Source organism: Hevea brasiliensis, chromosome 17 (genome assembly GCF_030052815.1).
Source record: "Hevea brasiliensis isolate MT/VB/25A 57/8 chromosome 17, ASM3005281v1, whole genome shotgun sequence".
In the NCBI taxonomy this organism is placed as follows: domain Eukaryota; kingdom Viridiplantae; phylum Streptophyta; class Magnoliopsida; order Malpighiales; family Euphorbiaceae; genus Hevea; species Hevea brasiliensis.
The window spans coordinates 8917568-8981105 of NC_079509.1; the positions used below are offsets into that span (position 1 = coordinate 8917568).

General features: G+C 34.3%; 7 protein-coding genes and 1 long non-coding RNA gene across 14 annotated transcripts in view; 6 read left to right on the plus strand and 2 right to left on the minus strand.

Annotated features, from left to right (window-relative positions):
• The window catches only part of LOC110642822 (iron-sulfur cluster assembly protein 1), a 2705-nt gene extending 1168 nt beyond the window's left edge, over positions 1-1537 (plus strand). The window contains exon 3 of the mRNA XM_021794988.2: positions 1159-1537. Within this exon, the coding sequence (XP_021650680.2) occupies positions 1159-1318 (160 nt within the window). The 3' untranslated portion in view covers positions 1319-1537. The remainder of the gene's footprint in view (positions 1-1158) is intronic.
• A 2217-nt stretch (positions 1538-3754) lies between these two features.
• LOC110642806 (pantothenate kinase 2) lies at positions 3755-16875 on the plus strand. Of its 3 annotated transcripts, none has more exons than XM_058139959.1 (23): positions 3755-3916; positions 4566-4883; positions 5616-5828; positions 5994-6052; positions 7344-7460; positions 7912-8031; positions 8134-8228; positions 8312-8405; positions 8577-8708; positions 9462-9574; positions 9719-9911; positions 11208-11416; positions 11758-11802; positions 11931-11979; positions 12069-12151; positions 12635-12751; positions 13212-13275; positions 13560-13706; positions 13797-13943; positions 15074-15157; positions 15476-15670; positions 15880-15951; positions 16368-16875. In XM_058139959.1, exons 2-23 carry the CDS (start codon positions 4598-4600, stop codon positions 16455-16457), a joined length of 2724 nt encoding a protein of 907 aa, XP_057995942.1. In that variant the 5' UTR covers positions 3755-3916; positions 4566-4597; the 3' UTR covers positions 16458-16875. The 3 variants fall into 3 exon arrangements, with proteins under 3 accessions (XP_057995942.1, XP_057995943.1, XP_021650656.2); XM_021794964.2 differs by lacking the exon at positions 3755-3916 and adding an exon at positions 4202-4252; XM_058139960.1 differs by lacking the exons at positions 15880-15951; positions 16368-16875 and having other exon boundaries at positions 15469-15625.
• A 512-nt stretch (positions 16876-17387) lies between these two features.
• On the plus strand, positions 17388-20513 carry LOC110642825 (putative pentatricopeptide repeat-containing protein At1g03510). Of its 4 annotated transcripts, XM_021794993.2 has the most exons (4): positions 17388-19335; positions 19449-19626; positions 19802-19924; positions 20012-20513. In XM_021794993.2, exon 1 carries the CDS (start codon positions 17531-17533, stop codon positions 18806-18808), a length of 1278 nt encoding a protein of 425 aa, XP_021650685.2. In that variant the 5' UTR covers positions 17388-17530; the 3' UTR covers positions 18809-19335; positions 19449-19626; positions 19802-19924; positions 20012-20513. The 4 variants fall into 4 exon arrangements, with proteins under 4 accessions (XP_021650685.2, XP_021650684.2, XP_057995944.1 ...); XM_021794992.2 differs by having other exon boundaries at positions 17388-19626; XM_058139961.1 differs by having other exon boundaries at positions 17388-19065; positions 19802-20513.
• A 3559-nt stretch (positions 20514-24072) lies between these two features.
• On the plus strand, positions 24073-28146 carry LOC110642803 (serine/threonine-protein kinase ATM). Its single transcript, XM_058139958.1, has 2 exons — positions 24073-24370; positions 24550-28146. The coding sequence occupies exon 2, from the start codon at positions 24617-24619 to the stop codon at positions 27896-27898; it is 3282 nt and encodes a 1093-aa protein (XP_057995941.1). The 5' UTR covers positions 24073-24370; positions 24550-24616; the 3' UTR covers positions 27899-28146.
• A 126-nt stretch (positions 28147-28272) lies between these two features.
• LOC110642827 (uncharacterized) lies at positions 28273-30714 on the minus strand. 2 transcript variants are annotated; one of them, XR_009145692.1, is made up of 2 exons: positions 29129-30714; positions 28273-28812 (listed from the first exon to the last, which is right to left on the minus strand). XR_009145692.1 is itself a non-coding variant. In XM_021795001.2 (1 exon), exon 1 carries the CDS (start codon positions 29751-29753, stop codon positions 29193-29195), a length of 561 nt encoding a protein of 186 aa, XP_021650693.2. In that variant the 5' UTR covers positions 29754-30714; the 3' UTR covers positions 28273-29192. The 2 variants fall into 2 exon arrangements, 1 of the variants encoding a protein (XP_021650693.2); XM_021795001.2 differs by having other exon boundaries at positions 28273-30714.
• Positions 30715-32449: 1735 nt separating this feature from the next.
• LOC110642797 (dof zinc finger protein DOF5.6) lies at positions 32450-34650 on the minus strand. The gene is made up of 2 exons (XM_021794951.2): positions 34372-34650; positions 32450-33670 (listed from the first exon to the last, which is right to left on the minus strand). The coding sequence occupies exons 1-2, from the start codon at positions 34420-34422 to the stop codon at positions 32771-32773; spliced, it is 951 nt and encodes a 316-aa protein (XP_021650643.2). The 5' UTR covers positions 34423-34650; the 3' UTR covers positions 32450-32770.
• Positions 34651-41883: 7233 nt separating this feature from the next.
• Positions 41884-43982, plus strand: LOC110643410 (uncharacterized). Its single transcript, XR_002492641.2, has 3 exons — positions 41884-42271; positions 42448-43206; positions 43776-43982. It is a non-coding gene; the product is annotated as an uncharacterized LOC110643410 (long non-coding RNA).
• Positions 43983-46241: 2259 nt separating this feature from the next.
• On the plus strand, positions 46242-48156 carry LOC110643409 (probable inactive poly [ADP-ribose] polymerase SRO2). The gene is made up of 4 exons (XM_058139963.1): positions 46242-47263; positions 47441-47682; positions 47782-47844; positions 48016-48156. Exons 1-4 carry the CDS (start codon positions 46785-46787, stop codon positions 48102-48104), a joined length of 873 nt encoding a protein of 290 aa, XP_057995946.1. The 5' UTR covers positions 46242-46784; the 3' UTR covers positions 48105-48156.
• Positions 48157-63538: the final 15382 nt, after the last annotated feature.

Below are 63538 nucleotides of genomic sequence, written 5' to 3' on the forward strand. Positions count from 1 at the left end.
TTGTTCCTTTTAACAATGGTTTCCAAGTGTCATGTAGGCACTCAAGTTGCTTTTAATTTGGAGACCACTTAACCACCACCCATAGAATAAGGCTTGAAGGTATTAGTGAAAACAACTATAGTTACTCTCACTTGCTACTCGGCACTACTTATTTCCAAGTTGCATGTCATTCCCTTTGAAGCTTTTTTTTCTTTTGGATCCTTTTCATAGAGATGTTACCAGTTATACATTGGTCATCACTTATTGTGATATTCCTCCATTTGGGGACTTGCCAAGGTGTAGTAAACCATCCTTCTTCCTCTTGGAAACTAAATATCCTGGACTATAATCCTTTAATTTATCAAGCTGTGTTTTCCTTCTTTTTGGTTGTTGAATATGTGAAGGTCATTCTATTAATTGTCTTTCTGTATAAAATAAATGTTGTTCATGCAAAGTGTCAAAGGGTCCGTGGAGCTTGGACCTCTTGTCCTGTGTCCTAAGCTGTTGAACATGAACAAATTCTTTAAGTGGATGCATATGTATCTTTCACATCTTACCAATCAATGTACTTGATGGTAGATGTTCTACAAGTAATTTTTTTTAGGCACCATTTATTGATCTTATATATGCATGTATATGTTCAATGAAAATGTTGGTGATTTCAGGGGCCACACTGGCCTCTAATCCAGCATTTTTCCCCTTTTGGTCTTGGTTGTCAATTTAAGATAACCTCTATGTTGGTGAGGATCTTATGTTGGCTACTCAATATTTTTGGACTATCTTCTGTTGAAATGCTATGTAAAATAGGAATGATGTCAATGTCTCAAATGCAAGTAGTTTGAGAGATGGAAAATTATGGAGAGATTTTCTGAACGCAACATGTTGGATTTAGAAGATTAATGAAAAAAAAGAAGGAAAATGATATACAAATGAAGATGATTCTTATTCTCTCTCTATTTTTAGAAAACCATTCTTGGGATTGTTTGAAATGTCATGCATTGATTGCTAAGTTTCTGGGTTTTATGGGGTTCTTGATTCTGTGGAAAATATTAAAGTATAAATTTATGTTGTCTTGCAGTCCACGCATTAATTGTATAATTTAGCTGCTTGAGTCCTTTAAGATCTCTTATATTCTTGCATATAAATTTCTAATGCCATGCAATTTTTAATTTACTGCAGGGAGATTGCAAAGCATCTTTCTCTTCCACCAGTGAAGCTTCATTGCAGCATGCTTGCTGAGGATGCTATCAAGGCAGCTGTAAAGGATTACCAAACAAAACGTGCAAAAGTTAATGGCACCTCTGATGCTGCACCTGTTGAGCAAGCTGCTCAAGCTTGAAGATTTTCATGCGTATACTATGATAAAAATGTCATTTTCAACCCAATGGCTATCATGCTGCTAAAATAATGGATTGCACCTGATCTTAACTGTATGAGGCTGAGGTTCCAGTCCTGCTGAGGATGGGTTTTGTAACAGATATAATAGAATAGTTCATACTGTTTTATCGGTGTTTACTTTGAATAGATGCTACGTATGTAAAATATTTTCTTTTTATTCTTTTTATGCATTTTGCGACACCTACTGATTATCCATGCATCGGTAAGGGAGTATGGTTTAAGGTGATTGCTTGTTTATGTTGAGATAAGATGTTGCATCGTTGCGTCAATTCTAACTGAGTCCGTTGAGATTGGGGATGACAACTGTCTCCGGATGAGTTATAATGCGACAGATTTGAATGTTGTATGCGGGCTCCAGATGGCTTTGGTTTGAAAAATTATTTAAATAAATATAAAATATATTTTTTGTGTAAAGATATATATAATTGTAAAATATAATTAAATAATAAAAATATATTTTATATAATTTATTAGTTAAAATATATAAAATTAAATAGTGAAATAATAGTAATTGGATTTTACAAGTATTAAAAGTATCAATTAAATTTAAATAAAATAATTTGTTAATATTTTATATATTGTCATTTTTTTTTTCCTAAAGGCAGATATTCTTTCATGGATTTAGAATTGGAAAGCCCATGGTCCAATTTTGTTCTATCCTGCAAATTTAGCCCATAAAGATAGGTTCAAAAATCCTAAACCAATAAGAATCTAGGCGAAGAAAATCGGGTCTTCAACCCGGAAAATTATCCAGTTGCAGCACCATGTAGCGTGCGCACCACATTTAGGCTTCTCCGATAGATGGCCATGCAAGGCAAGGAGAGGCCAACTCGGCGAAATAAATGTGTCTTGATGCGTAACCACCAGGATCAGTTAATCTAGGAATAAATTTAAGCTTTGGATAATCAAAGATCATGGGAGCCGAGAAAAGAGCCAAAGGCAGAGTAACAGTATGTTAGCTTTGGCAGGTTACAGAGCGCAACGATGACATGGCACATCGGCGTCTCACTTGCGCTTTACACTCGCACCAAATCAACAATAGAAACTCAGTTCCCTCACTGTGGTTCCTTGCTTCTGGCCTGGCGGCACAAACATTAAAAAACTAAACACAATCAGAGAAAACACTAATAGCCCTCGGTGAAGCTCGAACCAAGCAGATCTGAAAAAAACCTAACCAAGAATCACTGAATTTGCTACAAAAAGCCGTAGAACTTATTTATCTACAACCTTACCCAGAGGTGGGAGGAAAACCCACCTCCAAGAAAGGGGAAGAAGAATTACCTATCTGAATGGGACAGAGGAGACCAAACGATGATTTTAACGGTAAGGGTAAAATTAGAAAAAAAAAAAATTTATTTTAATTTTTTAAAATGATAAATAAAGTAAGATAAATTTTTTTTTCTAAAATATAAAGTGAGACGAGGGAGTGAATATTTAATAGCTTGTCATTTGATACATTCATTATATATGAAATCATTTATATCATGGTTTTGAAATCTTGACTAATCTGGTTGATCGAATTGTAAAATTCATAAATTGATCATTTAAATAGTTTAATTTACTCTTAAATTTCATTTTAGACGAAAATCAATAACAACTCAGTAATTTGACTGAATATTTAGTCACCTATCATTCAATAATATTTTTTTTATTCACCTTATTTTATAAAAATTACTTCACCTTAATTGAGTTAAGATTGATTTACATAGAAAAAAAATAAAAGACAATTATAACAATTAATCATAGCTTAAAACTTAAATCATAAAACAAAAATATTTATGAGCGTGCATACACTTATCTTTATTATTTATTAAAAGTAAATTAAAAATTAAAAATAAAATAAAAATATTTGATATATCTAAAATTTAATTAATTATTTATTTATTTTATATTCATTATATCTTTTTATTTATAATTACTCAATTTGTTTCATTTATTATTCTAATGGGAAAATAAATATTATTTGCAATTTTAGCCTGATATATATAACAAATAAATGAATTATTCATTAATATTTATGAATATAATGAAAAAGAAAATATATCTTTTCAACTTAGTTTATATAAACAATTATATTATATAAATAGAATATGACATATGGATATTTGTATGGAATATAGTTATTTTATGTTAGATCGATAATATTATTATATAAAATTTTATATTAGACTCTGATTTTAAACTAAATCGGGTCTGAAGGCCATGATTTATGTAATTCAATTGATTTATTAATTTGCAATTTAACAAAAGGGCGGCGGGAAAATAATCCGGAAATCCGAATAGATCCATAGAGCTCCCAATCTCATTCTGAAGTGAACTTCACGTGCTGTCTGCGCGAGTACATCTTAACTTCATTAAGACCAGGAAGCGACGAGTCAGACTCAATATCTTTCACCTCTGCACGGTATTTGGTTTGGTAGCCGTGTTTGAATTTCTGGTTCGCAAGCACAATCCTTTTTTTGGCGTTCCTTTCCCTTCTTCTCTACCTAAATCAACAACTCAAACTAATCCTCGTCAAACAAAAAGCTGCTTTAATAAGGTCTGCATTTTCTCACACCAATTCTCTTCTAGTTTCTTCATCTCCCTTAATTTCAATTCAACTGAATTGGTCTCTCCACGCTTCCTCAACCAATTGTATTTTCCTTTTTTTACTCGCTAATTTAATTGATGGGTTCTTTTCAGTTTTTACTTTAAAAAAAAAAAAAAAATTTGTTTGACTGTTATCTGGGTTTGGCTTGACTTTTTCAATTTGAATTGGGTTATAAAGTACATTTGATTGTGCTCAACTGATCATTGAATGTAAGTGAACATTTTTCTTTTGGTTGGACTGGATGCATTAAATGTCACTAATATTTTTTAACTTCGGTATTATCAGGTGGGCCTTAACAAATTGACAAAATTTTCCCTTTTATTTTTGATCTTTGGGTGTTAAATTGCCTTCTTTTCAGATAGGCTCTAAATTTAGGTGATATAATCAAATACCAATCTTACGGGCACAAAGAAAATACGAGTTTCAATTTTTATATATTTTTATTTATATTCAATTTGTTGTTTCTTCCTCGTCACTTTTTGTGCTTAATCGTCTAGTGTGTGTGTGTGTATATATATATATTTTGTTTATTTTGAGTGTAGGACAAGTGACCTAACCAGCCTCTGACCCAAAACTGCTGTTGGGTGTGTATGTGTAGGTGGGAGAACAGGTGGTGAGAATTTTGGATTAATGGCTGGTTTAAAAGAGGATCCATTTCTTGAAACTAACGATATAATAGAAACAAGGGAAGGGGCTGAGATTAAGGACGCTGTTATAGACAAGTTGGGAGAGGAGGGGAGTCAAGGAGACAGAGAAATGGCTCCTCCTGCTGGTAATTCCATTCACAGGTCCGGTTCCAGACCCCAGCTGGACCTTAGCAAGGCTGCAATTCAGGGGAATTCTGAGGACAGGGATCCCACAATTCTGTTGCCTAATCAATCTGATGATATATCCCATTTAGCTCTTGATATTGGAGGTACAATGTAATTCAGCTTTGTGACTACTCGTTTTGTTCTGTTTTTTGGTTTTTGGTGACAAGTCTAGTTTATTATTATTAATTTGATAATGTTCTTGGCTCTTTGGTAGGACGAACATGGAATAAAATCTGGATTTTGATGTGCTTCCTCTTATGTCTGCACCTTTTTCCCCCCTTCTGCCTCTCCTTCATCTTGTTACTTTATTTTCCACACTGTCTTCTCATGGCCTTTTTTAACTGTCACTTCTTTTTTGGTCACCTTTATTTGGGAGGGAGAATTCTAAGTAGCAAGATTTCTGTGATGATTTTATTGCTTGACTCGGCATTAGAGTTGTAAATTTCAGATTTCAAATGGGTACAATTAATGTGATATCATACATGCGGAGATGTTCTTTCCTCTTTTCTGTACAGAGTTTCTAGTTTTGAAAGATACATTTTACAAGCTATTAACCCTCATCGTGACAACTGAGAAGAACATGAAGCATCTATTTTGGGTAGTTTTTAACTTATGATTACATTTCTCCGTTCAGCATTTATCTATCTGAGTCAAGAGTTAGGTTGGCAATTGTAATTTTGATAGGTAAAAGATTGCCTGCCTATTATCTCAATTGTTCTTCCTTTATTTTATTTTCATTTTAAACAGGGAAATGATTTGTAAGTTGCACTTTTAATTTACGTAAAGTTGTTTGTAGCCATCATGGTTTGTTGAAAGTTAAGATTATCTGATGGCAGGATCTCTAATCAAGTTGGTTTACTTTTCAAGACATGAAGATCGACCAATAAATGATAGGAGGAAGAAGACAGTTAAGGAGAGATTAGGGGTTTCTAACGGTAATAGGAGAAGTTACCCCATCCTTGGCGGAAGGCTTCACTTTGTGAAGTTTGAGACAAGAAAGATTAATGAATGCTTAGACTTTATTTCTTCCAAGCAGCTTCACCTTGGTGGTATGCATAGTTGCACTCATTTTTCATCTTTCTTTCAACTCATTTTCTTTTGTCATTACTAATACTTTGCATCATCTTGATAACTGTGAATTTATTTGGTTACAGCTTCTCATTACCTTCTTTTCTTTTTCTCTTGACAAGTCTGGATATTTTTCTTGTGGATAGGAATTGACTCACATGGTTGGCTTTCTGAGACCCCAGCTAATTGCAATGCTGTAATTAAGGTAACTATGTCATTGTAAATAAGGCATACATAGCATTGCTTGTCATTTAAATCACCTTTCTTTTTGGAGTTAATTATGCATATTGTGAAAAGCAGATAACTATCACAAAAGAAAGGAAAATTATATCAAAAGTTTCGTTTTTGTTAGCAGTGGGGGATGTATAGCCAAGAATGGGAGGTCAATTGACCCCTCATTTTTTTTTTTAAATTTCTTTGTATATATATATATATATATATATATATATATATATATATATATATATTTATGTATATTGATTCCTCATAAATTTAATTATTGAACCCTCTTTTTGTTAAAATTTAAAATTAGTTGAAAACCATATTACGCATTCAAAAGTTTATTTATTTTTAAAATTTTACTCTAAGTTACTTATATAAAGATATATATTTTCATAGCATTAATAATAATGTAGATTTTTTAAAAATAATTTTCAACTTATTAGATTTCTTTGAGTTTAATTACTTATTATATTTATATTTTTAATAATATTTTATTATTTATTTTTTATAAATTGACCCCATAAAATTTTTTTTCTAGATCCGCCACTATTTGTTCAGGCATAGTTAAATATAGTATTTGTAATGACGACAAAACATGTGGGAAAATCTGTTACCAGAGAGTTAACTTAGTGACATTATTTATTATTCTAGTTATGCATTTGTAAATTTGTACTGTGTTAAGCCTATGTCCTGTACACCACAATTATTGGCTCTTGAGAGGTCATCTTCAAAATTTGAAAATGAAAGAAGGGTTTCAGAAGTGAACTGAAAACAATGTGAATGATAGGAAGAGATGTACCCTGTGCAGCCATAACTGGATGAGACGAAGAGACGTCAGAAAATTAGACAGCAGAAGTGACTCACGATACCTCTGTGATTGGATTACAAAGGGTAGCACTTTCTATGATCACAATTCTTGATGGAAAGTGACTGTCCATGTGGCTATCTCCATTTCCCATTTCTTGAACTGGAATTTTTTTTTTCTTTTTAAAAGGCGCTTTGCACTATATGCTGGCATTTTTTGGGCCTGATGATTTTAATAATTTATTTATCCTTCAAAAGCATTAAGTATGAGGAAGCTATACATGAATTGTTTGCTTCAGATTCTTTCTGTACACAGTTGTCATTTTTCCCAATACTAGGCAAATTATGAGTTCCTTGCTTTTTGAGTTAAGACATACTTCCATAGTTGAGTCAAATCGTCTTGTTTTGCTAGTCCATTCCCACTCATAGTTCTGATGCAACTTCTATTAACAAATTGATTTTCTGAGAAGGCCACAGGTGGTGGGGCATACAAGTTTGCAGAACTTTTCAAAGAAAGGCTTGGGGTTAGTCTTGACAAAGAGGATGAGATGGATTGCCTTGTGGCAGGGGCAAATTTTTTGCTGAAGGTGAAATTCTGATGCCAATGATTATTCTGGTTTGAACTTGGTTTTTAGTTTTTGTTATCTGGTGGTATTAGATTATACTCTCACTGGAGAGATACTGAAAGATACAGTTCAGTTCTTGTTCTTTTCCTCATCCACCCTGTTCATGTTAATAATTCAAATAGCATTGTGCTTCAGTTTTCCCCCTAGCTATTATAGACAGGCTTGATTAAAGCATATTTCAGAAATGCTGGATTATAGTTGGAACAATGACAACATTCACATTTCTGTAGATGTAGTAGTGGGAATTTCTTATTTGTTCGCAGCAGCATGATTTAAATTTATTACTTTGATCCTGTGGTTTTTATATTTGATTTACTAGCCACGCATGCATGTGTTGGAGTTCTTTATTGGAGGTCTGCTATTCTTAACCTCAGTAACTCATGTTGCTGCCTTAACCAATTTTTTTGTGTAGGCTATACGCCATGAAGCTTTCACACACATGGAGGGTCACAAAGAGTTTGTGCAGATTGACCAGAATGATCTGTTCCCTTATCTTCTTGTTAACATTGGATCTGGTGTTAGTATGATTAAGGTACATTTCTCTTTCTGTTCTCAGTTTGTTAGTTTCTCGGTACTTGAGCTTGGGTATGGTAAAAACACGTGAGGGTATGATTATCCATTTTGTATGGTATAGGTTGACAGTGATGGGAAGTTTGAACGGGTTAGTGGGACGAATGTTGGTGGTGGCACTTATTGGGGCTTGGGAAGGCTGTTAACTAAGTGCAAGAGGTTCTTATCATATCTATGCCATTCTTATATGTTCTCTGTTCAGAAGTTTTACTAATGTCTATCTTTATTCATGTTCATTTCAGTTTTGACGAGCTGCTAGAATTGAGCCAAAGGGGAGATAATAGGACGATTGACATGCTTGTTGGTGATATTTATGGTGGTATGGATTATAGTAAGGTATGTCAATTTTAATATTTGATCCTTTGTTAAATTCACAATAAAAGACTGTTTAACTGCAAGACAAATTGGTACTGTAAGTTATCATCAATACTTATTTTGAATTTATGTTAGATTTTTTTTTCTCAATACATTATTGTGACAGCCTATCTCCTAACTAAATTGTCATAGATTGGTCTCTCGGCATCAACCATTGCTTCTAGTTTTGGCAAGGCTATTTCCGAAAAGAAGGAACTTGAAGATTACAGACCAGAAGATATTTCCCTTTCCCTCTTGCGAATGATTTCATATAACATTGGGCAGGTGTGTTGGGCAAAAGATCTTACTTCTCAAAATTTTTTCATTTGTTGATTTGTCTTCTAAAGGAAGTAACAAGGACTGTTTGTGTATTAAGTGATAATGCAATATACCTAGTTTTCTAGATTTTGGATTGGTATCTTCTAAATCATTCTCTGTATTTCCTTCCAACATATTATTGATAATGCTATGACCTATTAACATTTTTCATAAAACTAACAATTATGAAGTGTTTAACACATGGATCAGTTTGTGCGATGAAGAACAGCCTTTAGCTGTTTAAAAGAAAACCTGCAACCCCTTGGGGACAAGAAGTGTTATTTTATTCCTTGATTTTAGAGCATGGGGTCATTCAAAGGAATTACTGTGTAAAGACTAAATTCTGTTCCTACCAAGAAATTTTATATTAGCATAAAATTGATTGTTATTGTTGGAACTCAGAAAAAATCTTAAGTGTAGCATACTATCATCCTTTGGCCATCTCTATTATAACTTTGAGCACACTTATATTCACATGTTTACTAACTAGTGAATTTGTTTACAAGCTCATGTGGAAACTAATAGGGAAATGTTTCATTCTCATTAGAGATGACCAGCCATTTATGATTTCTACAGAATTGTTTTCAGATATCAAGGGTCTTGTTATATTCATTTGTTGTTAAATGCTATGTTGATATAATTGTCTGGCATGATCATGCCAGATAGATTATGTAATTTGAATGATGTGCTGGTGTCTGCATTGGCTGTTCCATTCTGCAGATTTCATACTTGAATGCACTTAGATTTGGGCTTAAGCGAATCTTCTTTGGAGGTTTCTTTATACGGGGTCATGCTTATACCATGGACACAATCTCCTTTGCTGTCCATTTCTGGCAAGTAGTATTTTTCAAGTTTTAATTGAGCTAAGGCTGATAACATTTATGTTGTTCCTTTTTCTTTTGCCTGAAGGATAATCAGTTTATGTCTATCATTGCAATTATCTAAAGAGATTTTAAATTTTTATATTCATTGGCTAGGTCAAAAGGAGAGGCCCAAGCAATGTTTCTGCGGCATGAAGGCTTTTTGGGTGCTTTAGGTGCATTTATGAGCTATGAAAAGCACGGTCTTGACGATTTGATGGTTCATCAGTTAGTTGAAAGGTTTCCAATGGGTGCACCATATACTGGTGGAAAGATTCATGGGCCTCCACTTGGAGACTTGAATGAGAAGGCAAGTGCTGTTGGGTTTGAAACAATATGACCTGGATTGCCAATGCCAACTCCCTTGAAACCAATGGGTCTTGGTTAGAAAGAAAATTAAAATCTGGAAAATTTATTCCAAACTGAAAAAATAATCTAAAAAAATGGGTTAACCTATTCAATTGGCTTGGTTATATTTTCTGTTATACAGAACTGGTGGGTGACCAAACTGAATCAAAGTATATATAAATTATATCTTTGAAAATTTATTAGATACTGATATTCTAATTTATAATTTTATTAAATCTAAATACATGATATTCTTCTAACACTTTTTCTTATATATATATATATATAGTCTTTTTGGTGAAAAGTTGGTGAATATTGGCATAAGCGCTGTCCATGCTAGTTTTTAACTTCAACATAAAACACGGTAAACGAGTCTGAATGGATTAACAATTGAATGCAATGAAGAGAATTTGGATTTGGTAAAGCATATTGTTGTTGATTGGGTGATGGAAATAAGAATCTGTTGTAATGCATAGTAATTATATATTCTTTGTACAATGTGCACATCTTGGTTCTTTAGCCCCTGAAATTTCTAAATGGGTTAGATAGTTAGACATACGAATGCCCTACTATTTTGTGGTACCTTTTGTTGTTTCTGGTATGGCACAAAATAAAGTTGGCAAAAGTAACTCCGCTACAGTGATTCTTTGGAATCATATATTCTTTTTAATCTTGATATTTTAGATATCAAGAAGGAATAGATTCTTAATAAAGCATGCAGGCATCTATCTGGTCAAGGAAAAAGGAAAAAGGAGATATTGCTAACCAAATCGATAGCTACTAAAGGTAAAAAGGTTCCAATTTATAGATGCTGACCAATAAAAGCATTGAAGTTTATTTACTAGATTGAAGCAATGTGACACTTCGTTACCTTTGTGGAAAAAAATGCCACCTTCCTATGGGTAATTCATGGAGAATGTAGAATCCCTTTTTATTCTCCCCTTTTTTCTTTGGGTATTAGTAAGAACAGCATGAACACTCTTCATCCTGAATTTGAGTTACATTTGATGCTCTTCATTGGTTAGTGTAGTCCTGATGTACAAAGGTCGTGATCAGAACCTCAAGTTTTTCTTTTCCTCCAATTTTGCAATACTTGTAAATTAGAAAATAGAATTTTTATTGAGAATGGCTTGATGACACAAATTTTGCTGTTGCTTCCTGGTTTAATCATTGGATACACATTCTTTCTTGAATATTTTTATTTATAGTGTCTGTTTTCCTATCAGACATAAGCAATTTACCATCAATTCACGTGCAGATTTCATGGATGGAAAAGTTTGTGCTGAAGGGAACTGAAATCACAGCTCCTGTACCTATGGCTCCATCCGGAACTACTGGACTTGGCGGCTTTGAGGTTCCTTCATCCAAAGGTGGAACTCTGCGTTCTGATGCAAGCGCATTAAATGTTGGTGTTCTCCATCTTGTGCCCACTTTGGAGGTGTTTCCTCTGTTGGCAGACCCAAAAATGTATGCAAAACTTAATGTTGGTTTTTTAATTGCACCATATAGATAATTTCCTGCATCAATCCAAATAACTTGATCATACTACTGAATGGTACAAAATGTTCGGACTCTGATCATGCCATTCAATTGTATCCCTTTAACATGTAGCTGCCAACATTTTGGGTAGCAAAAGCATTATGTAGAAAAGTTGGGCATTATTTGCTCCACTTTTTTGGTACCCAATTTAGTCAAATAGCTGTTACTGAATCTGCAAAAAATTGTTAAATATTATTGTATGATGAACAATCATCTGTCTTTCTTGCCTGTCTAACCTGGTAAGAGTGTGCTGACTTGTATGCCAACAGGTACGAGCCAAACACTATTGACCTCTCAGATCACAACGAGTTGGAGTGAGTACATTATTCAAATTTTCTCCTTATTTTGATAATCCCTGTACAAAATAATTAGTAAACTAGTTAGTGTCTATTTTTACTGTTTAATTTGAAGGTTCTTATCTTATTTTTGTATGCTAGCATAGGTATTGGTTCACTGTGCTTTCTGAGCATTTGCCTGATCTTGTTGACAAGGTACAACATCAATAGTCATTAAACATATGAAGTTGGAACATTGCTACTGCCAATTTGTCATTTAAGAACTTTATGTGAATTTTTGGTAGGCAGTGGCAAGTGAAGGTGGAACTGATGATGCCAAAAGAAGGGGTGATGCTTTTGCTCGTGCTTTTTCTGCTCACTTGGCAAGGTAATCGTGCCATCTGGTCAATAGTGGTGAACATTTCTTATAATATCTGCACCTATTAAGGAACTGGTTAGATGAGGACAATAATTTTGAAGATCATATATATATATATATATATATATATATATATATATTACAATAAACTATTCATGTTGTGAGGTTGAAGGAAGTGGTGGGCCCATCTCACCATGTTCTGCAACTATGTCATTTCAACATAGACATTGTCAATGATTAATTAATGAATAACATGTACCTCCTTAAATGTTCTGCATGTGTGTTACTTCATGGATGCTGAAATTTTGTGGTACAAATCTTCGTCAATTCATCATAAAGAATTTGGAAACATCATTGCTCTTTTTGGGTTTTATTGCTGTTTGGATTGAGTTCTTGTAGAAGTTAAATTGTTTAAATTAAGTGTGCCATTGCTTCCCATTGCGTCCATTGCATTTCTTTTTTTCTTATTGCCAATTTCCAACCGCAAAATAGGTTGATGGAGGAGCCTGCTGCATATGGGAAGTTAGGTTTGGCCAATCTTTTGGAACTAAGAGAAGAGTGCTTGAGAGAGTTCCACTTTGTTGATGCCTATAGAAGCATAAAACAGAGGTAACTACTGATTTTCACAAAAATCCTGTGAGTATTTATGAGTCAAGTTTTTAACTGATTTCTTTTATGAGTTTATTTGCATTTCACTTTCACATTTTAGTTGATCATGGTCTGTGTACTGAAATGGTGTGTCTGATCATGAAAAATTATACACCTCTCAAACATGAAACTACATGAACAGTCACTTGAATATTTAGTGCTCGATAAATTCTTTAAAAAATTTAAGTCATGGTAAGTCAAGGTTGTCACTCGACATTTATGAGTTATGACACAAAATGAGGCTTCCCTTGCTTTATTACCTAACTAATAAAGTCAATTTCTTATGCATTTTAGCTTTACATTGAAAGTTTTATATATATATATATATATATAACTGCACTTACTGGAGCTCTACCAGATTAACACAAACTTTGCCACACTTATTATTTTCTTATGGTCCCCTTGTGTATTTGGATGACAGGGAAAATGAGGCATCACTTGCTGTATTGCCTGACTTGTTGATGGAGCTTGATAGTATGACAGAGGCATGCATACATAATTTTGATGTTACCTTACGTCCTTTCCTCCTGCTCATGTGGAATAGTGATTAGTTTCAATAGCACCAATAAAATATCTTGTAACCATGAACTGTCTAAAATTTTGGTTAATAACTTGCATTTAGAAAATAAAATAAATAAGAAGGAATTAGTTTAATATATAAAACAACAATAAACCTGAACAGGAGAGGCTTTGAGCTATTGTTCTATCATAATTTTGGTACTTTACCTGGCAACTATGTTGATAACCTGAAATCCTCTTTATTTTGTAGGAGACGAGATTGCTGACCTTAGTTGAGGGGGTTCTAGCTGCAAACATATTTGACTGGGGATCTCGTGCTTGTGTGGATCTCTATCACAAAGGAACAATTATTGAAATTTACAGAATGAGTCGCAACAAAATGCAAAGACCTTGGCGGGTACTTGAATAGAAAAAATACATATTTTATCTAGAGAATCCCTTGACTGCATCATATGTTGATATAAATTATGTCTGACTTATCATTCAGGTGGATGATTTTGATGTTTTCAAAGAGAGAATGCTGGGTAACCCGTGCCCACACAAGAGAGCTTTACTCTTTGTGGACAACTCAGGTGCTGACATTGTTCTAGGGATGCTTCCTCTAGCACGGGAACTCCTTCGACGTGGAACTGAGGTGAGTTTACTATCTCTGTACTGCTAGTGAAAGGCATTTGTTGAAATTTAGAAGAATAGAAAAGAAATGAGAAAAGTAGCAAGAAAAGGATTTACGAGATTCAGCTACGGAGAGCCTACATCCACAGACACAAAACCTCAAAAGGGCTAATTTTATTCACTTGTATTTTGTGTTTTACATACAAGTCTATGGTTATAATGGAAGATACATGATATATGTGAAATGCTATCAACAAATCATAAATCACCCTAAGATTTTGCTAATCAATCTCGTGATTTTTCCATAATCATAAGATTCTTCAATGAGGCATATCCCATTAAGGAAAAATCTCGTCAATTCCAACACTCCCCTTGATGAGATTTTTGCTAAAGTCATAGATTCATTATCAAGCATTTTTTTTTTTTTTTTAATGTCCTCTCTTTCCTTTTTTTTTTCCCTCTAAATCTGACTTTTTATTTTTATTTCTCTCACTCTCATTCTCTCTCTCTCTTTTATTGGGTCTACTTCTTTCCTTGATAAATAGAGGAGAAAAATGGAAGAAATAGAGTAGGGACTTTAAACCCTTGGCTCTAAGGAAGAAAAACAGGGACTTTAACCGTTGGCTCTAATGAAGGAGAAGAATAGAGTAGAGACTTCAACCCTTCGCTTTGATGAAGGAGAAGAAGAGCAAATACTTCAACCCAAGCTCTAATTTTATGTTGAAATTTAGAAGGATAGAAAAGATAGGAGAAAAGTAGCAAGAGAAGGATTTACGTGGTTCGGCTATGGAGAGCTTGCATCTGCGGACACAAAACCTCAAAAGGGCTGCATTTTATTCACTTGTATTGTGTATTTTACATAATACATAGAACTTCATATCTATAATGGAAGATAAATGATATATATGGAATGCTATCAATAAATCATAAATCACCCTAGGATTTTGCTAATCAATCTCATGATTTTCCCATAATCATAAGATTCTTCAATGAGACATATCCCATGCATTAAGGAAAAATCTCATCAATTCCAACAGCTCTTAAATGATTTGTCTAGTACTAATTATTACTTTAAGCCTAGACTTTCATTCCGAGTGAAAACTTTCTTCAAATTATTACAATGTGATAAAATTTAATGGTAATGATTTGCAGGTTGTTTTGGTAGCAAACTCCCTCCCAGCACTAAATGATGTGACTGCTATGGAGCTCCCTGATATTGTCGCTGAAGCTGCCAAGGTTTGTCCCTATGGCTTGGTACTTTTCATCTTGATCTCCAATTGGCTTAAAATCAACTTCATCTCTGCCAATGCGATTTGGTCCATATGCATGAAGACTTGGCACTTTTCACCATAATTTCCAATGTGATTGCTTTGGTTGGACATGCTACTGAAAATGGATTTTGTGGCTAATTGAGGGAACATTGAAACTATAATATTCTTGTACATAAGTATCAGACTTCAAAAACTTAATGCTTGTTGTGCCATTTTATATAGAATTTTTCATGATAATAATGCAATAAACAGAAGTAATAAAACTGATTCTCCTAGTCCACAGCATTGTGACATTCTTCGCAGAGCTGCTGAAGCAGGAGGCCTGCTTGTGGATGCAATGATCAACACTTTAGATGGTTCAAAAGAGAATTCTTCCTCAGTTCCCTTGATGGTTGTTGAGAATGGGTGTGGGAGTCCATGCATAGATTTGAGACAGGTCAGCTCTGAGCTTGCTGCTGCTGCAAAGGATGCTGATTTGGTATGATGGTGGTTCCTATTTTCTATTTCCTTGTTAAGCATTGACTTCATATATTTATATGTTCAAGCATGATCCTTTTTTCTTTTAATTCCTTGTGGTTTTGGCTTACCCTTCTGTTTGAGAAATACTGTTGCAAACATGAACTTCAGTAGAAACTACAAGGGCAGGATCTGTAACTATACTCGTATCTTGAAATTTGTGTTGTTCAGATTATCTTGGAAGGGATGGGCAGAGCTCTCCATACCAACTTCAATGCCCGGTTTAAATGTGATGCATTGAAGGTAATACTATATGTTTCTTTTTTCCCCTAGTTGAAAGGTCTCTCCTGCAATGTGAAAGTTGAATGACAGTGCTCCGATCTTTTCATGTTCTGGGTATAAATGAATGCCTAAGATAACTTAGCTTTTCATAATCACTGGGGCTGGCAATTAAATGGGGTCTTCCAATTAGATTTTAGATGTCAAAAGTAGTTAGCAATGTTTAGTTGTACCCTTAAATAAAAGGGTGTCCTAGTGGACAAGGCTTCCTGCAAACAATGCAGGCTATGGGAAAGTTAGTTGTACCTCTTTAATCAGGACTTAAGGAGGAGAAACACCATCCAAGAAAACCACCTGTCATGCGTATGTTGGAGTGTTCACATGTCTTTTAGGAGTGTGTTAGTGGACTTTCAAAGTAACAAGTGTGCTTTCTCTTGCAGCTGGCAATGGTGAAGAATCAGAGATTGGCAGAAAAATTGATTAAAGGAAAGATATATGACTGTGTCTGCAGATATGAACCGGCTAGCTGAGAGCTTCTTATCAAGTTAAAGTCATCAGTATATCGTCATTTTAATTTTGTGCTAAGAAATCAACAGGCAACTGTTGTGCAGAACAACAAAAAACCTGTGACATGACCTTTAAGATTGATGTGCCAATTCACCTTGACGTGGTTGGATCCATGGAGAGCCTGGCATGAGTTCAATACTTTCAATACGAAGGCAAAATAAATGGAAGAAAAAACAACAACAGTCCAGTAGTCCTTGCTTCCTCTCTCTCTCTCACTCTCTCTCTCTCTCTCTCTATCTCTATGCATATTTATTTGGGTTATGTATAAGCAGCGTTGAGCCAATCACCTCAGGTTTCAGTGGAGCACTGTCCTTGAGATGGTTTCTCCACTTTGTTTACTTGATACTGTAAAAACAATGGAAGAAGCTTTACTTTTACTTATGCTTCGGTTGACACTTGCTACAATGTTTAGCATGTAAATAATAGGGTAATTTATAATTTACTCTTCTAACAAAAATTATAATTTAGTCGTTTTTTGAAAGAGAAACAAGTTAATTTTCTAGGTATATTTTTATTAACAGAAAGTTAAATTTTACCGTTAGTGCGTTTTGTTTAAGGACAAAAGCATTAGAAATTATAAATTATGAAAACTATGATGTTGCATTTTGTTAATTAATAATTATTATAAATATTAAAATTATTTATTTGAATGTTATATAATTATCACATATACATATAGGATTTTATTAACATGCTGTTAGAATTATTGTTAAAAATATATATATTTTTAAATATATTAATTAGACTATTAAAATTTAAAATAATATAATTTAATCACAAAATATTAAAATCATAAAATAAAATTTCAAATTATTTTTTAATAATATTTAAAATTTTATTTTTTTTAAAGAAAAAAACACTTCCTTTGAGTATGAAAGCGAGGCATACCATGAAAAGCGGGAAGTACAAGTGTACAATTGAATGTTCAAAGTTGAGGTTCAAGTTATACATATATATTTTAGATGTTGCCAAAATATTTGGAATATATGTGGCTCTTTCCTAATGAACATTAACGGCCGGTGACAATAAAGAGCATATGATGAGCTACTCATCAAATTACCTACGCTTGATTTCTTGGACGAAGCAGCTAACCTCTCACGTTAACCAGGGCCTTCACCGCCAAGCTCTTGCTCTCTTCCGCCACATGCAAACTTCTCTAGCTCTCTCTCTTGATCCCTGTGTTTTCCCTCTCCTGCTTAAATCATGCTCTGCCATCCACCGCCCTCAACTGGGCACCGCCGTCCACTCGCACGCTGTCAAAATGGGTCTCCTCTCAAACCCATTCGTTGCCTGCGCTCTCGTTGATGTGCATGGTAAATGCGTGTCCCTTTTTTCAGCGCGTAAACTGTTCGACGAAATTCCTCAGAGAAATGTTGTTGTTTGGAATGCGATGATATCGCTTTATATGCACTCCAATCTTGTCCATGATGCTTTGCGTTTGTTTGAATCAATGGATGTCATGCCTAATGCCTCCACTTTTAATGCAATAATTGCAGGTTTGCCAGGGGTGGAGGATGGATCGTCTAAGGCCATTGCTTTTTATAGGCAAATGAGGGAGTTGGGTTTGAAGCCAAATTTAATTACGCTTCTTGCTTTATTACCTGCTTGTGTAGGATTAGCAGCTTTGAGTTTGATTGAAGAAATTCATGGGTACTCGATAAGGAATGGTATTGATCCGCATCCCCAGCTGAGAAGTGGCCTAGTAGATGCTTACGGGAGATGTGGATGTCTTATTAATGCAACTAATGTGTTTCATAGTATGAAGGAAAGGGATGTGGTTGCGTGGAGCAGTTTGATTTCAGCATATGCACTTCTTGGGGAAGCAAGAAGTGCTCTTCAAATATTTCGCCAGATGGAAATGGCGAAAGTGTGCCCTGATGACATTACTTTTCTAGCAGTTTTGAAAGCTTGTAGCCATGCAGGATTAGCTGATGAGGCACTGGACTACTTCAGCAGAATGCAAGAAGATTATGGTCTGCAAGCAAACAGTGATCATTATTCTTGTTTGGTTGATGTTTTGAGCAGAGCTGGGAGGTTAAACGAGGCATACAAAGTCATACGAGAAATGCCAGTGAAGGTGACTGCGAAAGCTTGGGGTGCCCTTCTTGGGGCTTGTCGAACTTATGGAGAAGTGGAGTTAGCAGAGATTGCAGGGAGAGCTTTGTTTGAGATAGAACCTGATAATCCTGCCAATTATGTTATATTGGCCAGAATTTATGCCAGTGTAGGGAGACATGAGGAAGCTCAGAGAATGAGAAGAGAAATGACAGAGAGGGGCGTGAAGGTAGCTCCTGGTAGCAGCTGGGTGGTATAAAGACAATAGAACTACTACGTGATTGTCACCAAATTAAAGCTTCTTTGGAAAGATAAACAGGAGCAGCACATTGCTCTTAGCACTCGGTCAAAGCTTCCTCCTTTTATAGCAGATAAGAAATGCTAGAACAATCAGTTGAATGATAAGAATTCAAAGATGTCAAAAATGGAAGCTAGCACTTCTTTGTGATGTTTAGTTATTATGTATATCAACAATTCTGAAGTCAAGTGACAGCATATTAAAGGTCCAAAGGAAAGGTAAAAACAATGGAAAAGGTAACTTGTATGTGCACCAATGGCAGAAATTCAAGGTGAGGCACCGTGGGTACATGCCTCGAAAATCCCCTCCCCCTCTCTCAAGGCAAATTCAACAACTATTATTCAAGAAGTATTGTATCTGTATCTGGTAATAAAAAAATATTTGAAAAAAAAAATCTATGCTCGGGTCTCAAAAAAAATTATGATTACTTCTCAAATCAGCACATATCTCTTTCAGATCGGTTAGATTGGCAGTTGTAACTTTGATTGGTAATAGATTACCTATTTCATGATTCCACCTTTACATATTGACATCAATGTATAAGTTATTGATAGCCACTTGTGGTATGTGAAATTATGGTAATTTAATGTTTCATCTGCAGGACTTCTTATCAAGTTGTATTGTTCAAGACACGAGTACCAATCAATAAATGATATGAGGATGATGACAAGCAAGAAATTACCCCATTCTTGGTGTAAGGCTTCATTTTGTGAAGTTTGAACGAGTAATGATTAAAGAATATTCCAGCTTTGCTTCTTCCAAGTTGCTTCACTGCGGTGGTATATATCTTCTAATCTTACCTTCTTTTAACTCATTTTGTTTGTCAGTTTTAATAGATTGTGCCAGCTTTGTGTATTATGAGTTTGTTTGACTGCATTCAAGTTGTCAACTTCATTCTCATTCCCTTCTAATTTCTTTTTCCTTTGATAAGTCTGGTAATTTTCTTGTGGTTAGGAATTGATTCACGTGGTTTATTTCTGAGACACCAGCCAATGGAAATGCTGTATATAAGTTAAACTTTGTTGTCATGAAACATAGTCTGATCCCCACTAGCTAGGTTTGGTTGAAGCTGTAAGGGTAAACTTTGTTGTTATGAAACGTAGTCTTATCCCACTAGCTAGTTTTGTTTGAACCTTTCCTAACTGGGGAAATAATGGCGTTCAGAACATCAGCCTCCTGCGTATTTTACAGCTTTTGCTTGTTCACCGTGAGGGTTTCAAGTGACACTTGATGCAACACCTGTACCATAGTCTTCTGTAGCTGGTAATGGTGAGGAATCAGAGGCTGGAAGAAAAATAAATGAAGGGAAATATATGCTACTGTCTGCATATATGAAATAGCCAATTGAGTGCATCTGAAGTTATTAGTCACCTTGTGTATTTCTTGCTGGGAAGCATGAATCATGAGGAAAGTAACAGGGGAAAAAACATTCTAGGGCATGCCTTTTACAATTGATTTTTGGGAAAAAACATTCTAGGGCATTCCTTTTACAATTGATTTGTCAATCTCACCTTCACCTTAGCGTTTACATCCTCTTGTTTATTTTTATTGTTGCTTTTGCCACGTAACACATCATACAGGATGGAACCTGTCACCTTGGGTTGCAGTTTAGCAACATTAACATTTTGTTTTTTACTTTGAAATCATTGACATTTTGTTGGCTCCAGTACTGATTACTGAAAGGACAATGGAATCTATTCTTCTGCTTAAAGATAAAACTTGGATTGTGGTCCAATACTTGGCCACAATTTTTAATATGCAAATTAAATGCTTATAAATTTTATAACCTAAAAAAAAAAAAAATTGTCTAAGGGGTTTTAGTTCTGCCGTGAAATACTATAAATTAAATATTTTAGGAAAGTGTTACAAAAGATTGGCATTTGTTCTAGTGGTATGATTCTCGCTATATAAATTGAAGCTTGAATTTTGTTTAAAAAATTTAATAGTATTTTTAATTTTTATTATAATATATTTAATTATTATATTTTATTTTAAAATCAATAATAAAATTTTTATTTATTTATTATACATATATTGAAATAATAACAATATTAATATCCTTTTTGCTTTGTTTTTACAAATTAAAACTTACCATGTAATTAATCACCATTAAAATGGTTTAATAAGTTGCAATCTAATGGTGAAAAATAACAAAGTAGAGAAAAAAAAAAGTAATCATAAAAAACACTATTATTTTATTTTTTTATACCTTTTAATTCACTTTTATTATATATTTTATTTCTCTCACTTTTAAATATAATTTTTACACATTAATTTTGCAAAAATTATGTCAATAGTTTTATTTGTTATATATATATGTATTGATATAATTCGTTAATTAAATAAATTTATAATTAACAAATATAAAAATAAAAGTATTTGACAATTTAAAATGCTACTAAAAGTAGTTTGGGATAAAATTGCAATTATTTATCTATTGCAGTTTTTTTTTTTTAATTTTCACACGGAATGTTATAAGGAGAAATTAAATTGCTAAATTAATAATAAATTAATTATTAGCTAAACTAATAAAAAATTTCATATTTATTACTTTTATATAATAATCAATTTATATATATATAAATATAAATCAGGCTTTTTTTTTATTATATTGCTACGTGGTGTACTCTGACAAAAAGTTGACTCTCTAAAATAATAATAAATTAATAAAAAAATCTCATATTTATAACCTTTTACATAAAAATTAATGAAAAATCGTTAATAAGAAATTACTTAACTATTTTTCAATTAATTTATCCTTTTAAGTAATACATTAATATCACCTGCTTTTATAAAAAATTCCTTAAGTAAGTTTTCCTTTTTTAAGTAATAAATTAATTTTTATTTGTATTAATAAGAAATTGCTTAACTAATTTATATCCTAATTAATAAAAAAAAATATTTTCTTTAATTATTTTTAGACACAAATGTGATTATATTAAAAATATATATTATTTATTTATTTTAATTATTTTTTTTTCTTTCTTATATTGATAGAAATTTTGATTTCTTGTATCTATAAGGATTATTATAATACAAAATTAATTTAAAATTTAACCATTCATTATCAAAAGAAAATTAAAAGTTAATCATTATTTTATTATCTTTAATTATTGTTTATATCATTTTTCTTGTTTAGAACATACTATAATTTTGATATAAATAATATAGGTTTTAATATTTTATATTTTATCAAAAAATAGAAAACATAAATATTTTTAAATGTGTTAATATGTGTTTAAATAATAGAATAATTAAAATTAAGTATATAAAATAAATTATTAATTATCATACAAAGCATAAAAATTTAAATCTATAAAAAATAAATACAATTTGAGAAAATGAAATTCTTAGATGATATTATTTAAATTTATAATTTATGAATGTCATTTTATTATTATTATTTTCACTTAATACCAAAATTCAAAGTATTTTAATCGATATACATAAATTGATTTAAAAATACATTCAAGTATAAATATATATATATATATATATATATATATATATATATATATATATATATATATATATATATAATATAATATAATATAATTAAGAAATTAAACATAAAATAAATCATAAGTAATAACGATGTGAAAAGCACGTGCACGAGTTTACTAGTTTTTGTATATACAGTCAATGATCTTAAATGAGAGTGGCAAAATTTTAGTACTCTTGTCATTTTACTTATTTGTCGTTTTTTACAAATTATTTTATTTATAATTATTTTATTATTTTTTAAAAATTAATAAATATTAATTATTGTTTTAATTTTACTCCTACCTTTATTAATATAATACTTTTTTATAATTTTTTAAAATTAGATAAATAATATTTTAATTAAATCAATAAATCTTTTATTATAATTTAAATAATTTAATTATTTTATTAATCATTATATAAAAATTTTAAAAGATAAATAAAGAAGAACAAAAAGAGTAAATAAAATGATGTAATTATTAACAATATAATTTAAAAAATTATAATTTATGCAGAAATATGATTTATGCCACTGTTATGGAGAACTAATCTCTCTATTTGGAATGTAAAGTTTTATAAAAATTAAATTTAATAATTTTTTTTAATTCTCATGTTTAGAATTAAAAAATTCAGTTTTTTTTTTTTAATTTAAAAAATTTTTTATTTTAAAATAAATAAAATTCATATATGATTGTGTAAAATTTTTTTATATTATTTTTTAAATAATTTATTTCAAATAAATTTAATATATTAGTTAAAAAAATAGAATAAAGTAGATTGTAAATCACACCATACAAGTGACAAGCCTCAATAATTACAATGTTTATCAAACTATAATCTCAGTTCATAGAGTTTGACCTAAATAATAGAGTTAATATTTAGACATTACGGATTGAATGTATTAAAAAAATGTAAAGTCCAAAATAATACTCTCAATATATGTTTATTTTTATTTTTATATGTATTAGAAAAATATAATTAATATAGTTAAAATAATATATTTTATTTAATTATTTTAATATATCCTTATTTTATTTACTCTAATAAAAATTAAATAATTCATGTTAAATCTTATAAAATAATATATTTAATATAAATTTAAATTCATATGAAAATAAATTTAATAATTATTAAATTAAATATTTATATTTAAATTTATATGTGCTTTATACACACTTTAATCAATTATATATATATATATATATATATATATATATATATATATATATATATATTAAGATATAAGTATTTAATTCATAGTTATTAAATCCATAATTATGTAAGTTCGAGTTTATAATAGTCGCATCTGTTATTAAATTATTTTTAAAATTAATAAATTTTATTTTTATATATTAAATAATATTAATGAATTAATAAATAAATTATTATTTAAAAAAAATTCTCTATAATTTTTTTGACAAAAATTGTCTATAATTAGAATAGATAAAAAAGAAAAATAAATTACAGAGAAAGTGAAATAATTTACGCTTTTCTTTATAAATTCAAATTGTTAATGAATTATTACATTTAATTTGGTGGGATTATTACTAAATAGCAGAAAAAAGATCCAACGATCCTTTCTTATCAAGGAGAGTAATGGATGCCATTAGGCTTTTTTGATGGTGAATATGATGGGGTCCACCATTCCAACTCTCCCACACTGGCGCGTGAAGGGCAATGTAACCAAACCAGAGTAGCCAAAGTCGCTGCATATGTTGCGTTGCTATGTGTTTGTGTTGTGTTCCAAGTCCAGAAAACTACCTCAACATACGGGACAGCTTACATACCCACTAAACGCAAGCCTTTGCCTTTGCTCTCTCTCTCTCTCTCTCTCTCTCTACCGTGTTCCTCGCCCAAATACTTTCTCAGCTTTTTCTAAGAGCCCATTAGTTCTCTTTTTTTCTTTCTTTCGGCCACCCTAAATAATCTCTTTTTCTGCACCACAAGATTCAAAACTACTTCTTCTTCAACTCGACTGGGTCAGATCGTAGCTAGTCTTGAAACTCGGTCACAATGTAAATTTCATTGTTTTGTTTCCAGGTACCTCTTTTTTTATTTTTTCCCTAATAAGTGTTCTCTTCATATTTTCTGTTGATCTTTATTTCTTCTCTTTTGTTTTTTAGGCTTTTGTTTTTTATGGGAATCATTTTAGTTTAGTTTATTAATGAACCTCTTTTCTTTTTTCTTCTTTTCCTTCCTCTTTTCCTGTATATGATCAGCTGTTGGAGTAATATTGAGATTGGTAGACTGGAGAAAAAGGGCAGACCTTTTTCAACATTCTAGATAATGGAAAACCATAAAACTCCAGAAACGCTTGATGTTAAACTCCCAGATGTTAAAACCCTAGAAGCTCAAAACCCAGACAACATGAATCTAGAAGAAGCTTCTGGGCCTTCGGAGTTATTGGGCTCAAGTGAGAATTTTACTGTAGAAGAATCGAATTTGGAGGTTCCTATAGAAGAAAATGCAAAAAATAATGTTGAATTAGTGAACAGAGTTGGTGGCATTGAAGCAGAGAATTTGGATGCCAGTGGTAGTACAAGTACAATTGGTTCTGCTGATGTGAATAATGTTGGAATCAAGAAGGCTTCTTTGGTTGATGTTGGTGTTGATAGGGCAATTGAGAATGGAAAGGGTTCCACAGTAGCGGAATTGAATGAAAATTTAGTGGATTTGGGTAGTTCTGTGCGTGAGGAAGTTGAAGTTGAAAAGACTGTGAAAGATGAGCAGTTGAAGGAGGATGAGCTGCTAGGATTTGATAGAGTTGTGTCTGGTAGGAAGCTAGAGATTTGTGGAGGCAATATATCACTTTATGTAGATTTTTCTGATTCTCTGAGTAGGGTAAATTTTGGCAATCTCAAAGACATGGATGCTCAAGAGGAGTCTAAAGAAGTTGGTGATGAGGAGATGGCAGAGCTAAGGGGGAAGTTCCATGTAGGCGATATTATATGGATTAAAACCAAAAATCAGTCTTGGTGGCCTGGAAAGATTTATGATCCATTAGATGCAAGAAAATATGCTGTGGGGAGTGACCAGAGGAACTGCCTGTTGGTTGGTTATTTGGGAAGTAGCCACGTTGCATGGTGCTTGCCATCTCAATTAAAGCCTTTTCATGAGAATTTTGAACGGATGACTGGGCAAAACAAGTCCAGAAGCTTTTTAAGAGCAGTACAGAAAGCGGTGGATGAGTTTGGTAAGTGCCTGAAATCAGAGATTACTTGTCCTTGTATCCTCAAAGAAATTCAGCAATCATCTGATATTGTTGAAATTCAAGGGGCTTCTTTGCCAGGGAGCAGATTCGGGGAATTTTCATGTAGCCAGGTTGAACCAGTGAAGTTTCTTGCGCAAATTAAAAATATTGCACAGGCTGTCTCCCAGCTTGACATGCTTGAATTAACTGTAGCAAAGAATTTTTTGTCAGCATTTTATCATTCCATAGGACATAGTCAGTTGCCTATGGAACAACTCTGGAAATCAACTGATGACCAAGACAATTCTGGTGACAAGTTAATGGCAAAAGGTCAAATTGATGCTCAAGTTGGAGGGCAAAATTCGGGACCTGCCAAAGGGGAATCACAAAGCACAGAGGATAAAGTTCTACTGCATAAGAAGAATGAAGGCCTAGCCACAATTTTTGGAGGGGATCTGGATACTATGGCAGAGATTTGCAAAGGCAACCTTCATGAAGGAAATGGTGTCCCAAATGATCTGGCATCAAATTCTAATAAGAGAAAGAGGAAGAGGTGTTTTGAACTTAAAGTTGAAGGTCAAGAAATTAGCCTATCAGCTTCTCCATCTAAGGAGAATATGTGTATCTTGGGATCTCCAACAACAGTAGAAAGGAGCTCTGAGTTGAGAGAAAGGAAGAAGAGCAAGTACTTATCATATCCCTATGTCAATTGGGAATATAAAGACTTGCCTAGTGAAACAGAAGACCCCAAGGCTCAGAAAGCTTCTCAAGAGCCAGAATGTGAAAAAACAGTTGCTGATCAATTAATTGGACCCCTTTTGATTTCTAAATCTAATGGGAAGAGGTTTCAGAAGAAATGGTTCAGAAAATTCATAAGAGGGAATGATGCTTCCAGTAACCCAGAGTTGATAGATGCATCTGTGGGCAATTTGCTTTCTGAACTGTGTTTCATAGCTGTCGATTGTCTGTATCCAAATGAGAGTAAAAACTTTGATTTAATAGAGTGGTTCTTTTCAAGGTTCAGAATATCAGTATTTCATGATGAGTCCATTTATGAGATGCATTGCAAGAATGTGATTGGGATCAGTAACGAAGCATTGCTGGGAAAGGATACACAGGAGACAAGCCAGACTTTGCCAGATGTTAAGGCTGAGCACAAGATGCAGAAGAAGAAGAAAAATGGAAAATCAGGTAGATCGAAAATTAAATCTCTTGATGGATTATCAGATGTGAATGCAAATATTGCTGCTGATGGCTTATCTGAGATGGGCCCTTCCACGCTGAATGGAAAACCTAGGTCAAAGAAGAAAAAAAAGAAGCAAGGAGGAAATCCTACAGATCTACGCACCAACCAAACAACAAGCATACCAGACTTGAATGGCAATGGTACTATGACAAATTCGTTGATAGAAAATTCTGAGCTGACAAACCATGTTGAACTTGAGCCAAATGCAAGGGAGAAGCCAGTGGATGTAAATTTAAGTAATGTGGCACCCAGAACCTTGTCAGTAGATTTACAGGTGACTGGTCCATTTTCGATAAATTCGATTCCTGAACAAAGTAGGAGGGAGGGGTTTACTGCTAGTGTACCAACTTCAAATGTAAACTATGCTATTCCAGGTCCTTTGGCCAATGGACCTTTATTTATTGGCTCACTTGCTGCTGAAGGTAAACCTAGCCCAAAAAAAAGAAAAAGAAAAGATAAATCAACTTCTAAGCAGGCTACAGTTGATGCCAGTATTGCTGGTATGGATGGGACTCCTGCTGAACCCAGCTTGTCGGCCAAATCTGAAAAGAAGAGAGGAAGAAAAAAAGGAGTTACTTCACAGCGACCAAGAAAGAAATCAGCTTTGGGGATACCAGATATAAATATGAATTATGATAATGTGGAGACTAATGGCGAAGCTCCAGGGACTGCTCTGCTATTAACATTTGCTCCAGGAGTGTCCATGCCTTCGAAAGAAGTTCTGGTTGCAACATTTGGCAGGTTTGGGCCCTTGAAGGAGTCAGAAATGCAGTTGTCAAAAGATTCTGGTATTGCCCAAGTTGTTTTTGCGACAAGCGCTGATGCTGCAGAAGCAGTTAGAAGCTTAGAGAATACAAGTCCCTTCGGTGCAACCCTTATCAACTACCAACTTCATCTTTCAGCTGGTGCAGCTACTGAGGGATTCAGGACACCTGCAAAGTCTTATGGGTCAGTGCCAAACCCTGCTGATGCTCCTCCCATTGACTTCATAAGGCAGAATCTAGAGATGATGACATCAATGCTGGAGAAGTCAGGAGATAACCTCTCTCCTGAAATGAAAGCCAAATTGGAGAGTGAAATTAAAGGCCTTCTGAAAAAGGTGAGATCCTTGCCTAGCTCTTCCTCTCCTTAATTGGAACTGTAAGTTATTGAATTCTGTGTCAGGTTGTTCACTAGATTAGAAATGTCTAGGTTGTTTTCATAAACTTCTTTTATTAGCTGTTGCTTTTTCAGCCAGCTCTCTCTCTCTCTCTCTCTCTCTCTCTCTCGCTGAATGTTAATGTGAGGACTGAGAACTTATGCGGTTAACTGCATTGAGAGGGCATATGCAGTGGCTAAATCAAGGGACCTACATGTATCAATATCATTGTTCTTTTCATATTTCAGCTGCTTTTTTGTGTGTGTTTGGATGTTTTAGTGCCTGACCGATCATGGTGATGATCAAATGAGGGTGGTGTATTATTCTTGAAAACTCGTAAATTTCATCTTCCCTCCAAAGATGCATATCGATTTTGTTATTTTGTGCTGAAAGTAGAACAGCAGCATGCAACTTCCGGTTTACTGTTTCATGACAGAGAATTCTCAAGAGACCTGTAGAGAATCCATTTTTTAATGTACATCTGCTTCAAAAATACACAAATGAATATAGCATCTCAAGTGGCTCGAGATATAAATGAATACAATTTGGATAACAATTACTCAAAATTCACTGAATTTTCATTCGAAACAAAGTATAAAATCTTTTGAGATTGGGTCTTCCAATGGGAGCGTCCGCTTTCGCTGGGAATTTTCCGCTGGTCCTGGTTGTTCGGATCAAAGAAAATAAGTCCCAAGTCATCAGTTTCTCATGAAAAGGCCAAAGACCAGATCGAATAGCTACTGCATCTTCAAATAATGTCATGTCTCTGGTAAAATCAATGGAGGGAAGAATATTAGTAGTACATCTATTGCTGGTATCTCTTGAAAATGTCCATTGGCAGTAGAAAGTCAGCTTCAGCATATCAAACAGGACGATGGAAACCGAAATGATTAGAACTCCCGATCAGCCTGTTTCACTGTAATTTAAAGGCCATCTCTAGAAAATACCTTCGCTACATCAAGGTTTTGGAAATACTGAAGAATAAGTAAAGACAAACAGAGGATAAAAAATGTGGCTGTGAGATGGTCAAGAGTGTAAAGCAACAAGTACATGCTTGATGTGTGGAATTGCTTCTCCTAGTATGCAACTGTGTAAAAGCTAAAAGCAAGAGCACCATCAATAACCAAAAAAATAAATTTTCCACAGTAACAAAATAAGTCAAAACTAATTATTGAATCATATTAATGATAAAAATTGCAATTTATCTGCACAAACAGGTCTCACATTGTGGTGCCATGAGTTGAGATTCAGTCATTCTTCCATGCAACAGTACCCAAAGCTCAAGCTATCACTCCATAACTGCAACTCCTCCAGCTGCCTTTATCTTCTCTATTATGTCATTTGCTTCCTCTTTAGTGACGCCTTGTTTAAACACAACAGGTACGTTCACCAAGTCTTTGGCCTCCTTCAACCCCAAATTAGTAAAATCTCTCACCTCTGTAATCACCTTGATTTTTGCTGCTCCATCAAACTTCTCCAACTTCACATTGAACGTTGTTTTCTCCTTCTGCTCCTCAACCTTCGTAGCTCCAACAGCTGGTGCACCTTGGAGACCCAAGTCCATTCCTTCTGTTGAAATTGGCTGCAATTTTGGAAGCTTTAACTTGTATTGTAGAGCAGGGCCAATTTGACGTCTCTCCTCAAGGGATAAGGAAGCAATGCGCTCGGCAAGTTGAATGCTTTTGTGAGAGGGTGGAGACCTAGGGCCATATGGATCATAGAATGCCGGATATTTATACCTTTTGAGCCTGGCCTTTGCATCTCTAGGAACAAAATCATGCTGGAAAAAACGAACTTGTAAAACCTTATTTACTTCATGGAGAGTAGAACAGGCACGGAAGGACTTCATGAGTGCAACAAACTTCAGTGTTTCGTGAATCAGTGAAATAATGATTCATAAAACAAAAGCCAGAGGAGACATTATCAGATTCAATTAAGCAATTTAAAAGCATCAAAAGCAACTGAATACTTGCCCATTTCTTCTTTTCTTACGAGCAATAGAACTGCAAGAATTCTGGTGCAAACTTTGTTACCTGGAAAAAAAAATTCATTAATCAAGTAAAAAGATTTCTTCTTTTACATAGACACTCAAACATAAACAACCACCAAAACAATGAAATTATAAGATGTTTTTTATGCACTAGTTTCTAATACATTATATACTCATAAGAATTCAGTTATCCTATGAATTCAATTATCCCATGAATTATAAAATGTGAATCCATCTCATTTCCAAAGAAGGAACAGATACTCTGGAGCACACAATAAAACCTCCAAAACTAGAGCCATCTCGCTCAATCAAGAACTCATAGTTTATACAGAGCTACTACACTAGATCCAAATTTTTAAGTTTCATCAACATAATAATGAGTTTCTAGAAAATCATTGCTTGTCTTAATAGTATGATATATCTTAATTCTAAGCTGCATAAGTTACCAGCTCTGAATGAGCTTATCTTAAATAAACAACTAACAGTCACATGCAGATTAAAGCTAAAAAAAAAATTAAAAAAAAAAAGCCAAATGGTCATTTCAACAAACAGCTTGTGTGAGCAGAAAAAACAGAAGTCATTTAAGAAAACCCCATCAGAAATATATCAACAAAGAGAAAGCACTATGAGTGGTTAACAGTAAGTAGATGAAAAAACGCCTTTTGCAAGATCCAAATGGCACCACAGACAATGTATTCAGATTAAAGTGATAAATCTAAAAAGCCTTGCAAGCAAGAAATGAGAACATGAGATTTCACTCAAAAAAGTCACTGAATGTAGAGCGAAACCCTCAAGTCCGCGGAACACTAAGGTTTGTTTGGTTTAGTCATTGAATGCAACCGGAACAGATGATGTGTTGGTAGTTGATTTATGTTAAGTATTTGGTAAAATTATGTTTAGCTCTTATTGTTGACATTTAAAATGACTAACAACGGTATATATCATATAATTTATTTTAATATTGAAATAAATATAAATTATTAATTTAATATATTATATCATTTATTATATTATTAAAATAAATATATAATTATTAACTTATTATATTTTATTATTAAAATAATAAAATAATAAATTCCTTAAAAAAAATAATTAGATAACTTCAAAATGTAATTATAAAATAATAAAGTAATAATTATTGTTAATGAAGAAAAAGTCTTATAATTAATTTTAAATTTTTAGATGCAAAAATGTAATTTTTTACAATAAACAAGTATTTTATATTTTATATATATTATTAAAAAATATTATAACAAAATTAAAATGTGCTAATTAATATGTTAAAATTGTAAATAAAAAATATAAAAGCAAACAGGATTAATAATATTAATTTTTGAGTTACATAAAAAAAGATAATATAATATAAATAAAATATAAAATCAAATCAGCACTTAACTTATAAGAAACAACTTTAAAAATGCTGATGGGTGTTATATCAGTTACCTATCAGTTATCAGCTTTATTTTTTTAATTTTATCAAATACTCTAATTTATATATTTAGATGTCTATCAACAATCAATTATATCCAAAAAAAGTAAACTAAACACCCTCTAAAGCTACTGAATTTGGTAAAAATGGTGTGGGCGGGGCTACTGGGCGCTAAGCCACTAGGGAGTTGAAGATCCAATAATTTACTGGCCCAATTAGGCCCTATTAAAAATTAATTTAAAATGAAATGTGATATGTTTTACTCGTAATAACATTTAAGTAAAGAAAATAATGTTATTTTCAGGCTTTAGCTGATATGCGGTACAAAGATATTACATGTCAATTTTGGTATGTAATTAATTTAATCAAAGCAAAATTATATATAATAAAATAAAATCCCTCCATTATAATAAGTCCAAAATAAAATATCTATATTACAATAAAAAGTCTAAGATTTAAATAGTCATTATAACATAATGATCGTTACTAGTATTGTTCTATTTGATCATTAATTATTCATTAGTATAATCATTCGTTAATTATCATTCAGGCAAGTACAGATCACAATGATGAAATTTTACTTAAAAATGGATCAATCATATACTTTTCTCCCCTTTTGCAGACTTCCAGCTTCTAGTTTATATGATTCTTTTTTTTATTAATAAAATTTCAGAATTATTTTAAATTATAAAGTGAATAGATATATAGGAACGCGACTCACAAATTCATTAAAGAATTACTTGGTTAAATTAAACATAAAAAAAAATCATTGATTTTTAATAATAAAGTTTTAAAATTTAAATTCTAATTAAAATTAAAAAAAAAAAAAGAAGGAAAAGAAAGAAAGGGGATTGCGAGTAAAAATAAACAGCATCCCATTCTAAACCAATAATGAGAAGAAATCAAAGTACAACGGGGGGCCACAACGCGAACGAGACAACGAATCCGAAGAGAATTTCTGCTTTCCTGCACAATATATGCTTTTGATTGCTTCCAATTTTCATGTCTCATATCATAAGCCCCCGGCCACACAGCTAGCCGCAGCTAAAAATGAACCCTTTATCGAAACCAGCCTTTCATTGGAGACCACACAGCAAGCACCAGATTATACAAAGACAATTAAGAGTTAATAGAACTGTAACTTATATATATTCTTTAAGCTAAAAAAGCACTACCATATCCATATATTCCTCGAAATAACAAGATCCTACAGCTATGAATGTCTTATAAGAAAGACAACAAATTAGGCAAAGGATGAAACGAGATCAGAACATAAAACAAACAGAACTACACCAAGGCAGTCATTTTTTTAGACTTTTTAAAGTTTTCATTCACACACTCTCTTCTGCTGGATGCTGCTTGTCAAGTCAATGAAAATTTTCAAGACCACCTTATAATAGAAAGAAGCACGAAAAAACCTTTCCATCAAAGGCGTTTTGGGATTACATTACACCAAGGGATTGGTTGTGGTCGACGATCCATAGCCGTTCATCATGCCAGTCCATGATCCCAAATTGTTTAGGTACCCAAAATTGTCCTTCCCACCATCTGAGCAGCCCTGGTCTTGCCATTCGAGGGACAAGAGCTTGGTGTTGGGTTTCACATCAATTGTGTTTTGCTCATCATTATTTCCTTGATGATCATAAGGAAGCATTAACCTTTGGCAAGTTTCCAAGAAAGTGCCATTATTCCCATCAAGGGACATCCCAAACGGAGAGCAAAGACCATGGAAATTTGGTGCCAATCCATGATGACTCATCTCTCCAAGCCCATTAACCATACCCATCTCACTATTCCCCATAAAATCGTAATTCCTGGAGCTGCCCACTATAGCTTCTAACTTACTCTCCATAAAATCAATAGGCCTAGGGTTTTCAAGCATGCCAATGTTATACTTGCTGTCCATGAAAGTAGGGTTTGCAAGCGTCCCTTGATGAGTACCAAGTATGTTATTAAGGTGTGAAAGTTGGACGTCAGGAAATGAAAGGTGAAGATCAGTAGGATTATGGGAAGAAGAAGATGATGATCCAGGGTTCTGATTAATGGATTGATCTTGAGATTTTTTAGCCACTTTCTTATTCTTTCTACAGCCACCACCCACAGGAATGTTCCTTAAAGTGCCTCCTTTGGTCCAGTACCTTCTGCAAGTCTTGCAGAAGTACCTTGGCTGAGAGAGGCTGTAGTTGTTGTAGTAACAAAATTTGGTGTGAGTGGAGTCGCACCTTGGGCACTTGAGAGCTTGATCAAGCTGGGGTCTGAGCCTCCTGTCTATCAAGGGCCTTGAGCATGTGAGCATATCCCCGGAAGGTGAAGAAGAATCCATTCCAGACTCCTCGTGAATCGTGCCCTGACACGAGAAAGCAAGAAATTGATGGGAAATGTGTCAGAATTTATTGTCAGAAATTTCAATAATGCTGAATGTCAAGAAATTAAAAATAAATAATAAACAACAATCATTTGTCCTAGCCAAGATATCAGTAATAATTAATCCAAAAGACTAGACATTATTCCTCCGTCCTTTCACATATCAACTATGGAATGTCTAAATGCCAGAGACTCATAGAAGCCAAGAACCTTTCAAAAATAATGCAAAACTGGTTTAAAAATTTGTGAAAATCAACCAGACGATCGAGTCTTAAGCTTCACATGTCTTCTGCATTAAAGATTTCAATAGTTTTAGATAAAAGAACAAAAATCGTTGATTTCCATCAACTTTCTGTTCCCTTTGTCCTTTGCACAGCCATTTCGCTGCTTCAATCCATCGCGATATTAAAGATTAAACTCAATGCAAAACATATAGGACTAGCTAGATTTCTCTTGTAGGTTTCCATTTCTCTTGTAGGTTTCCACTCTAAAACAGCATCTAATTTCATGCCATTTTAAGCCTTTACTTACATTTGCCTCACCTAGCAGGGCCAAACAAACAAAATCAAACTGTGCAATAATGTTACGCAAGGGCCATGGCATTTGAACTTGCAAACCTCACAGTTAATCTAAAAATGAGAATAGCCAGAGAGCATCAAACTAATATCGAAATGTAGAGCTTACCTGGAGCCAATCAGTGGAATCCATGCAAACTTGCAGTGAGGTAAGACCCATGATACCAAGTAAAGAACAAAAACAAAACAAGAGATATTTTGGTGGGTGTTAGATATATAGCAAACAATTCACCAAGAATTGCCTTCAAGCACACTCTATTTCATATTGGGTGCCATGCAAGAACTGAAAGGGAGAGATGGAGAAAAAGGAAGACAAGAAGTGAATTGTGACAGAAGAAAAGAGGACAGAAGCGAATGAGAGTGGATTGGTTGTCATGTAGGGGATGGAGGGTGGGGTGTGGGCTTGGAATAAGAAGGAAGAAAAAGGTGGTAACCAGGCTATACTCCTACTCTGCAGCTTAGGTCCATACACAGTCGGTGGGCTTAACATTCGTGGGCCCTACTTTGTCCGTTCAATGTTGTGACATAGGGCCCACCCACACCTCAGCCTAAACTAAATCTCCGGCCTTAAAATCGACGGTCCACAGGTCATCATGGTAGCTGGATTGGGATAACGGGAGCCGTTGATGGGAGTGACGAATACATCAGAGATCGCGGCTTGGTCGTCACTCCAATAAAGCCCCGTGTTTGACGTGACTGAAGCTGAGACAGCGAGAGAATATAATTTTTTTTTTCGGGGTTTTCGATAAAGAAGCATACCGAAAGAGCACTCCACTTGCGGGCCCTAACGAGTGGACCCACTCGCTCTCCTCCGACAAGCAAAGGATCGATTCCCCCCTCACGCGCTTCGCACGTGCCCCTTCCGCCACTGTTTTCTAATGCTTTTCTGTGTGCCAAGTGGATGACGACTGGTCACCAATTCAACTGGTCTAAGAACTAAGAAACTGAACAAGAAACGAAAGTTATATGGTTATAGGTTTTCCACTTTACACAATTTTAATTATTCATTTTGGCTTAATAATTATAATTAGCAAGTACTGATAAACAGATGAAGGACTAGGAATTAATAATTGAAATATTAATTTTTTGTATTACAGTTTTAATTTTAAAAATATATATTTTAAAATAAAATATTCATCAACCGTCTTTGCTTAATTAACTAAATAAACAACTTCATTTTCTTATTTTGATATTATAATTTTAACCAAAAAAATCTGTAATTAATCGAATTAATTGAGTTTATTTTGATTTAAGTAATGAACTAATAAATTCCACTGTACCAACTAAGGTAACTTAGCTGTATAGGTTCTCTCTATGAACTGAAACACATGATCATATCGTTCATCACTGTAGGAAGGCAATCGGAATCATTCTTTTAAAAAAAAAATTACTCAGCGTTTTCAAATATTGTGTGGGTAAAGTTTATATTCAAATGAGAAATCTCCTGGCAGGGTGGTGCATGTTTATTGGTTTTCAGATTAAAAAAAAGGGCGCCAAAGATGACCAAACTATGCAGGACAGGCAAAGGCAATGGCAAGAGTGAGATATATGGGTAGCGTGAGGAATACACTCCAAGGAAGAGGGCCCAAAGCACAAACTGTCAAGTGAATAAAGCGCTTCTGCTCCCACGTTTCCCGCTACTCACCTGACACTTAACTCCTGCTTTTAATTGCAAAGACTTATATAACTATATTATAAAGGGAACATGAGACGATCGATCCCATCAGAAAAAAAAGAAAAAAAAAATCTCATCAGCACCCGTAATCATCATTTCTCTCTTTTTAGACACAGACTGAATAATATCTTAAATCATAACTCCAATCATATCATTTGCAGTTTGCAGGAGAACCCCAAGCCCATGCATAGGGTTTCTTAGACTGATCGGCTAATCATTTGTTGATTAGTAAAAGCAGAATGTTGAATGCAACTTTGCTTTGCTTTTCATGGTAAAAGAAGAATACTCCAACAGAGAATTCATATTTACTACTAGCTAAGAAACACTTGCCAACCTAGCTAGCCTAGCTAGTGGACCTGTAAGGATTTGTGTCCCAACATCGATCTTTTATGCTAATTATTTCCTGAACGTGAGAAAATGACACAGTTCATGTCAAACACCAAGAAGGCTTTTTACTTCATCCATACGACACCTTGTTTAAGGCAGTGGAATGGCATTTCACTCAGTATGGTTGATTCATTATGGGCTCGAGCAACAATCAGCATTTTTATTTCTTTTATTTTTAATTCCTTGCAGACGTTTTGTTTCAGTTCTTGGTTCTGCAGCGCGTCAGAATTCTTTCAATAAAAATTTGACATTTTCTCATCCTTTTAATCAGCGGAAATAAAAAGTGTATATACAAAAGTTTCGTTTATTTTCTTTAAAAAATAATGAATCTGATAACATACACAAGGCAAATGCAAATGAAGAAGAAAGGAGATGAATCACCGAACATGGATCCAATGTGAAGGCTCAATAGTCAGTTCAAATTTCAAACTATCATACGGCCTTTAAGCACAGAATCGAAGGGGGTTCAAATAGAGCATATATGCTCTCATCGGATCAGATCATCAGATATTGTGATAAGGTGTTTGTTTGGTGTGGTCCTTCGTCATCATCATAATGGTCAAACAACTGAAACCTCGTGGAGCGCGCAGTCAATCTGAGTCATTTGGGCAATGGCCCCCACCATGAGCTTCCAAAAGTTTTTTACGCACATGTATAGCAATGATGCCATCATACGACAACAAATCATCCAAATATTTATTAATATAGACAATGGATCAATCCAGTCCGAATTTATAATTAAACGGATCAATCCAATCTGAATTTAACCGTTTTTTGTTCCGGAAAAGTTTCGATTCTCATGCTGCTAATATGTCTCTCTTGATCCATTCGTTATATTTTTACCATACCATCTCAATAATCGTACGTATATACTTATTAATTGGTCTAATATTTCTCTGTTAATTACTGTAAAAAAAGGAACTACAACAAAGTAAATCTCAGAGACAGTGGACAATATCCAGCCTAGGGTGGAGATGGTCGCATCATTGGTTGAGGAATGAAATAAAATACAGACAACATCCTATGTAGGTGTCGGATCCATCCTTGTGCATGTGAAAGATTACGTGTAAATGATAGGCCATCTAGATCTTCTTGTGCCATGGCGTTTTTTTTTTTTTTTTTAATTTTTCTTTTAGACCATCACATGGACGATAAAATCTTTTGTAAATCTAATTTATCATGCGTTATATAAAAATTTTCCAATGAATTGACTTCATGGATTTGAGTTCCTTTAAAAATATAATTGATCAGTTTTAAATAATATTTTGGGATTTTTATAAAAATTGAATTAAAATCTTAATACTGTGTATCTAAAAGAGCATGCGCGACAACTTCCACCATGGCTGCGGGGGGAGGCGAGTTACCATATATATAAATATGTGGGCAAATCTAAGGGCAGAGATATTCTCATTCTCACACAAAAAATTCAATGCGCGAATATTTAAAGTGGGTGGACAGGATCTTTGTTCTTATATTTTAATCTGAATCTGATCAGGAAGCGGAATGATTACTATTTGTGTCATGTATATTGTTTTTTCTATAAAAAAAAATTAAAAAAAAAAAAAGAGTCGTGGGCTGGGTTCCACACCTGTTACAGAAGCCGACCGTGCTTCCATTGCTTGTCTCGACTCTTACTGCGTTTTTCACCTTGGGGTTCGTCACCTGATGTGTTTTATGCCTTGTCCTGTTTTTTCTTATTTTCTCAAAAATTTAAATTTTATTTTACGAAAATAAAAAATACATGCAAAACACATTCGCTCATAGTAATAATATAATAATAAAATCTTTAAATACGTGTTATTTATAATTTTTTATTATTATAAATAAATATTTTTTAAATAATTATTGTATTGTAATGATGAAATTATTATTTTCTCTTTGAAACAATTGAAAAATTAAAAACTTAAAATTTTATTTTTCAGTTTATTGTGGGGATGTTTGGTATACTGCTAGATATTAAAAAATGTGAATTAAAATATTTGATAAATTTTAAAAAATAGAACTGATAGCTAATGAGTAATTGATATGATGCCTATCAATTATAGTTAATGTCAATTTTATTTTTAGAGTTGATTATCATCTGCTGATAACTAATTTTATTTTATTTTTTATTTAGATCATATCATTTTTTTATGTAACTCATATTATTAATACTTTTATTTTTTTTTATTTATAATCTTAAAATCTTAATTAGGACAGTTTTATTAAAATATTTTTTATTAATAATACAAAATAAAAAATACTTATTTATTATGAAAAAAAAAAACATTTTTTACATCTAAAAATTTAAAATTAGCTATAATTTTGTTTATCAATAATAATAATTATTATTTTATTATTTTATAATTACAATAGTAAAGTTATTTAATTATTTTTTAAAGAATTTAATTATTTTCTTGTTTCAATAATAAAGTAAGCAATATAATATAATAAATCAATAATTATATATTTATTTCAATAATATAATAAATGATATAATATATTAAATTAAAAATTATATATTTAATTTATTAATAAAATAAATTATGTGATATATGTCTTTATTTATAATTTTACATATTAACAACAACAGTTAAACTTAATTTTATCAAAGACTTAATATAAATAAGCTATTATTAACTATCAACTATGCTAACAATTATTAGTTATATCTAACAATTGAATTAAAGAGGTGCTATAAAAATATTTCTATTTTCTACAAGTCAATATGCCCTAAGTTTTTCATGATGAGGGAATTGAGGTGTGAATCAATTCCCACTTTCGTAATCAAATATGAAGACTATTGTGTATGATTTGATTGATTGAAAAAATTCTATTTAAGTTGGTAGTGGAGCAGTCGTCACTGTTCTGAGAAGCCGTGAACAATGCGTTCACTAGTACCAATTTCATTCATGTGGTCCAAATCAATGTTATATTGGACGCATGGGGTTTCACACAAACTTCAATTGATGGTTTCACACTAGCCTACTCAACAAGCTATTGTTATAATAAGGTTTTATTAAATTAATTTACTTTTTTATTTTATATGATTAGTAAAAATATAATTTAGAATAATATATTCACATATGATTACAAAGTGTAAATGTATTATTAACTTGTAAATTATAATTAATAGAAATCATATTTTGCACCTTCACAAAATATTATAAATCACTACCATTATAACAATTTAATGTTGGCAATTCAAGTAATTTATTTTATTAATACTAAAAAACAATTATTAATGAGGTTGAAATTGTGATGCCTATTCTTAAATAGTTGTTTGGGGCTGAGCAAAATTTAATTTTAATTTAAAATAAATTAAATCAATTTATTTTAGTGTTTTAATTTTCTTAAAAATTCTTTTATTTAAGTGATTTAATTTGCTTAGTACGTATGTTTATAAAAATTTAATTTTTCAATTTGATTTAATTATTTTTATTAAAAACTGAAAAAATGAACTACTAAAAATCTTCTCGCTACATGTTTAGAGTTCATATAAGTACCATAATCAATATTTTTTTTCCTCACACGAGCCATTCATGATAACTATTGCTTTTGTATCGTGTTTATTACTTCCGTATTGATCCATAATTTTTTTTTTTTTTTAAATTATTGCTTTTGTCTTACCATCAGGCAATGCATTGGCCCAATAGGTGGTTGTGGGGGGTGGGGTTGGGGGTGGGGGTGGTGTAGGTGTGGGGTTTGTTGTCCACGCCGCTTCTTTGTCTAGCCTAATGTGCAGACATAATGAGCCGGAAGTCCTGAAAAGTACTTGGATTAATCTTTGGTTATATCATGCAGGGCCACGTTGATCCGGTGGCTAGTAAACATCAATATTGACAAAAATAGGACTGACGAATGACGAAGTTCTGTTGTATAATTGGATTCGATTTTGTGTGGTGGAAACCTCTGTGGATCGTTTGGCCTCATGTGAGTCACATTTCTTTGAGAGGTTGTTAGATCTATTATTGTATATATATCATCACTAATAATTATATAAAATTTATTTTATATATGTAAAAAGAGAATATATATGTAAAAGAAAATTTTAATTTTTTATGAAAAAAAAAATATTACTTTTATATGTATTAAAAGTATTCTATAATATTTTCATTTCTCGAGGCTTTGATACATAATCTCTTTACAAGCAATTATTTAAGTCTAGCATAACGAGTAGTAATTAATAAAAATATATGTATGTTCTGGAATCTTGAACATAATCAAAAAATTGTATCAATTCAATAAAAATTGTATTAAATCAAATTAAAATTGATTGAGATCAAATCAAAAATTAAATTTTTATATATTTTTTGGTATGTTTTTTTAAATATATTATATATTTTAAATATATATATATATATTTATATATGTATGTGTAAATCTAGACTAAATATAGTTTAATATTATATTTTATTTCTCTATTTTTTTAATAGTTTTACTTATAAATATATTAAATTACTTTATAACTTTTGATTATAAAGGTACTATTATATTATGTATAAACTTAATTCATAACCATATTTGTAAAATATTACATAATTAATAATTAGCTTAAAAACATATTATATGATATACTTATATTATTATAAATAATACGCTTAATCCTAAATTATATATTTTATAATTAAAGAGTACATAATTTAAAATAATAATAAAATATTATATGATTTATTATATATTAATAACTAACTTTAAACCTTAAATGTTAATTCAATTATAATTTTTTTTATGACAATAATTACATAAAATTATTTTAAGAATGGAGAACTGAATAGAAATTATGCCGAACTAAATCAAAATTAAAAAATTAAGAATCATATCGAACCAGAATTATATTGAAATATCAATTTAGTTTTAGTTTATATGTAATCGAACTACATACCCCTATCAAGCATGTTTTTGTCCATTCCTTTGTATATTTATATATGACACAAAATTATTCTACACCTAAGCCCAAATATTGTATATATCTCTTGTTTAAGTTGAGTTGCAGGGATAGATGGATTAACATTTCTCCTGGGAACTCTGCCTTGACTAGCTGCCTGGGGTATGACGAAGATAATGAAACACAAATCTATGTAAGATTCGTATTAAGATCCAATTAAATTCGGTATAAAAAGAAAATAATAGGTCTCAAACTCTTTTTTTTTTTTTTTATGAATTACAAAAAAAATAAGATTTTCCGGATACAACAGTCATAACCTCCTTACATCTAACACCCGAGGTGACGGTTGACAGTCTCGATTTAATCCAATTCAATAAGAAGAAATCTATCATCAAACCCGAAATTACACTCAGTGAGATAAATTATTAAATAGGCCACCGCTGACTCCTATTATACTCTTAAACAGAAACAATATTTGGTCATCAAGTCTCCATGTATATGTATAACGTAATACGCTTAAGCTCATCCTTTGCTTATTGTATGGGCTTCGCTCCTTCTTCCTTTTCAACTGCGATCTCACTCTTGAGCCCAAATCCATTTAAAACCCATCTACACACAGCCCATCTCCCAACTAGGAGAGCTATGTTATTCAGAACATCGGCAGCTTCAACGGTTAATTCAAAGGTCGCCAACCCCAATTTCCCTCAGAACCTGACAGCGCCGGTGTCCTCGTTCACAAAACACGCTTTGGCTTACTGAGGATTGAGGCCAGCCAGAGATGACGACTTCTACTGTTCTTTGTACACTCTCCAACACTTTTACCTCTTCTCTCTACTAATTGCTAAACCGTCTCTTCATTTTCCCGCCAATTGGCCTTCATTTTCCGGAGACTAGGCGATGGTCACTTCGGGAGTCGTTCAAGAAATTATCTCAAAGCTCTCCTTACATAAACCCTCTCTTCATTTTTTGTTGCACTGATTTGCTCATCCAATATCTACAGGCTAGCGGCAATTACCCAAGGCAAGTTTTGCAAAGACATTGCGAATTTTGTTTAACAAGAAGAGGATGCTAAGTTTTCAGGTTAGCCTCTGAACAATATGGTTTCTATGGATTTTTACAAGGCCTATATGCACTTAGTTGGTTCCTGGAGACAATATATATGCTTATTAATAGCTTAATAGCTGAGAAGAACAACGAGATGCATATTTTGGAAGCATTAGATGTTCTTTATCTTTATGATAATTTTCCACTGGCAGGCAAGATGTTGCCATTGTTAAAAGGCTCTTAATCACATATGGGATGTCTTAAGCAATGTTCCAAGCTTTCAGTCAGAATATGAGATTATAGTCTGCCATCTATTGGTAATTACCTATTTTACTTGAGGAATCGCATTTATTGCGGTGAGTTCTTTTTACATTAATTAGAGAGATCTTCAAGACGAGTTATCATTGCATCATGATTGGACAAGTACTTTCAACATTTTTTTTTCATTTGGCAGTCTTTCAAAAGTTTGTTCTTATATCAAGTTTCTGTCACTGTGGTCTACTTTTGTTATACATGTAGATGAGATTAATGCTTGGGATCTATGTCAAGCTTGCAGAGCTTGAAACAAAGGGTTAACTCTTGTGTGTATTCGTATGTATTAATTGTCTGAGTGTAATGGGTTAACTCTTTATGGGATCGTAAGTTACATATAGCATCATTCATTGCTATCTTCATTTGCATTTTTTTTTCCTATTTACTCCTGCCCAAATTCCCATCCTGTGGTACCATGGATTCCTAATCTTTTTAGGTTGATTTGACTTTGTTGCAATAAAATAATTTAGTCTTTGTGAGAAGACTATGCTCGTGCCCATTTTATTCCTTTTATTCCATTTGCCCATTGACTGCTGATTAGGAACCAGATGATATTCTGGAAACAAGTTTGGAATACTCGCAAGATCAATACGAAGGGAATGAAGATGCTGCAAGTGCGCTGAAGCGTCTCAAACAAAAAGTAGATGGATATGAAGAAGGTGAATTGAGAAGTGTAGATGGACAAGTAATTTTGACATGAATTTCTCTTTCTCGTCTCGGTGGATAAGTTTAGCTATGTTGCAACTTAACTAAAACTTAGCATTAGTGAAAGAATTCTGAGATCAGTGTATGCATGTGCAGAGCATGACTTGTTATCTTGTATATTATAGTGATAGGAACTTCTCTACCCTTAGGAGTTTTCTCTAGGTCTAGTACTAGTAGTTTAATATTTTACTGGTTTCGTGATCCAAGTGCGTTTAATTGAGTTTAAATCCAAGGTTCCTGGATAACCATGCTGAGCATTTTGAAGATTTAGCCAGTAGGAATCCAGTTTTTTGACATAGAATAGCATCCCACTGAAAAAGGACGGAGAAAATATTACATTACATAGTTTAAATTCAATTGACTTTTTGCAACTTGAAGCCTGAAGGTGATCCAGGGACCGTTTATTATGTAAATTAAAGAATGAACCTACGTTATCTGGGCAGGGATCAAAATCCTTGTTATATTAGTGTCATTGTTTGTTTAAACATGTGATATAATAATTAAAAGTGGTTTTGCCTTGTAGGTTCAACAGCTCATACAAGACGCTATTGATCCGGAGCGCCTGTGTCATATGTTTCCTGGATATGGGGAGCTCGGATGCATATATGACTATAAGTTGTTTATGTAATCTGAGACTGTATTTGGTGTTATTGGTGGGTGTATGGTAACATTTTGAAGAGAGAAATTGAAAATAAAGAAAATGTCAAATGTATAAGTTTATGTTCCTATCCTCTTATCCCTCGTTTCACATTCATCTATCATTTGTTGGCCCTCATTTAATTGCGGGGGGAAAAGATCAATGTCGCCTTATTTCCAGGGGCGGACACAAGTTATAGGCAAATTATATATATATATATATATATATGAAAAATTTTTAAATAATTGTATTATAATTATTATTCATGATAGATTTCATGTATAGGTCTCACTTAATTAGTGCAAAAGTGGGAATTCTTGGCCTCCTAAATTTCGTTTTATGACTAGTATTAATAATAGAGTTGAGATATTATTACATTAAAAAAGATATTTTAAAAATGAATAACAATGATAATGAGATGTTATAAAGTGTGAATATTTATTTAGAATACTTTAAAAAAAATTAAAAATAAAGATATAAAAACAAAAAAAAAAAAAGGACTACTCAATAAATAAATATAAAGCTAAAAAAGTAGGTGTTTTAAAATTTATATAGATCTCTATATTCCTTTATTCTCGTCCGTGATTTTATCATAGTTAAATAATTGAATTGCTTGTCAGTTTGAGTACATAACTTTTTGTTTCTCTTTAATTAATATACTAATTGATCCAACTCTTGGAACTCATTCACAAAATTTTCAACTTCAATTTTTATGTTGAGATTTTAATTTTAGATAGTTAATTAGAGAATAATTCAATCATTTTAGCTGGAATTCAAATATTTTACAATTTTATATATTTATCATTTCATAAATGGTAGTGTTGCTATTTTTCTAATATTATTTTTTAAATATTTTTTTTTCTTATTTTTCTTAATAAATTTAAGTTTTTATATGTTTAAATTTATAAATAATTAATTGACAATATCTTCTTATAATATATAATAAGCTTTTGATTGACGAAGCATAATGAAGCACATGCTAGATCAATTATATTACAAAAACTTTTTAATTTAAGGTATATACAACAACAAAACTTGGTGATGACTGCCAAAAAAAATCTGAATAGTGATTTATTTATATAAAACTTAGTAATTTTGTATTACTTAAATATTTTTCTTAAATTAGTTACTTAGACCTGAATACAGTATAGACATTTTTAGTAAGTTTTTCATAATTATTTGAAATTAATAAAATTAAAATTTATAAATTTTATTAATTAATAATTATATAATTATTTAAATTTTGAGCCCTCGATATTACTTCTACGCACACCCTTGTTTAATAGGGGTGGCAATTTGGATTGATGGGTCGTATTCATGTCGTGTTAACACGTGACAAGAATACGATTAAAATCGACATGGAAATGACACAATTAATAAATCGTGTCAAAAATTTAAACACGAACACGACCCTTTTATTATACGGGTTACACGATACGACACGATTAATATTAAATTATATTAGATGTATTCAATACGATACAACCCATTCAACACGGAATTACCCATTTAACATAGTTTGACACAACTTAACCCATTTAACACACTATATAAGTGGATTCATGGTAAACACGCGATACTAATATTAAATCATATTATAAACGTGTCAAGTCGGGTTAGCAGGTTAACCCGTAACACAAGACGATTATAACCGTATCATAAATGGGTCAACACGAATACGAATAAGCCTAATCTAAACCCTATACTTTCATGTTGTATTCATGTCGTGTTCACAAATCGTGTCTAAAATTACCACCCTACCGCTTACTTCAATCTGGGTCCTTCAAGGTTTTACCTTACAGAACAATTGGCTGGGTTTCGGTGGGGGATTATTACGGTATTTTGAAATTTTTTATTAATCCAAGAGGCTGCTTTTTGTTGATAACAAAGTGGCGCATGCGCTGCATGCTATCCTTTCTGGTAGAATACAGTTAGGGAAGTGGCATAGTGTATCCAAGGGGATTAAGGCAATCCATATTACAGCAACTTCTTATCTATTCAATAAATAACTGATATCTTATTAAAATAATAGTAAACTCTACTATAAAACATGATGGATCCCACTATAAAATATGATCTCTTAGTTTCTAATTGGTTGAGTATACAAAATAATTTATACAACTAAGAATTTTCCTATATTATATTTGTTATCATGTGGTAGTTTTGGACATGAACTTGGCATGTGAAAAAGATGAGTAACGAAAAGACTTCAATTTTATTTCCTAATTCATACCTACCTAATGTTTCAGCCTTCTTGCCTCCATGGCCCATTTCATTCCTTCTTCAGCTATTTTACAATTTGGGCAATTCAAATTCCTAAGAGTTTAGGATATATATATACCATTCTTATGCATAATTTTCTTACCTACACCAACAATACAAATATCCAACTATTAAAAAATTATTTATGTGTTGTTAAAAAAGTAATTAATAATCTCCAATGCCCAAAAACTATTAGCACCGCACCGTCAAATACAATTCCCGCTCGATTTCTTCACAACCCTTTTTACATCTTATCTCCAATTATATCTGTATACTAAGTTTCCCTTCTTGTCTCTTTTTGGATCCAAATATTTCTGGCTGGTCTTTGATTTGGTTATGTAGAAATGTATTACTTGTGGTTCGTTTCTTTGGCAGCACGGGATTGGATTTCATTGATTCTATTCCCTTATATATTCTTTTCTTTTCCATTTTTAGATTCGATCCCTATCAATGCACTTCTGGGTTTTGATGTGTCTTTCCTTTTCTATTCTTTCTTTCCTTCTCATGGGAAAAATTGCTTTGTCTGTAATGTACAGTTATATAACAGTGTCAATACATACAGATTCCTGGAATATTTAGATTGTAAATTTTGTATCGCCCAAGGTTCTAATCACCTTTAAGGTTTTACCTAGTATGGAGCACTCGTCGATTCAAGTGGGAAATACTAATGAACAAAATGATAGCATAGGCTTGGAATTAGAAGATTTGACCCTTTCTGATGGAGAAAGTGGCAGCTCTGGTGCCAATTCTGGTCAGTTTCCAGGATTCGGTTTGGTTCCACTTTTCGAGGGAGACAATATCTATGATCTTATCAAGCGAAGGTTCCTTTCGGGTTTGGGTTCACTTGGCAACGAAACAACAGTTGCCATGGTTCACAAGAACACTTATTGTAGCATAATGGGGCAAGCAAGGATGCAATCTTTTCTAACCTTCACAAAAGCAACGGAGAACAAGTGCTGTGGTGATCCAAATGTGAAGTGTGCTTGGTTTGGCGCTACAGTCGACGAGATATGCAACACCATGAAGAATGGTTTTGATCGCCAGATTAATGACAATAGTGGATTATATGGCTGTGGCATCTATCTTTCTGCGGATGATTCTCTTCTTCAAACGTAAGCAAATGCTTGCCTTTATTTTATTCTCTAGTACTTTATTTATTCCGATGTCAATGAAAGTATTGTGCATTTAGTCCCGAGTATTTCTTATTTTCTGTTTATTTGTTTATTTATTTATTATTATCATTTTTTTTTTATTATTTTGTGTGAACAAATTGTATATCTTTGAGGTAGTGTGAAGAATTCGAGGGTTGACAAGGATGGTTTAGGCCATTTGTTGTTGTGCCGTGTTATACTGGGTACTACAGAGGTTGTGCTTCCTGGTTCTGAGCAGTGTCATCCGAGTTCTGAGGAGTTTGATTCGGGGATAGACAATTTGTCATCTCCCAAGACGTATATTGTGCAGAGTAACCGCATGAACACTCATATTTTGCCTGAGTTTGTTGTTAGTTTCAAGGCTCCTTCTTCTTTGAAAGGTAGGCAATTAAGCATTCTGTTGGTTGATAAGGAGTTTAGTTTTGATAGTTGTATGATGATAATTTTTTGATCATTTGTTTTGGTTGCTTGATGTGCAGGGTTCTTCATGAAGGGAGAACCTGCAGGAATACCAACTTCACCATGTAGGATGTCATTTCCAGGTCTTATTACTGTACTTTCAAAGTTCTTGCCACATACTGCTGTTGATGAAATTGCCAAATACCATAAAGATCACGCAGTAAATAACGAAATTGCATTTGTTCCTGACACAAACATTAGGAGTAATTTTTATAATTCAGTATGATCGCATATCTTGAATTTTCGCTCTCCAGGAAAACAAAATTTCAAGGCAAGAACTTATACAGCGAGTGAGACAAATTGTAGGGGACGAGTTGTTGATTGCTCTAATCAAATCCTTTAGAACCAAGGTATAGCAGTTCCTCCATGGGCCTTTTTTTTTAAAAAAAAAAAAAAAAAAAGACAGAACATTTAAGAATGTAAATAAATCAACCTGCTCGAGACTTGACATGGTTTATAAATGGGTCGAGTTACTTTAATAAGGCTAAACTTGGTTTATAAACGAGTCAAATTTGGGAATTATATTTAGATTCATCTACTAAATGAGTCGAATTCGAGGTCACTAATATTTGGCTCGTTAAAGTTCTTAGTAGGTTTGTGGTTCTCAATTTACTGCCAATTGATACAATAAATGATGGCAAATTTTATTTATTTACTGTGGATTTTGACGCGGCAAGGCAAATAAAATCTTCACTTGCTTGCAAAGTGTTCATTAGGTATATTTTTGCTATAGTAGGAAATGAAGAAAGTGCAGAACAAAATGTTCTGATGCAGTCGATGATTTGTTTTCGCACCTTCATTCTCGGCATTTCACCTGTGCATATGATTCTATATCAAAATGAAGCAGTCACTTTGTTGCTGAGTATAAAGCTTCAGTATCTTAGTGTACTGATTTTAATTGCTTGCATTCAGTTCTTGAATATATGGTAATTGAATTGGATAAATAGTGGAGATATGATTCTTATTCATTTCTGGTTTTTCTCCCCGAATAAATATTCAAATCTCCTATGAATATCAATCTAATCTAATTGATGCAAAATGCACGTTATTGTTCTACAGGATCGAATGGAAGCTGGGAATCATATGAATTGTTAGAATTATGACTCAAAATTCAAATGGAATTTGGATAAAGATCTTTTTCTAATTTGATTGGGAGAAATATTACTCAATAGAATGGAGGAATATTTTCTATAATTAGTAGAACTCTTATTTTAGTGTTATTCCTAAATTGAGTGGGACTCCTAATCAGATAAGAATTGAGGAAATTAACACTATAAATAGGAGAATGATGAAAAATGTTATTTAGCTTTTGCTCATTGAAGAAAATGGTTTTCAGTTCATAGAGTGAGACTGTCACCCATTGTAAAGAGGGGCTTTGCCAATTGCTGAGGATTTGGCTTTGCCCATTGATGAGCGGCTTTTGCCCATTGCAGTAGAGAGAGGCTTTGACCTAAGGTGGAGAAAGGATATAGAATTCAAGAGGAAGGGATTCTTATCCATTAGTGAGAGGGCTCTTACCCATATAGTTGAAGGCACCCTTTGTGGTGTAGTATTATAATAGTAAATATATTGAGTTATGTCTAAAGGAGACTGAGGGGGACTAAATAATATATTTAGTATTTATTCTCTTGGGTGTAATTGGGTTAATGGGTAGTATTGTTATGAGCTTGTAATGATGATTTATTTATTATTAACAGTGGAAGATGGCATGCCCGTAGATATAACCCTCTCAATGGATGTAACCTTATATTGAGAGGGTGAACCACGTAAATATTAGTGTTTTGTGTGCTTGCTTTATTTCTTTACAGTTTATACGCTTTCGCAGTACACAACAATTATGATGGGAGCAGGGACAACATGTGTAACACCCCACATTTTTAAAATTATTATTTTGTGAGTAATATTAATATTTTATTTTATTTAAATTTTAAGAAATTTTTTAAAATTTTTCAGATTTTTTGAAATCGGGTTTGATTTCCCGAAAATATAAAACTTTGATGATTTTTAAAAATTAATTTAAAGACCACGTGGAAAACTAAAAATATATTTGGAGTCTACGAATTTTTTTGAGTTTTCTAGAATTTTTTCAGAATTTTTGGGCCTCGTTTTTGGTCCGAAGGCAGAGTAAAAATTTAATTTTGGGTACCCTGAATCGAACCGGACTAGATCGGACCGGCTGAATCTGGCCAGCTCTTTCTTCTTCTTTTTCCTTCTCGTGAGCGTTATCCTCCCTTCCTCTCTCTCCCGTTTTCTCTCTCCTCCCTCACCCCCAGGCTGCGCCACTGCCACCCAGCCTTCCCCACCTCACCGGCGTATCGCCCCATCGCCTCCCCACGGCCGGCCGATGTCCCAGGCAGCCGGAAAACGCGCGTGAACTCCTCACCTTCCCGGTCGAAATTCGGCCGATCCGGCCACTAATTGAGCCGGGTCTTGTGTCAAACACTATCTACACCTCGAGAGCTTTTCATAGACGCCTAGAACACCAAAATCTATTGAGCGGTTTGTCCAATTTTTGTCTGGGAAGTTTTAGCTCATTTTGACTTATGGGCTAGATTTCTCGCAAACCGTGAACCCCACAAGAAAACCGAGAGTACCAGAGCGCTCTACTCGTCGAGAGCTTCGCGGCAATATAAATTTCAAAATTTTCCGATACCGTTTTTCAGTGGGTCCCACAAAACTTCATAGTATTTTTCCGATCATTAAATGAGCTTAGAAAATTTCGTAAAAATTATATACTAACCCCCGTGTTGTGGGCTTTGTGTAGGTACCTTCGATTCTTGGAAATTCGACAATTATTCAGGTCTGTGAATTTTCGGCCAGACAGATTGGCTACCGAAAAAGTCTTGGAATTGGATCGAGATTTTGGCTACCCCACTATTGTCAGACACCCCGAGCGCGTTTCCGAGGTCGGAATCCACATAGGTAAATCCGAACCTTACTTTTTCTTAATTTTTCAGTGCTTGAATGGGATTAAAAATCCATAAAATATTTGTGGTAACTCAGAAAATTATGATTCTTTTTGCATTAGCTTAGTAATATTGCTAAGGACCGCGGGGCAAAGTTTTAGAATTTTTAGAGCTTATTTGGGTAGTTTTTGCAAAAAGGATCAATTATAAGGACTAAACTGTAATTTTACATATTGTTATTGATGACTGTTTGGATGGGCCCAGGAGGGGCTGTGTGATGTGATTGAGTTGTGAGTGTATGATTTGTGAATATAGAAGTGCGTTTTGAGCCCTTTTGCAGGTTGGGTAGGTCCTAAGTATAGGGGAGACTCTACCGGATTTTCGGCATGACTTAGGACATCTTTGGTCTTTTCTTAGCTTGTATTGAGTCAAATGTACTAAATAATTGTAATAAAATTATCAGGCAAGCCGGGACAGCCTTTCTCCTCCGCCTAGCCGCCACAGTGACTTCGGTTGAGTCTATGAGTAAAATATTAATTTTAATTGTAATTTCAATATTATTATATGTTCAAGCATGCTCATGCATCACTTATATGTAAATATCTATGTAGTTAAACTCTAGGCACGTTTTATGTTGCATTCATAACTGTTAAAGTGCCATGGATGTTGTTGTGGTAATTTGAAGCAGTGTGCGTGAGTTGGCGTGCGTGTGATGTGGTGTTGGCTATGGACAGGACGGGTAGACACGGCTTGAGATCTTCGCTGGGACCCGGTCCTTCGGGGTAGACACGGCTTGAGTTCTTCGCTGGGACTCCGATTTGGTTTATTAAGTGGAAGTCCGAGCTTGAGTTCTTCGCTGGCACAGTTTGGATTAAGAGAACTGTATAGGGGATCAGCTCCCATATATGTATTGTTTGACATTATCGGGTGTGTGAGTGCTCCAAATTACCTCTTTGCTATTATGATGTGAAAATATTATCGATGTTGCATTTCACTCTATAGGGTGCATTAGCTTTAGGTAGTTATAGAGATTATGGTTAAAATTGATATTTTACTCTCTGAGTCGAACGCTCACTCCTGTTCAATATTTTTTCCAGGCTACAGGATGATTATTATTATGGTTAACCTACTTTTCTCCCTCGCAGGTCGTCTATTCATGTTTGTGTAATTCTGTTAACTTCTAGAATTTTCGTATGTATTAGAAATATTTATTTGATTTGGGTCTGTAATATAATTACCATGATAGGCCTGTAAACTTATTATATGCATGTATGTTGGACTAAATGAGAGAGCTGAGCTCCCATTTATTTTTATGACATATGAGTATGTGGAGGGTGAGCTGCGCTCCCTAATTGATTATGTATTGTGTTTACAGGTCGGGTGAGTCAAAAATTCCCTGTTGAAAGGTCCACTTTATGGCCAGACTCTGTCCGGTTGAATTCTTGAAATTGGGCCCAATGGGCCTTAGAGTTGGGTTAAGGAATGGTTAGGCTTACTACGGGCCTCAGGGGCTTTAGGCTGGCTCAGGTCTTAGTGCCGGTCTGGCCCATAGGTTGGGTCGTGACAAATGTGGTATCAGAGCTTAGGCTCCATATTCATAGGGAAAAATTGTCTAAAGTGTTGGGAAGAGTCTAATAGGAGTCACATGCAGAAAATATGGTCCACATTCGTCTTGCATTGTCATCTTTGCTTCTAGTTTCTGCTTCATATAATTATGTGTAAATATGAGTCTATAGAGCTGTGTAACATGCTATTTTGAATTTTGTAGGCTAATGCTGCTGAATTTCAGGAAAATGCGTAGAAGCAGTAGAGCTGCCACTGCACCAAAACCAGATGTGCCTGATGAGGTGTCGGCACAGGATGAGGTGCCTGCCCTGAGGAGGCGGGGTAGGAGGCCTAGAGCTGCTCAAGTAGAAGAGCAGTTGCCACCAGTTCAGGATCAGTCTTTTATGGCACAGGGTCCCATGGACCAATGGCAGCTACTCTAGCTGGTTTGCAGAGAACCATCGATATGATGGCACAGTATATGGTCCACCCTCTCCAACAGCAGCAGTCCACCACACCAAGGGGGGAACCTTACAAACAGATAATTAATTTCAAGAAATTGATGCCTGGTACTTATGATGTGTCAAACGATGCCTATCGGTTTTTGGATTCCTGCAGACAAGTAGGAACAGAGTTGCAGTTGACTGATAGTAGACTTATAAAATATGTGCATCATGTCATAGAGTCTATACCTAGACAATGGATGAATGACTACATGTTACCTCGAATGGAAGATTTGTCATGTACCCAGTTTGTGGAACTGTTTATCAATCGGTTTGTACCAGAGAGCTTCAGAGATCAAAAGCAGTGGGCCTTTGAGGCCTTAAGACAGAATGGCAGGTCTGTAGATGAATATGCTACAGAATTTCTAGAACTGAGCAGGTATGCCCCTACAGCAGTAGCTACAGAAACTATGAAGGTGAAGAGGTTCCTAAAGGGGCTAGACAGGAGGTATGCAAACATGACCATGATGTCTGATCAGTCTTTTGATGTGGTAATTGATCAAGCCAGACAGATTGAGATTAGCTATGCTATGGATGACAGCGGAAGGGCAAAGAAAAATAGAGCAGAGGGTTCTTCAGGTGTTCCCCACATGGGTACTACGGATAGGGGTGGCCAAACTAATTACAAAGGAAGAAGCAGGAATAAGAGGAGTGGTTTTAGACACAAATCTCGAGGATTGCACTGTGCACCGATCTAGCATGGTCACAGTTCGAAGAGTAGTTAAGTGCAGTTCAGATCCTCCTTGGCACCTTGTGCACAGTGTGGAAGAGGACATTCAGGACCTTGTATGTTGGGTTCAGGAGTATGCTTCAGATGTGGCCAACAAGGTCACTTTGCTAGGGAATGCCCCGTGTTCAGTGAGCCACAGATGGGGTCACAGGGTTCTATTGCAAATGTTCCTCGTCAGTTGTATCCTAGTGCTTCCAGCATGGTAGGCAGTCAGTTCAGTGGCCAACAGAGCCGAGGATAAGGGGGACGTGGATTTGGAGACAGATCCGGAGGTAGAAGTCAGTATCAGGGTTTTGCCACTCAGGGTAGGGGTCAAGCTCGGGTTTTCACCTTAACCCACCAGGATGCTCAGGCTTCCAATGCAGTTGTGGCAGGTATTCTTCTAGTCTGTTCCTATGAGGCTCGTGTTTTGATAGATCCGGGTGCTACGCACTCATTTGTCTCCCCAGTGTTTGCCATAAGAATGGGTAGAAACCCTACAACTTTAGAATGTCCTTTGTCTGTAGCTACCTCGCTTAGCAACAACATAGATGTAGACATGATTTTTCCGAGTAGCCCAGTAGTAATGGATGGAAAGATCCTCCCAGCAGATTTGGTTCCTCTACCAGTAATGGATTTCGATGTAATCTTGGTAATGGATTGGTTGGCAACTCATTTTGCCACTTTAGATTGCAGGAACAAAAAGGTGTATTTTCACATACCTGGTGTGGAAGAGTTTAGTTTTGATGGTGACAGGAGCGTGGCTCCATATAATTTGGTGTCAGCAATTAGTGCTAGAAAAATGTTGAGGCGTGGATGTCAAGGGTATTTGGAATTGGTAAGAGATACATCTGTAGAAGGTGTCAACATGAAAAATGTTCCTGTTGTCAGAGAATTCATGGATGTCTTCCCTAAGGAGCTTCTAGGGTTGCCTCCAGGAAGGGAAATAGAGTTTTGCATTGATGTTATGCCAGGTATAAACCCCATATTAATGCCACCTTACAGGATGGCACCAGCAGAATTGAAAGAGTTAAAGGAGCAGCTACAGGAGCTTTTGGACAAGGGTTTCATACCTCCGAGCACTTCACCCTGGGGCGTTCCTGTTCTATTCGTGAGAAAGAAAGATGGGTCCTTGAGGTTGTGTATTGACTATAGACAGCTGAACAAGGTGACTATGAAGAACAAGTATCCACTTCCTCGGATTGGTGATCTGTTTGATCAGCTCCAAAGAGCTAGATTTTTTTCCAAGGTAGACCTGCGATCAGGCTACCATCAATTGAGAATCAGGAATGAGAATGTGTCCAAGACAGCATTCAGGACAAGATATGGTCATTATAAGTTCTTGATGATGTCTTTTGGACTCACTAATGCACTAGCAGCCTTCATGGACTTGATGAACAGGGTGTTCAGGCCATTCTTGGACCGTTTTGTCATTGTATTCATAGATGACATTTTGGTATACTCTCAGACCGAGGAAGAACACGTGTGGCACTTGAGGATGGTGTTGCAGACTTTGAGGGAGCACCAGCTATATGCCAAATTTTCAAAATGTGAATTTTGGCTAGAAAGCATCTCATTCTTGGAACACGTGGTTTCTAGTGAAGGCATTTAAGTAGATCCCAAGAAAATTGAAGCTGTAACTGATTGGCTTAGGCCTACAACAGTCACTGAGGTGCTGTCACACCTTACCCCTCTGTAAGGCATAATATGATCCCGTAGAATACCTAATGAACTACCGAACTTCACCTACTGATAACTCATTAAGTACCCTACAAGGGATTTTAAAACAATTTTCTTACTTTTGTTAAGTGGTGAGCATTTTCTAATAGGTATTTAAAACATATGATTAAAAGTAAATCTAGTTAATATTTTTAGTCTATTTTATTTTTTCGCAAATTTTATAAAAATTTTGACAGAGTTCTGTCTGTATTTTGAGAAACCAGTTCTTCAAATACCTGTAAAAAGCACTTCTAAAAATGTTTTCTCAACAACTACTTCAATTTCACAATCAAACTCAATCTATTTCAACAACTCCATAATCATTTCAATCAATTTCTCAAGTTCAAAATTCAATAATCCTCAAAATACTAACAATACATTTCATTCAAATTAAATAAAATGGTTTCACTCATATTTTATTAGAGACAAAACAATTTATATACATCCTTACAAAATTTACATCAATAGAAATATAAACTAAACTTTATTACAAACTTCATACAAATTTTGTACAAGCTGCTCAAGACCCATTTATATGTCCATACATTTGTATGCAATACATACATCAAAAGAAATATTTACAATTAGGGTATAAATTATACCCGATAACTTCAAGCTGATAGCTCCTCACACCTCAGCAGCTCAGTCTGCTACTCCTCTAGTCTCTAAATCTGTGACAGCAATAAAAGCTATCACTGAGTACTAGGACTCAGTGATGCACAACATACTAAAATAATCTTTATGCAGAAATAAAATCACATTTATTCAAAATTTGAACTGAGCGTGCGAGTTAAACACAAAACATAATTTATGAGATTTTAATCCCAAACAATTTCATTTTGAAGTATCAAATCACATTTCATAAAACCCAAAGTTAGATCATGCCATTCGAAACAAATAGAATCTCAATAGCTAGAGGCTAAAGAGAAATCACATCACAAGGCTAGCTAGCTCAAATATATGGATATCCATTCACATCCTCTTCTACTGGCACACCTCAACACTTCTCCAGAGAAGGAATCAAAATTCGAAACTAATTACCCCCACTAGTCGTGCTAGTGAGGTATTCAAATATATGGTCATGGCACTGTGGTTTCAAAATTTATCTTAACAATTTGCTAAACATTGTCATTTCAAATATACACAATAACTTTCACAATTTAAATCAAAACATCATAAATAGGGTCACAATACTTTCAACAATTCAAAGCAAAAGTAAAATGCATATTTCATTCACTTAATCAATAAATTTTAAAGCATAGTGATGTTCTGCACAAACCTCAAGCGAGTCGCCTCTTGGCCTTGACTCGGTTCCTCGGGTTCTTTCTCGATATTCTTTTTAACTGAAACACATAATTTTATAGTGTTTCAGCACCATAACTTAGCATAAATCCAAAAATAAATTTAACTTCACTTTTGCTTAGCTCTAACGTGTTAAACTCGACGTTCTTGAAATTTTGTGTTTTGGGTTACTATTCACTACACTATTCAAGTCAAATTGTTGAATTTCTAAGGCTTAATAGGTATGGGATTTCCAAGTCTATCCACATACCACATTTTGGTCACTAAACTTGTTGGTTTTGGTCATTTTCTCAAAACTTAGGTCTTTTAGGCACAATTGCCAAATTTTCAGTTTTGGAGTCCTAAGTTGCACTGTTCCATTGGTCACTTGACTGTTGGAATTTGGCAAAACTTTCTTCATAGAAAATGTTCCCTAATGTCTTAAGTTTATTCTCCTTTTTGAATCACCCCAATTGGAGTTTTGTAGCTCAAGTTATGGCCATTTGAACCATTGCTGCCGGATTGGACACAACCCAGAATTCTGGGTAATTTTTTGGTGCTGGCATATTTGGGTCACCAACTTGGGGTGGCCAAATGACCTGGTTAATGGCATAATTTGGGTTTGTGTTCTTCATGAAAGTTTTAGGTCTATATCTCATACTAACCACTGGTAAAATTTCAGGTCATTTAGACCTTCCTAGCTCAAGTTATGACCCAAACACGATTACTGTTCATGTGTATTGTTCATACAGCAGATTTTCAAGTTTGGTCAGTTTGTTCACTAGGTTTTGGTCACTTTTTGAGCATGCTTCCTAAATGAAAATTGTGTCATTTAGTGCCTATTTTCATCCTCAATTGGTCCCATATCTATTGGACTTGTAAAATTTCATTTTTTGGTCCCTCAAAGTTGACTTTTGGTCATGGTGCATACCCAATCCGAATTTGGTTTTGATTCAAACACTTCTAACACACTTAATTAGGTCACAAATGACCATTTCTTTCCTTAAACTATTTCAAAGACATCATTTAGCACTTCTTCACATTTTTGGTCCCTAAACCCTAATGTCCAAACCCTAATTCACACTAATTTTTGCATTTACTTGATTCTATGCCTTTAACCATAGTCATTCAACTAACTAAGGTTCATATACCCCTTTCAAACCATTCAATTCATGCAAATCATCCTCATAACCAAGCTGGCAGAAAATCAGTTTAGTCCCTCAACCAATTTTTCTTTTCATTTTAAGTGAAAATCTAAGTTAATTGAACTAAATAAACAAATAAGAAACCATAATTTCCAAAATAAGTTGCTTACCTCCACTTAAACTTTAATTCTTCAACTTCACTCCCTTATTCCCTTTCTTTCCTTCTTCAATCTCTTTCTCAAGTCACTCTTACAAGTTTGCATGGAAGAATTTGGGGCAAGGTAGGGTTAGATGGATGTTTAGAAGCTTGAACTCAAGCTTTCATGGAGGGAGACAATGGTGGAGCTAAGAGATAATGGCTGCCGTTTTGGTTGGGAGCAGAAAATGAAATTTTTTCTTTTTCTTTTTATGTCTTTTAGGTCTCACTTTATGTATTTGAATGGGTCAAAAATTATGAGAATTTAAAAATAAATTTTGACATCATTTTGATGTCATAAAGTGATAGAATTAACTCTTTTTTTTTCTTTTACTTTTTGTTTTTATGTCTCTAGGAAGACCAAAAATCTAATTAATTAAATATATTAATTATTATTTTTATGGCATCATGCATGAGGTCATGCATGATGTCATCACCTTTTGACTTTTCTATTTTCTCTTTTTTTTCTATTTATTTTTCTATTAGTTCTTAAATTTAATTCTCGATCCCGAAGTTTTCTTTTCTCCAATTTTATTTGACATTTAGGTCAGGAGTCAGTTCTCGGGGTCAATTGACCAAATTGCCCCTCGCCAGTTCATCCCGGTTTGCAATTAATTCCATATTTCTTCCGGCTCTCTGACCTAATTATTTGACTGGTTTAATAATTTTTTTTCGTGATTTTCTATTTTCCACTGTGTTTATAAGGGTCCTAAGGACCGCGGCGTCACATTTTATAGTTTGAAATTTGAGTTTAAAATGACTTCGTAGTCCTTCCCGAGAAGGTCACCCATCGCTTTGACTCTCGGCTCGTTTAACTTCTTATGTTCTGTTTTTCTTATTCATACTTAACTAATTGGACATTACTAATTATTTGTGTTTATGGCTTCTCTAGTTGTCTTAGATGTGGTTCTAATCCCCTTAATTGTCCGGACCGACATCGATCACTGGAACAGTGAAATATACCAAGCTATACAAATGAGGGTGTTACAGGTGCAAAGTTTTCTGGGTCTAGCTGGCTACTATAGGCGTTTTATGCAAGATTTTTCCAGGATAGCGGCTCCCCTAACTAAGTTAACTCGAAAGAATGTTCCATTCATTTGGATAGATGATTGTGAGAAGAGTTTCCAGACGCTTAAGGAGTGTCTAACCATTGCCCTTGTGTTGACACTATTAATGAGTGGTGAAGGATATACTGTGTACTGTGACACCTCCAGAGTTGGCTTAGGGTGTGTTTTGATGCAGAATGGAAAAGTGGTGGCTTATGCTTCAAGGTAGCTGAAGAGGCATGAGCAGAACTACCCCACCCATGATTTGGAAATGGTGGCTGTAGTCTTTGCACTAAAAATCTGGAGACACTACCTGTATGGTGAAGTGTGTGAGATATACATCGACCACAAGAGTTTGAAGTACATCTTCCAATAGAGGGATTTAAACTTGAGACAGAGAAGATGGATGGAGCTTCTGAAGGACTATGATTGCACCATCTAGTACCACCCTGGGAAAGCCAATGTAGTAGCAGATGCTTTGAGCAGAAAATCTTCTGGCAGTTTGGCGCACATATCAGCGGAGAAGAGACCGTTGATTCAGGAAGTACATGAGTTGATGAATCAAGGTCTAATCCTGGATCTTTTAGATGAGGAGGTATTGTTGGCTCATTTTTCAGTGAGACTAGACCTGCGAGATAGGGTTAGAGTTTCCCAGCATAGAGACCAACAATTGATGAAGATCATAGAAAGAGTACAGCAGGGCGAAGGTTGTGAGTTTGGATTTGCCAATGATAGCGCCCTCGTGCAAGGTTCTAGGATATGTGTGCCCAATGTGGACAATGTCAGAAATGAAATTATGCAAGAGGCACACTATACATTGTACAATGTCCACCCAGGCTCTACCAAGATGTACCATAATGTGAAAGATAGCTATTGGTGAAATGGCATGAAGAGAGACATAGCAGACTTTGTATCCAAGTGCTTGACTTGTCAGAAGGTGAAGTTTGAACACTAGAGGCCGTCAGGGAATCTGCAAGAGCTCTCTATCCCAGAATGGAAGTGGGAAATGATTACTATAGATTTTGTGACTGGGTTGCCTCGTACCATGCGAGGATATGATTCGATATGGGTAATTGTAGATCGCCTAACTAAATCAGCTCATTTCTTGCCGATGAAGATCACATATTCTGTTGCACAGTACGCTCGACTCTATATTCGAGAAATAGTCAGATTGCATAGAGTTCCGGCTTCCATAATATCTGACAGAGGGCCCCAGTTCACTTCTTGATTTTGGAGAAAGTTGCAGGAGCCACTTGGCACACAGTTGAACTTTAGTACCGCTTTCAACCCTCAGACAGATGGACAGTCCAAAAGGACAATCCAAACACTGGAAGACATGCTTCGCATGAGTTTTTTGGATTTTGGAGGTTAATGGGATTATCAGCTAGCTTTGGTAGAGTTTGCCTACAACAACAGTTACCATTCCAGCATAGGGATGACACCCTATGAGGCACTTTATGGAAGAAAGTGTAAGTCTGCTCTGTGTTGGACGAAAATGGGAGAAGCGAAGGTGCATGATGTAGACCTAGTGCAGTACACTTCAGAGATAGTTCCTTTAATCAGGGAACGATTGAAAACAGCTTTCAGTAGGCAGAAGAGTTATGCAGACCCTAGACGGAGGGATGTAGAGTTTGCAGTAGGCGACTATGTATTTCTGAAGATTTCTCCGATGAAGGGAGTCATGAGATTTTGAAAGAAGGGCAAGTTGGTACCTCGGTATATTGGACCTTTTGAGATTACTGATAGAGTTGGAGCAGTTGCCTACCGGTTGGAGCTACCACCCAACCTTTCTCATGTTCATCCTGTGTTTCATATCTCCATGCTCAGGAAATACATTCCTGATCCTTCTCATGTGCTACAGCCGGATGTAATAGAGCTGAAAGAAAACTTAACATTTGAGGAGTAACCTGTAGCCATAGTGGACTACCAAGTGAGGCAGCTAAGATCAAAATAGATCCCTATGGTTAAGGTTTTGTGGAGGAGCCAATCAGTGGAAAAGTGCACCTTGGAGTCAGAACGGGACATCCGTAGCAAGTACCATTATCTGTTCAATGTGTAATCCTGTACTTTATTCTGCTTTGTGTAAAATTCGAGGACGAATTTTCTGTAAGGGGGGAAGAATGTAACACCCCTAATTTTTAAATTTATCATTTTTGGGTAAATATTGATATTTTATTTTATTTGAATTTTAGGAAATTATTTAAAATTTTTTGGATTTTAGAAATAGGGTTTGATTTTCTGAAAATAAAAACTTAGATGATTTTTAAAAATTAATTTAAAAATCACGTGGCAAAACTAAAAATATATTTAGAGCCTATAAATTTTTCTGAGTTTTCTAAAATTTTTTCGGAACTTTTGGACCTCGTTTTCGGTCTCAAGGTAGAGTAAAAATTTAAAATTTTGTATCCTGAATCGAACCGACCAAATCGAACCGAACCGAATCGGACCGGCTCTTTTCTTTTTCTTCCTTCTTCTCCCTTGCGCGCTCGACCTCTCCCCTTCTCCTCCCGTTTTCTCTCCTCTCCCTCACCCCTAGGCCAAGCCACCGCCTCCCCAGCCACCCCATCTCGCCAGCGCGCCGTCCCACCACCTCCTCACGGCCGGCCGATGCTCCAGGTGGCCGGAAAATGCGCGCGAAGAACACCCAAAGTGCGCGCGCCGTTTCGGCTTCCCGATCAAAATTGGGCTGATCCGGCCACCGATTGGGCCGGGTCTTGTGTCAAACACCATCTACACCTCGAGAGCTTTCCATAGACACCAAGAACACCAAAATCCATCGAGTAGTTTGTCTAATTTTTGTCCGAGAAGTTTTAGCACATTTTGACTTTTGGGCTAGATTTCTCGCAAACCGTGAACTCTATGAGAAAACCGTGAGTATCAGAGCGCTCCACTCGTTGAGAGCTTTGCGGCAATATAAATTTCAAAATTTTCTGACACCGTTTTTTGGTGGGTCCCACGAAACTTCGTAGTATTTTTTTGAGCATTAAATGAGCTTATAAAATTCCCTAAAATTTATGTACTAAACCCCGTGTTGTGGGCTTCATGTAGGTATCTTCAATTTGTAGAAATTCAACAGTTGTCCGAGTCTGTGAATTTTCGGCTAGACAGACCGGCTACCGAAAAAGTCTTGGAATCAGATTAAGATTTTGGCTACCCTACCATTGTCAGACGTCCCGAGCGCGTCCCCGGAGTCAGAATCGGCATAGGTAAACACGAACTTTACTTTTTCTTAATTTTCTAGTGCTTAAATGAGATTAAAAATACATAAAATATTTGTGGTAGCTCAGAAAATTATGATTCTTTTTGCATTAGCCTAGTAATATTGCTAAGGAACGCGGGGCAAAATTTTAGAATTTTTAGAGTTTATTTGGATAGTTTTTGCAAGAAGGGTCAATTATAAGGACTAAACTGTAATTTTACATATTATGATTGATGACTGTTTGGATGGGCCCAAGAGGGGCTGTGTGATATGATTGAGTTATGGCTGTATAGTTGGTGGATATAGAAGTGTGTTTTAAACCCATTTACAGGTTGGGTAGGTCCTAAGTATAGGGGAGACTCTGCCGGATTTTCGGCACGACTTAGGACGTATTTGGTCTTTTCTTGGTTTGTATTGAGTCAATTGTATTAAATAATTGTAATAAAATTGTCAGGTGAGCCGGGACAACCTTCTTCCTCCGCCCAGCCGCCACAGTGACTGCTGTCAAGTCTGTGAGTAAAATATTAATTTTAATTGTAATTTCGATATTATTATATGTTCAAGCATGCCCATGCATCACTTATATGTATATATCTATGTAGTTAAACTCTAAGCACGTTTTATGTTGCATTCACAACTGTTAAAGTGCCATGGATGTTGTTGTCGTAATTTGGAGCAATGTGCGTGCGTTGGCGTGCGTGTGATGTGGTGTTGGCTATGGATAGGACAGGTAGACAGGGCTTAAGATCTTCGCTGGGACCTCGATTTGGTTTATTGAGTGGAAGTCCGAGCTGAGTTCTTCACAAAGTTGGAATAAGAGAGTCAGATAGGGATCAGCTCCCATATATGTATTATTTGACATTATCGGGTGTGTGAGTGCTCCAAATTACCTTTTTGCTGTTATGATGTGAAAATATTGCTGATGTTGCATTTCACTCTACAGGGTGCATTAGTTTAAGATAGTTATAGAGATTATGGTTAAAATTGATATTTTATTCTCTGAGTCGAACGCTCACTCCTGTTCAATATTTTTCCAGGCCACAGGAGGATATTTTTGAGGTTAACCTGCTTTTCTCCCTCGCAGGTCATTTATTCATGTTTGTGTAATTTTATAAACTTCTAGAATTTTCGCATGTGTTAGAAATATTTAATTGATTTGGGTCTGTAATATAAATTATTATTTTGGACCAGTAAAATTTTTATCACATGCATGTTTGATGGACTGGATGAGGGAGCTGAGCTCCCATTTATTTTTATGACATTAAGTATATGGAGGGTGAGCTGAGCTCTCCAGTTGATTATATATCGTGTTTACAGGTCGGATGAGTCAAAAACTCCCCGTTGAAAGGTCCACTTTATGGTCGGACTCTGTCCAGTTGAATTCTTGAAATTAGGCCCAATGGGCCTTAAAGTTGGGTTAAGGAATAGTTAGGCTTACAATGGGCCTCGAGGGCTTTAGGCTGGCCCAGGTCCTAGTGCCGGTCTAGTCCATAGGTTGGGTCGTGACAGTGACAAATATGGTATCAGA

Coding starts and splice junctions, on each gene's coding strand:
- LOC110642827 (XM_021795001.2), bottom strand. CDS start 29,753: ATGAAGTCCTTCCGTGCCTGTTCTACTCTCCATGAAGTAAATAAGGTT.
- LOC110642806 (XM_058139959.1), top strand. CDS start 4,598: ATGGCTGGTTTAAAAGAGGATCCATTTCTTGAAACTAACGATATAATA. Junction 11,803..11,930: donor TCAGATCACAACGAGTTGGA/GTGAGTACATTA, acceptor ATGCTAGCATAG/GTATTGGTTCACTGTGCTTT. Junction 15,671..15,879: donor CTGCAAAGGATGCTGATTTG/GTATGATGGTGG, acceptor TGTGTTGTTCAG/ATTATCTTGGAAGGGATGGG.
- LOC110642803 (XM_058139958.1), top strand. CDS start 24,617: ATGGAAAACCATAAAACTCCAGAAACGCTTGATGTTAAACTCCCAGAT.
- LOC110642797 (XM_021794951.2), bottom strand. CDS start 34,422: ATGGGTCTTACCTCACTGCAAGTTTGCATGGATTCCACTGATTGGCTC. Junction 33,671..34,371: donor ATTCCACTGATTGGCTCCAG/GTAAGCTCTACA, acceptor TTCTCGTGTCAG/GGCACGATTCACGAGGAGTC.
- LOC110642825 (XM_021794992.2), top strand. CDS start 17,531: ATGATGAGCTACTCATCAAATTACCTACGCTTGATTTCTTGGACGAAG.
- LOC110643409 (XM_058139963.1), top strand. CDS start 46,785: ATGGAGCACTCGTCGATTCAAGTGGGAAATACTAATGAACAAAATGAT. Junction 47,683..47,781: donor GGCTCCTTCTTCTTTGAAAG/GTAGGCAATTAA, acceptor CTTGATGTGCAG/GGTTCTTCATGAAGGGAGAA. Junction 47,845..48,015: donor ATGTAGGATGTCATTTCCAG/GTCTTATTACTG, acceptor TTCGCTCTCCAG/GAAAACAAAATTTCAAGGCA.